Raw genomic sequence first — 72,089 nt, forward strand, 5'->3', positions numbered from 1 at the left:
TTCGAGGCTCAACTCACCTCTCGCAATATGAGTTGATTTTTTTGAAAAAAACAAAAATTTAAAAGAAATACCTCAGCGTGACCCGAGGCTCAACTCACCTCTCGCATTATGAGTTGATTTAAAAAAAAACAGAAATTTAAACGAAATACCTCGGCATGTGTCCGAGGTTCAACTCACCTCTCGCAATATGAGTTGATTTAAAAAAAACAGAAATATAAAAAAAAATACCTCGGCATGGTTCGAGGCTCAACTCACCTCTCGCAATATGAGTTGATTTTTTTGAAAAAAACAAAAATTTAAAAGAAATACCTCAGCGTGACCCGAGGCTCAACTAACCTCTGTAATATGAGTTGATTTTTTTTTGAAAAATAGAAATTTAAAAGAAATACCTCAGCGTGCGACCCGAGGCTCAACTCACCTCTCGCAATATGAGTTGATTTTTTTGAAAAAATAGAAATTTAAAATACCTCAGCGTGCGACCCGAGGCTTAACTCACCTCTCGCAATATGAGTTGATTTTTGAAAAACAGAAATTTAAAAGAAATACCTCGGCATGGTTCGAGGCTCAACTCACCTCTCGCAATATGAGTTGATTTTTTTGAAAAAAAAACAGAAATTTAAAAGAAATACCTCAGCGTGACCCGAGGCTCAACTCATCTCTGTAATATGAGTTGATTTTTTTTTTGAAAAATAGAAATTTAAAAGAAATACCTCAGCGTGCGACCCGAGGCTCAACTCACTTCTCGCAATCTAAGTTGATTTTTTTTTGAAAAAAAAAATTTAAAAGAAATACCTCAACGTGAGACCCGAGGCTCAACTCACTTCTCGCAATATGAGTTGATTTTTTTGAAAAACAGAAATTTAAAAGAAATACCTCAGCGTGACCTGAGGCTCAACTCACCTCTCGCATTATGAGTTGATTTTTTTGAAAAACAGAAATTTAAAAGAAATACCTCAGCGTGCGACCCGAGGCTCAACTCACTTCTCACAATATGAGTTGATTTTTTTGAAAAACAGAGATTTAAAAGAAATACCTCAGCGTGCGACCCGAGGCTCAACTCACTTCTCACAATATGAGTTGATTTTTTTGAAAAAAAAACAGAAATTTAAAAGAAATACCTCAGCGTGACCCGAGGCTCAACTCACCTCTGTAATATGAGTTGATTTTTTTGAAAATAGAAATTTAAAAGAAATACCTCAATATGCGACCGAGGCTCAACTCACTTCTCACAATATGAGTTGATTTTTTTTGAAAAAACAGAAATTTAAAAGAAATACCTCAGCGTGACCCGAGGCTCAACTCACCTCTGTAATATGAGTTGATTTTTTTTTTGAAAAATAGAAATTTAAAAGAAATACCTCAGCGTGCGACCCGAGGCTCAACTCACTTCTCGCAATATGAGTTGATTTTTGAAAACAGAAATTGAAAAATATTTCTTGAAAGAAACAGGGTTTCAGAAAAAATCTGGTGAAACTAAAAAGCCTTCTTCTTCATTAATTCTGTGAGGCTTTCTCCCAGTATTCCTTGCTCTACTGGTATACCTGTATGTGTCATGTATGATGTTATTATGATATGCACATGTTTGTCTTAAATGCTTTTGTGTCTAAATGATCATGTCATGCACCCTGGGATGTTTATCACGTGCCCCACTTTTGATTTTCGTGAGGATCCGCATTCATTTCCTCAATTCTTGACTTTCTCTCAGGTTTTGTGCCCATCTCCAAGTTTGTTGAGTGATCCACATTTCCTCGTATATCACCATCTTGCCCCCTCGTTGAACTTTGTTCTTGCTTCAGGGTCCTTGTATTTATCAAATTCTCATCCAGGTAATGCTCAACATTCCTTTTGTTTAGAGTATGTCATCTTGCTATTTATCATTTAAATGAATCCAAAATGAGATGCATAAAAAGACAAAGTAGGCATGAAAGAAATACTTCACATTCATTTTTTTTTCAAAAGCAACAAACAAAAAATTGACAAGGAAAGTTTAACAAATGAATCGTCATAAAGAAAAGAAAGCGAATTCAATGGCCAGAAATGCTCTAGATATCCAATGCATAAACTTCTCTGCATTTCTTCACCCTGGATCTTTTCGAGCACGGCTTCTTGTGTAGAAGATTTCGAGCTTTTGAGAATGCTTCAAATATTACGACTTCGTCATTCAACTCCCCGTTCAAGTCACTTTGCTCCTTTAAGCCCAAGCCCACTTTGTTAGGACGCCCTTTTGGGTTTTCATCCTAATCTTTTTTGTTCATCAAGACGCCCTTTTTGGGTTTTCATCTTGATTTTTTTTTGTTTTTTCCTTTTTTGTTTTTTCCTTTTTTTGTTTTTTGTTTTAACTGTTTTTTTCTATTTTTTTCCTATTTTTTGCTTTTTTAAGCATAATATTTCTTCACAGCATCTGAGTTCACTGGATTAGGTAATTCTTTCCCGTCCATCTCAGTGAGAATCAGAGCCCCTCCTGAGAATGCCTTTTTTACAACGTATGGCCCTTCCCAATTTGGTGACCATTTTCCTCGAAAGTCCTTTTGTATCGGGAGGATCTTTCTTAAAACAAGCTCCCCTTCACGAAATTCTCTTGGCCGCACCTTTTTATCATGGGTCGTGATCATTCTTTTCTGATACATCTGTCCATGACAAATTGCCTTCAAGCGTTTCCCTTCAATAAGGTTTAGCTGATCATATCGAGCTCGAACCCACTCTGATTCTTCTAATCTTGTCTCCATTAAGACGCGCAGGGATGGGATCTCTACTTCGATAGGCAGAACGGCTTCCATCCCGTAGACCAGAGAAAAAGGAGTTGCCCCCGTAGACGTCTGTACCGAGGTGCGATATGCGTACAAAGCAAATGATAGCTTCTCATGCCAGTCTTTATACGTCTCGGTCATCTTCCCAATAATCCTCTTAATGTTCTTATTAGCGGCTTCTACTGCTCCGTTCATCTTCGGGCGGTAGTGTGAAGAATTATGATGCTTTATCTGGAATTGCTCACATACTTCTTTCATCATCTTGTTGTTCAAATTTAAAGCATTATCTGAAATGATTCTTTCGAGCGCACCATATCGACATATAATCTCCTTTTTAAGAACCTCTGATGCGACCTTTGTCACATTAGCAAACGAAGTGGCTTCTACCCATTTTGTGAAGTAGTCTATAACCACAAAGATGAATCGATGCCCATTGGAAGCTTTCAGGGAAATTGGCCCTATAACATCCATGCCCCACATAGAAAAAGGCCACGGAGAAGTCATGACATGAAGGGCGACGAGTCGCATGAATTTTATCGCCATAAATTTGACATTTGTGGCACTTTCTGCGAACCAATGCAATCCCTTTCCATCGTCACCAAAATAACCAAGTCTCATAATTTGCACGCCATGGTGAAACCGCTAGCATGCGTTCATAAATTCCTTCATGAACCTCCACAAGTATCTTTCTAGCTTCAACAAATCCCACGCACCTCAGGAGCACTTGATCTTTTCCCATTTTGTATAGAATATCCCCGTCAAGAACAAATTCAATCGCCATTCTTCTGATTGTTCTTTTGTCATTCTCGTTTGCCTGCTCGGGGTACCTTTGATTCTTGATGTACTCCAAGATATCATGGAACCATGATCGTCCATCTGACTCCTTCCCAAATGATAAAACAGTGTGCGGGGACCTCATATATGCTCATTTGGAGAGGCATTATTTCTGTTTCCCTGTTTGCTTTGAACATTGAAGCCAATGTGGCCAGGGCATCAGCCAACTGGTTTTCTTCTCGTGGGAAGTAATGAAAAGTCACTTCTTTGAATTCTTTGACCAATTCCGCCACGAGATCCCGATACTTGACTAATTTCGAATCTCTCACTTCCCAATCTCCACGAATTTGATAAATCACTAACGCTGAGTCCCCATACACCTTTAAGGTTTCTATTTTCCGTTCAATGGCTGCACGAAGTCCCATGATGCAAGCTTCATATTTTGCTATGTTATTAGTACAGAAGAAATTCAATCTGGCAGTGAGCGGGTAATGATTTCCTTCCGGTGACACTAAAACTGCTCCTATCCCGTGCCCCAATGCGTTCGATACACCATCAAAACTCATCTTCCATGATTGATCTTTTGATGATTCACCTTCGAAAATGCACATTAAGTCTTCATCTGGAAAATCAAATTCCAACGGCTCATATTCCTTCATTGCTCGACTTGCCAAGAAGTTAGCTATCGCGCTCCCCTTTACCGACTTTTGGCTTACATACACAATGTCATACTCAGACAATAAGATCTGCCATTGTGTCATTCTCCTTGAGAGTGCGGGTGATTCCATCAAGTACTTTAATGGATCTAACTTTGAAATTAGCCATGTCGTATGATACAACATGTATTGTCTGAGCCTTCGAACTACCTAGACCAATGCACAACAGAATTTGTCAATTGACGGGTGCTTGGGTTCATATTCTGTGAACTTTTTGTTGAGGTAGTAAATCACCCTTTCTCTTTTCCCAGACTCATCATGTTGCCCCAGCATTCTTCAATCCGAATGGCATCATTTTGCAGCAAAACGTTCCCCACATTGTCACGAATGTAGTTTTCTCCATATCTTCGAGAGCCATCTTTATCTAATTATAACCGAGAAACTATCTTGCCGTATTTCTTCAGTACTGGGACTATGTTTGCTACCCATTTCGAATATTTAGAGACTTGTAAGAAGCCAGCATCATATTGTTTCTTGACTTCTTCTTTTATCTTTAGCAGCATTTCAGGTCTCATCCTTCTCAACTTCTGTTGAACGGGTTTGCATTCTGGTTTCAGTGGGAGCTTATGAACCACCACATCCTTATTCAACCCAGGCATGTCCTGATACGACCAGGCAAATATATCTTTGTACTCATGGAGCAAGGCGATCAAATTCTGTTTGGTGTTCTCTGAAATGGAAGTCCCAATCTTCACTTCTTGTTTCTTTTTCACTTCTCAAGTTCACTGTCTCAACAGATTCTTGATAGGGTAAAATTTGTTTCTCTTCTTGTTCAACCATTCTCAGTAAGTCAGGAGGCGGGTCACTATTTTCAGCATCTTCCTCGACTTTGAATTCTCCTAAACAAATAGCCATCTCGAAATCAATTTCAGGACTTGTAACGGGATTGTTCATGCGGTGGATATCTGAGCACCTGAAAGGTGAATGGGAAAGAAAACTATGGAGGAGTATCAAAGTACTGGGATCAACACACAAAATGTTATGGAATGATATAAAATACATGTAGGAAGATGATATGAAGAGATGGGATAATTACGAAGCTAATAGAAATGAAAAGACCATGGCAAAATGCATCTTCATTGATGTTCATTGAAATGATAAAGAGCAAACATAAGCTCTTACAAAAGGAATCCCACTATTTACGGACACACAAAATAATGGAGAATTAACATTGAGCATTACTCTGGAGAGGACTTAGAAACTACAATGAGGTCCATAGCAGTCCAATTGTTCAAAATATATCTTGGGGGACAAGGGTGTATCATTACAACATCCTCAACTGTGCCACCCTCGTTGTCAACAACATTTATACTGATGTTCTGAAGACCCTTTTCAACCAAAGCGCTTCGCTGATTGTTTTGCCCCCCGTCTTCATTTGTTACTACATTCGCATTCCCATCAGCATGGTTAGGAAGAGGATTTCCACCCACATTACTAACGCCATCAAATCACAAAATGCCAGCATCGATGAGATCTTGAACCCTCCTTTTAAAGGCAATGCAGTTTTCTGTAGAATGCCCTTGATTTCCAGCGTGATACATGCAATTAGCATTAGGATCATACCATTTTGGGTATGGGGGCTTCAGGGGTGCCATGTAATGTGGGGATATCAATTGCTTCTCCAACAGCTTCAGGTATAATTCTCCGTATGGCACAGGAATTGGGGTGAATTGAGGTTTTTCAGAAATGGGTCTTACTGGTCTTTGGTCATTTTTAGGTTGACTTTGTGTAGGCATGGTGTTTGGTGGGAACAAGGTGAATGGTCTTTGGTTATTCATAGCATAATCGGGGTAAGACGGAGGTGCTTGATAGTAAGGACCTTGAGGAGGAAAGTAGAAGTTTGAAGGTGGGCGATAATGAGGTCGTGATTGGGCGGGGTACGAATTGGGGGCACAGTGGCCATCAGTTCCAATCATATGGGCTTCTACCTCATTTTTCTTCATGGGTATTGCCCTCTTCGAACCCTCGGGACCTTCCATTCTTTCACTTTTGACGGCGTTTTCAATAAGCTCCCCAGATATTACAATATCCGCAAAGTCTTTTGTGGCGCTTCCTACCAACTTATCGTAAAATGGCGCTTTCAGAGTGTTGATAAAGAGGACTGTTATCTCCGTCTTAGTTAACGGGGGTTCCACCTGAGCCGAGATATCCCTCCATCTCTGTGCATATTACCTAAAAGTCTCTGTCGGCTTCTTTTCCATCTTTTGTAAAGTTAGTCGATCAGGCACCATATCTGATACATGCTTGTATTGCTCACAAACTGCTGATGCTAAGTCCTTCCATGATCGGATCCTCTCCCTGCTGAGTTGATTATACCATCGAAGAGCCGATCCAACTAAAGCATCACGAAAAGCAGTATCGACAATTTATCCTCATTCACGTAACGAGTCATCTTCCGACAAAACATGACGAGATGTGCCTTTGGACATCGCGTCCCATCGTTCTTTTCAAAATCTGGTGCCTTGAATTTCGGGGGTAGAACCAGATCAGGCACCAAACTGAGTTCTTTAGCACTCAAAGCAGAGAAGACTTCAGCACCTTCTATTGCCTTAAGCCTTTCTTCTAGGATCTTGTACCTATCTTGAGCGTCATAATCATCAGTTTTTAACTTTGCTATTTCCATAGGATCGTCCAGATCTGGAACAATTGGATCTGTTGGATTAGCCCCGGGGTTCGATACGAACATTCCTTGCCCCAGATGAGCAGATGGTGCAGGACGTTGTTCCAAGATTGTATAGGCATGAGGTGGAGTAAATCCTAGGGGATAGAATGGATCCTGATCATTATTAGCTCTTGACTGGGGCTCCATGATATCAAGGCTCTGCGTGGGTCCATTTCCTTTTACAAAAGCTGTCATCATTTCTATCATTTTAGCCAATTGATCTCTTTGCTCGAGTGATTCTTCTCGAGATCTCACCATCATATCTCTTGCCTCTTGTTGTGACTTGGCCAATTGCTTTTGTAACTCTCTTTGGACCCTTTCCATCCTTTCGATTCTTTCGTTAAGTTCAGTGTCCATAACTCTAGTTCTTAGACGTGTCCTGTAAGGATTATGTGATTCCAGCCTTGTAGTACCGCCACTATGGATTATGCGATTTTAGCCTCAGTGAATGGTTGGGGTGATATGTACATGCAATGCATGAATGAATGAATGAATGACAAGTGAATGTTAGTCATGAATAAATATACAAGTATTTGGTGTTGATTTCAAGACAGCCCTATATTTTGGCATTTCATTCATCAAAAGAGTCCATTACAAAATATTTTGCCAATGAAAATGCCCCTAGTGTCTAAGTCTCGTTGTTTCCCGATCCTAGTCAAGTCTTCGAGGTTATTCTGTCAAGAATTCGAAGTCGCATGTTTAGGAATATCGGAGATATATCCTTCTCCTTTTGCTTTCTGGGTTCTCAAAGACCAATCTCGAACTACAGCATTTTTCTCGGTTACTTACGTAATTGACTCCTCCATCAGAAATTCGTTTTTGGCAACCAATCTCTAATCAACACATTCCTAATAAAATGCCTATGATGCATGATGAGAAATGAAATGAAGACAAATAAACTTAGGTAGCAATCACGACAAATATAAACAGAGGAAAAACTATGGAAAATCTAACAAATTAAACTATCTAAACATGCATTTTGGGGAAACCGACCTACGTTTTTTTTTGTTTTTATTCCATCATGCTTTTCAAAATAAACTTACCCCACATGCTCATCAATCTAACCGATCAAATTTATTAAACAGACTCGATTCCCTTGCAACAAGTGTAAATGTAAAAGAAATAAAAGGTAAGAGACGCTTCTCCCGTGTACTTATTTTGGTGACTATCAAACGGACAGAGGTTCGACATGGCTCTAATTGGGTGGCTCGTACGGTTCGCTATATGTGGTTTTGGTTCTAGAAAGGTACTCGAATTGTCCATACTGTCACCTACTAAGGTTAGTATGGAGCCTCGGTCATCACCCATCACGGGCTCACGAGCTCAATTCGAGGGATTACATTTACTTATGCCTATGCGGAGGGACGAGTTAACTCACGAAAGCATAAGTCATATGTAACCCGGAAGTAATTCACTAGCCTGTGCGGAGGGACGAGTTAACTCACGAAGGCGTAGCGTTTACTTCCACTTAAACGGACGGAGCCCGGTAGAGAGCTCATGTTATGCAAAAATGTAAGTGCACGGTGTGTGGAGAGAAACTCACAAACCTTTTTTTCTTTATTTTTACTAAAAAAACTAAAAAAAATCGTAAAACTTAGAGCTGAAAAAAAACAGAAAAATAAACAAGTTAGAAAAATATTAATTTAAAAACCGAATGCAGATGCATGACTTTTCAAAAATACAATTCAAGGATCACGATTAAAAATTAATTTGAACAAGAACTTTTGAAAATTTTGACAACACGTGTTCATCACCAGACTCGACTCTCAAAAAAAAAGTCCCCAGTGGAGTCGCCAGCTGTAGTGACCTAAAAATTTGGCGATGGTCGCTAATCGAAGTAATTATTGAAAACTTGAAAACCGAATCTCGATTTTATTTGAAAAAGGAGTCGCCACCGATCTTTTTTTTCTAGGTGTGATCGGACACCTAATAAATTCTCTTTTTAGAAGAAAAATTTATTTTTAAACTTTTCTAAAAAAGAGGTAATTTTAGGTCCACGTAAAAATCCAGAGAAAATTCGAGTTCGGGAGTCAGTTACGCGCGAGGAAGGTATTAACACCCTCGCGACGCCCAAAATTGGTATCTTGTTAAACGCGCGTTGTCTTAATTTTCAAAAACACAAGTTCAATTTAATAATTAATCGCGACCTGATCAAAATATGAAATTTTTTTAAAACACGAGCATTTTTGAAACAATTTTTATTTTTGCGAACACGAAAATATTTTTAAAACACGAGAATTTTAGAGACACGAAAATTATTAAAAACACGAAAATTTTTGAAAACACAACAATTTTGAAACATGAGAATTTTAAAACACGAGAATTTTTTTTGAAAACACGATTTTTTTGAAACTCGAAAATTTGAGAAATACGAGAATTTTGAAGAATTGAAAATTTTTAAAATACGATTTTTTTCTTTAAAAAAATATTGTATTTAACACGAATCGGTGATATTCACCCCGATATGGCGATGAAACCATCGAATTAGTATTAAATCAAATCAATTTAAAAATTAATCGGGATTCTATTAAAACGCGAGAATTTTCATTTAAACACGAGAAATTTCGAACATTTTTTATTTTTAGAAGGGCGTCTCGTATTTAACACGAGCCATCGATATTCACCCATCATAGCGATGAAATCAACGGCTCGATGTTAAATCGGTTCGTTGCCTTATGCATTAAAATAATTTTTTATTTCATTTTTTTACATGCAAATAAAACCATACTAATATTTCTAAAAAAAACTATTTTTAAAAAAATGCTAATTAAATTTAAATGAAACCATATTTAAATAAATAAAACTAAATTAAAAAAGATTTAAGGAAATTACCAAAAAGCCCAAAGTTGTGGGCCCTTTTCTTTTTTCCCTTTTTTTTTCTCTTTTCCTTTTTTTTCTGCTGGATGTTGGGCTGCCGGATTCGGGCCTGGGCGCTGGGCCGAAGGGGGCCTGCTCGGCCTGCTGCTGCCGAGCCTGGAGGCTTGCTGCTGCTGGGCCTGCGCAATGGGTCTGCTGGAGGCCTGCTTCTGTTGGGCTGCTGCTTTTTTTAAAACAAATCTGCTGCTTCTTTTTTTTTTTGCTGGTTATTGTTTTGGGCCACTGGGAACGGGCCTGTTGCTGCTGCTGGGTACCGTGGGTCGGGTCGGGTCGGTCGTTTTGCTGGATCGGGTCGGGTCGGTTTGACCCGACTGGTAATTTATTTTTTTTATTTCTTTTCTTTCCTTTTTTTTTCTCTTTTTTTCTTTCTTTTTCTTCTTTCTTTTTTCTTTCTTTCTTTCTTCTTTCTTTTTTCTTCCTTCTCCGTTCAGCAGCAGCCCCTTTGTGTCGCCGGTGATGTCTCTCCGCCTGGTGCGACGGCCGACGGTGGCGCGCACGGAGGTATGCTCTCCCCCCTTTTCCTTTTTCTTTTTCTTCTTTGCTCTTTCTCTTTTTCTCTTTTGCTTGCTTTTTCTTTGTTTTTGTTTTTTGCGTTTAGGACTCGACGGTGAGATGACAATGGTGGTGGCGCGACGGACGTGGTGGCGGTGGAGGCAATCGGCCGGATTGAGAGCTTTTTTTTTTGGAATTTCTTTGCTTATTTTCTTTTGGCTTTGATTTTTTTTTTTGATTGCTATCCCCCTCCCTCTCTCTTTTCATTTTCTTTTTAATCTCTTGATTTTTGTCTTCTTTCTCTTTGTTTTCAGGTGGCAGCGGAGAGGGGAGGCCATGCACTAGGCCAACGGCCGAAAATCACGGAGGGCAGGTGCGCAAATCGCGCCTGTCTGCCAGAGGGACCAAATCGCAAATGTAGCAAAACTTTTGGGGCCAAGCATAATTTTGTGAAAATTCAGGGGTCAAAATATATTTTCAAGAAGTTGATGGGCCAAAATGTAATTTTAGGAAAGTTTAGGGGTGAAAATGCAATTTCAAAAATTTTAGGGGGTCAAAATATAATTTTTTATTTTTTATATTTTTTTATTTTTTTTAAAAAAGCACGAAATCGAGCCGGACAAAATTCAGTGATTACACAAACAATGTATATATATATATATATTTATCTATATATCATTCATAACTATATTAAATTCCAAAACTTATATAGGCATATATCCATTTAGCCGAACATAGCTTATACACAATTTCTATTCATATTTCAAATCTATTCAACCAAAGTATACTTGATTATAAATCAATAATAATTCAATATAGATTCGTACACACATTTATATACTAATTTAGTTCTATTTATAAGCTAATAGACTTACCTTGGACGATGGAAAATCGAAGTCGGACGATTATTCGACTATTTTGGCTTTTCCCCGATCTAACTCCGATTTCTTTGGTTCTCGATCTAAATATATTCAAAATGAGATAATTTATTTATTAACACATTCAATTTAGTCCAAAAACACATAATTTGGAAAATTACTATTTTGCCCTTAATATTTACACTTTTTGCAATTTACTCCCTATTGCATAAAACACAAATTATACAAAATTTGCCCATACCACACAAGGGCCGAATATTCATGGTTCTCATACAAGTCCACACATTTCATTTATTTCACATTTTAGTCCCTCAAAAATTTAATTTCACAATTTAGCCCTATTTACTCAATTTCACTAAAAATTCAAAGACAAAACGTTTTAATCTAACACCTATATTTCATATTTCATCAACTAACATCACATATCACAAGTTATCATCAATGGAAAAACACAAAATAATAAAAAATTTCAAAAATTCAAGCACGGGTCTTGTAGTATACAAAGCAACGATCTCAAAAACATAAAAATTATCAAAAACCGAAACCAAAACACACCTTAATTTTCAATGGGAATTGCCGAAACCCTAAAAGCCATTGATGAATTCTCCCAAGCTTAACATTCGGCCAAGGTAAGAATGTTTTGTTGTTTTTTTTTATGCTTTCTTTACTTATTTTAATTATATGACATAATTTAATAAATTACTAAATTAACCTTATATAATAAATATATAAAACATATATATAAAGGACAATGTTGTCATATGTCACCCACTAACTATATTTTGGTCTAATTACACCTTTAGACCTCTCACTTAAAAAGACAACAACAAATAGACACTTTCATATTTAACCATTAAATTTTTATTTTACGCGATTTAATCCTTTTATTTAATCGGACACTCAAACGACGAAATTAAAATACGAAAATTTGACACAATTAAATTCACAATAATAAACACACAAAATAATATTAAAATATTTTTTTGACTTGGACTTGTGGTCTCGAAACCACTATGTCCAATTAGAGTCGAAATCGGGCTATTACAGGTTATGAGAGACATTCCCGAGGCAGAGGGATGATTCATCTAAAGTACAAAGAGTACGATACGATCAGGCGTACATCCTTCAAATCCTCAAAGGTTATTTGATGCCGGACAAGTCAGAAACCTCGTAGATCTGAGGTGGCTGTTGAAAATCATCAATTTTAGAGCAGCTAGCAAATTCAGTTAGGGGTCTGTCGTGTTATTGACATTGTATCGGAAGATGTTTCGGGCGACAACCAAATAAAATAAAAATCGGAGGTTGCCTCTCACTATTACAATCATGGGCTCGGTTTCGTTTTCCATTTTTACGTCCTCGAGTGGACCATCCGTATGCATTCTCACTCTTAACAAGGTAAAATTTGTATAAGATTTTACAATTATTAAATAGATTTAAAATAAAATATTGTGCTAAAATTTTATTTAAATAGGTGAAATCATTCGCTGAATTACGGGGGAATACCTACCGCTCTTGAAGATATACGGCTTCTATTAGACCAACGGTTGGAAGCACATGTAAGTATTTATTTCATTTTGAAATATATACATAACATAGTCGATTCCATATTTAGTATTTAGTATTATGTATATAGTTAATATTTTTATCACATTCATATAGTTTCAACGGACGCCATGCGAGGATCTAGCAATTCGGGCAGTAATTCCGAATGAATTCCTACAGAATCCGAACATCTGGCACGTTAAGGTCTCATTGGTCAACTACGTTACCATCAAGATGCACCAGACGGATAGAGTGTTACGGTAATTTAGATTCTGACAACCGATTCTTGTGGCACTTGAAGTGCTCGATGATGAGCACAAAATCGACTTACGACGACTGAATACGCATTGGTCACTCTTCCACTCGGAATATATCGAAACATGGGAAAATCGATATGATAATATACCTACTCGTGAACCGATTATCGCAAGCCATATTTGCTCTCAGAAGAGGAGAGACGTCAGTTCAAAAAATAATGCAACTTATGCAACATCGACACCTGGCTCCCGAGGTGGATCCACTTCAGGCTCATCATCTGACCCACCAACATCTGCAATGGAGGAGGTCCCCTCGCCGGTGGACGTCGTAGGGAATACATCATCCCTTTTCGTGTACATTTCAGACCGTCCCCAATCAGATGTGGACTGCCAACCACTAGAAGTTGATGCCATTCCCTAATAAGTATTTCCAACATTGAACATCGACCTACCGAGGTGCATGTCTCATCCACTAACGGAGTGTTGTACATAGGTCATGTATTCCGTCCTACCACAAAAAATGGATGATTTTATGTTCTGCCTCCCACTAATAGAATGTTGGGTAGGTCATATATTCCTCTCGAAAATTTCACATATAACTTAATATAGGGTGATTCACTAGCGAGGTGCGTCTGCACCATCGCCTCCAAACCACGAGCACTTTTGATATCAAATGAGTCATATGTCACAGGATCAACCGAAGCACAAAATTGATATTTAATAGACAAAACTTTCATTGGCATCGTTCTAAAGATTTTGCGCCTAATTCTTTTGTCAATTTTATGTTCTGGTTAAAAACTAGCCGCGCTGTGTTCTTCGATAAAAAAACATCGTTCTCGGTGTCATGGACCTCACTGTCGTAGTAAATAACAGCACTAATACGTCCACTCATTTTCAACCAAATTATTTGTCGAAAGAAATTCAAAACAAAAAACATTATGCAAAAATATAATGTTTCGTATAAATATTAACATGATAAATCAACTTATACCTTCTCAACTTCTTCAATTTCTATTATTCTAAACTTCTTCGATTTCTCTTGTTGTAACTTATGCAACAAGAGAATGAAATTTAGGTCATTTATAGCCTAAGAGATAGTGGGATGCAAGGGCGTCTACCTGGGAGCTTTTTCAGTACTTTTGCTGACAGTACATCCTACTTAGAGCATTTTTCAACTCCAACTATCAGATTTCCCAAGAATCTCAGGATATTTTTTCAGAACCATCTTTTCAAAATTATTTTTTTAGAATTATCAGTACAAAAAAAGCGACTAACTAGAAGCTTTTTCTGTACTATTACTGATTGTGTATCCTACTTAGAGCGTTTTTTCAAAAAAAAATTCATCTCGTCAAAATAATTTTTTTAGAACATATCACGTCAAATTTATTTGTTCATATCTCATCTTGTCAAATTTATTTTTTCCAAAACAATTCTTAGCAATTAAAAAAATTAACCCTAAACTCTAAACTATAGACCCTAAACTCTAATTTTTTTCTTAAACCCTAAACAAACCCAAAAATCCTAAACCTAAACCCTAATTTGCAAATAACCCAAAAACCCTAATCAAGCATAGGAAAAGCATGTCCCTGTCAGCACTTTTTACTAAAGCGTGTCCACGTTAGCACGCTTTTGCCTGACATGAGGAAAAAAGCGTCCTCATCAGCGTACTTTTTTGCATTATCCCCTAAAAATGCGTTCACATCAGTGCGTTTTAGTATTTTCGGTCCATACCCATCATTATTTTTTTTGAATGGTACATTTCCGTAAATAATTTCGGAAATGGAACTTTATTAGTACTATGCCTGCAAATGACTTAATTAATTTTTTAAATATTTTTTAAAGTTTTTGTTACAAATAAACACTAAAAAAAAGGTTAAAGCTCTCTTTACTCCTCACAACTGTCCATAACTAAAAAACAAATAAATAAAGCAGGGTAGGGGCTGGGGCAGATGGTTTACATGTGGAGCATTTATTTCTTTTAATTATTTAATTAATTATAATAGTAAACTATGCAAATAATTAAAATAATGTTATAATATATTAATACAAGTGATTCAAAATTTAAAAATAAATTACAAACATAAACAAAAAAATCAAACATGATAAATATTTAAAATAATATTATAGTATAACCTCATGTTTATTATGTGATGAATTCTTATGGAGTATAATTTTCATTTTACTATAATTAAAAAAATCAAACTATAGTAAAATGCTTACAACCAGATGTTTAAAGGTTTGACTGATTGCTGAGAGGAAATTGGCCCCTAAAGAAAGCAAATTTCACAAAAACAAAAACAAACCCAAAACCTGAAATCCCAATATTCGCCCACCCATTTGCAACGATCACCTTGAAAATCACATATCCATGGAGTTTAATTGCTCATCTCCTACCACCATCCCTGTGGTTTCAACTTTTGCATCTCCCTTTGACACTTCTGCCGCTGTCAATGGCTCAGACTCCACGTCAACCAGGAAGCCCATCAGCCTATGGCCAGGAATGTACCATTCACCAGTAACCAATGCTTTATGGGAAGCCAAGTCCCAAATCTTTGAGAGACTCCTTGACCCACCAAAAGATGCACCCCCACAGAGCGAGTTGCTCACCAAAACCCCTTCTCAAAGCAGGACCAGCATCCTTTATAATTTATCATCAGACTACATTTTGAGAGAACAGTACAGGGATCCCTGGAATGAAGTTAGAATTGGGAAGTTGCTTGAAGACCTTGATGCTTTAGCTGGGACTATCTCTGTCAAGGTACTTTTTTTTTTCTTTTTTGCAGGTTGGGGATTATAAATTAGCAATCTTTTTTGTCTTTTGAATGGCTGAAGTTGTGTGGTTTGTTTGTGAATTAGCATTGTTCAGATGATGATAGCACAACAAGGCCTCTTTTGCTGGTAACAGCTTCTGTTGACAAGATTGTTTTGAAGAAGCCTATTAGTGTTGATATTGATCTCAAAATAGTTGGTTCTGTCATATGGGTTGGGAGGTCATCAATTGAGATTCAACTAGAAGTCATTCAGTCCACGAAAGGTGCTTTAATCTTAAACTTATGATTAACTCACTGTAATTTTGCATTTAAGATGAAATATGACTTTGAGTATTTGTAGATATGTTTTTTAGTACAAATCTGTTGAGACATTATATACTTTAGTATTAGCTATCAAGAATGCATAAATTCCATGTCAGTAGTTTCTTCACATTTGCTAATTCTTCAGACATATATAGCAAATTACTTATGGATTTTCCTAAGATTCTGATCTTTACCAAGGCCGTGGAGCATAATGTAATCTTTGCAGAACTATTGGAACTCTCAGTCCTTTGTAATTAATCTTAGTGCTAATGAAAACCCAAGATAAAGCATGAACTTGTGTACCTATTTTTAGTTTTCACTTCTCATATACTCTATTGATCATGCTACATTCCTTACAGATTCCTTTTCATAACTCGTATATCGATTGACGAGAATTAAAGCCTTATTTGCAGGTTATTTATGTAAGGGTTATTTACATATAACCTCCTTCATTTCTCCTTGAGGCTTCCTGCAGTATTTACTCATTCCTCTTCTCTTATTCAATCCATGATCCCTATAAGTTTTGTCTTTTTCTTAGCAGGAAATCTATGTTATTTGATATGGATTTTTAACTACCCTACCCCCACTTTTTCTCACCCCGATATGGAAAAGACTGAAAGCATATTCTTATTGAAAACCAACCAAGTATGCTTATAAAATAGACATTGTCTGCACAATTTCACACTTTGTCCTTTAAGGAGAAGCATGTTGTCCTTTGACATTTTATGCAACTATGACTCTTTGAGTTCTGAGGTATCATCTTTTTTTTTAAAGATACCAAATCTAACTTATCTTATGATGGTGAAAATTGTTACTTAATGATACTTTGCCTCACCCTCAAGGATAGTATTCTTAGCTGAATGTTTATTCTCAGATGACATGTTTTAATAGTCTTGGTAATGGCACTGAGGTTCCATAACCTAGACACAGATCACAATGCGGAGTTAATGAGAAGTAATTCGTAGTTCATCAAATTGCAGAGCTGCTAACAGTGTGATTCTGTAGAAAGTCTTTCATTATAGACATTATCTTGAAGTTTGGCCATGATTGAGACTTTGATTAGATGATGTTATTTCATGCAGAAAACTCGGATGTTTCGGACTCTGTAGCTCTAACAGCCAACTTCATCTTTGTGGCCCGTGACTCTAAGACTGGGAAAGCTGCTCCTGTTAACCGGCTTTCACCAGAAACTGAACGTGAGAAGTTTCTATTTGAAGAAGCTGAAGCTAGAAGCAAATTAAGAAAAAGAAAAAGAGTAGATAGAAGAGAATTTGAACATGGGGAGATAAATAGACTGGAAGCACTCTTGGCTGAGGGCCGAATCTTCTGTGATATGCCAGCCTTAGCTGATAGAGACAGCATTCTTTTAAAGGATACCCATCTTGAAAATGCCCTGATCTGCCAACCACAGCAGCGCAACATTCATGGTCGAATTTTTGGAGGTTTTTTAATGCATCGAGCTTTTGAGTTAGCTTTCTCAACAGCTTATGCATTTGCTGGACTAGTACCTTGCTTTTTGGAAGTTGATCATGTTGATTTCTTAAGGCCTGTAAGTATCTTCCTGCTTTTTGTAGAGCTTTTAGCATCAACTTGTATATCTATCTACATATTTATCTTTCATGCTCGGTGTTGTTCGAGATTATTCGAGCATTCAACCTCATTTTATTTGGCCTTCAATCATTATTTTATGCATATCGCCGTGAAATAGAAGACCAGAAGAAACTGTGACATGCAATATTAACCGTCCTTGAATTCTTAGAGTGCCATGTTTCAGCATCTTTGATTTGCATTCCTGTTTTGATTTAAATCTAACCTTACCAATGTGTTTTCCCTAATTCTTGATCTGTTTAGATGAGTGTGAAATTTTGTAACTCTAGTGAAGAATACATGTAGGTTGACGTAGGGGATTTCCTTCGTCTAAAATCATGTGTTCTGTACACGGAACTTGAGAACCCTGATCAACCACTAATTAATGTTGAAGTTGTTGCTCATGTTACAAGGCCGGAGATCAGAACAAGTGAGGTAAGAGCCTTGGACTTCTTAATACCACCATTAACTAATTTCATGGTTTATATTTAAATTACATAAACGTGTATCCATTATGCAGGTATCGAATACATTTTATTTCACATTCTCCGTACGGCCAGAGGCAAAGGCCACCAAGAATGGATTTAAGATTCGAAATGTAGTTCCTGCTACAGAGGAAGAAGCACGTCGAATTTTAGAGCGCATGGATGCGGAGATGCTGACACGGAAAAGCCAGTGAAGCGGGGGCTGATCAACACATTTCTTACATCACCAGTTGATGCTATTTTAGTATAAATGTGGTGATAATTGGACGTAGTTATAAAGCATAAATCAACCTGATTAGCGTTTGGGATCATGTTATTATAATACATGACGAAACAGTGATGCTACTTAGGTGAACTTCAGTTCAGAGTTGAATCACATATTCGAACAATCGTTTCATTTTCATCCCACTCGTTCACTATAAAATATATAAAAATTCAATTGTATCCGAATTAATCACCTCATTTGATAAAATTAGCTCTTAAAAAGCAACTTTCTTATTTGAATTGGTTTCTTTCTCGTAGTCATAAATTTGCCTTCTCATTGCGATCAGAATAAAAACTAACACACCTTTTTGGGGATATTTAAAGAAACTTAGAAAGATTATTGAATGATTAGAGCTTCCATCTAGTCTTGCCATTCCCTTCCATTTTCATATCGTAATGACCACAAAAAGATCGACCCTTCCCAATATTTGTAAGTAGAGATATATTCCACAAAATAATAAAATGAATATATAAACCCTTTATTCCTCAAACTTGTTCCAATGATGGTTTCTTAACCCTTTTTATTTCACCATTATTTATATTTTTTATTGAAAAGCATTTTATTTATATCTTATGAGATCGGAAACAAACCACACTTCTGATTACATTATTACATTGATAATAAGAACAATAATCACAATGTTCATTTACCCTTGTTTATGGTTTAGGGCTTTTTTATACAGCTTTAATCACAACAACAACAACAACAGAAAACCCTGCAAATATCAAGAATCAAAGCTACTACTATCTTTTTTTAATGTTAGATTATCAAATCGTAAATGAATGTAAAAGCCAAAATGAAACACAATTGTCTGCTAAAAGGAAAAGAAACAAATAAGACAGTGGCTTCAAGCCGATGTTATGACAAATAGGGAAGATAATGAAACAGCAGCTCCGATATGCCCTATTCTTTCTACAAAACAAAAGCTGCAAACCCTAAATCAAACTGATAGTATTTCATTTCAGGACTAGGCGTTTTAGACTTTTAACCAGACAAAATTATGTGTACACGACAAGCACAGCTACAAAATTAGAAAAAGGACGAAAGAAAATCAAAGTTTTGCATGTTACCAACAATGTTTATGATACAAAAAAGTCCATTTTCAGCAGCCCTATACCCTGCATTAGATATCCATCAATGGATGAATTCACCTTCTACACATTCTTAACTCAGTTTACAAGTTACTCTGCACAAAAGACAAACAGAGAGTGTGTTAAGTTAGAACCTTTAAAACCTATCTGCCATTTTAACACCCTTCCCCAACCCCATCTCCACACCTGAGCCCTGTGATGATAACAAATATAACAAAAAGGAAGAGTCTGCCTTAAAGAAAAAATAATAACAGGTCACATAATGAACAGTGGGAAAAGGATCCAAATTCAACCTCGTTCAGAGTGTAGGCCACGTTTTAATATCAGGTCAAGAGTAGGAAGCAAATAATTCTTTTACTACTACACTATCTTTCTCCTCATTGGAATCTTGGGCCCCAAAACTAGAACTGTAAATACTTGAATGTGTAAATAATTAAATATGTAACCACTTCTAAACAGAAGTTAAACTATGCCATTCCACAACCTTTTCAGCCACAGGATTTGTCTGGCAACATCCACAAAACTCAGTAGATTCTCTACATCACTACCCTTGCAATATAGTTTTACCGATAAAAAGTAGAAAACAATAGATCTTATAAAAGCCAGTTGCTAGGCTATATGTATGAGATTCTCCATGTTCTACTTTAGACAATTTAAAAAACTGTAATAAGAACATTTGCAGCAAACATCCAAGTTCTAATCCACCATTTATGCAATGTTATATTTAGTGTTCATAATTATGTCTTTGTTGTACCTTGATTGCCTGAGTTGAAAGTAGAAGGATAAAGCACATAAAGTTATATGGAGGCGAAGAGAATTATTGTATATCTGGGGCATATTCATATAAAAGTTCCAGTAAATTTTTGGATTTTGATAATTGATTAGCAGTGAATAACTGGATAATATTGAGTATCAAGAGTAATACAATAAGAAATAAATGAAACAGCGAGATACGACATTCACCTCAACCAATGTAGAGAGCATTAAGCAAACCCTCCCATACTCTGAAAACCATCTGAGACAATATGAACTAGAGAGCCACCCTTTCAGCCTGCTACTTTAATTGCACCAACTTCATCAATTTTTGAGCTTTTATGCTGCATCAAATTAATTACGTACTTTGATAAGCATGGTGCGAAAGTAGTTAGAAGACAAAGTCTATGGGCACCATTCTAGGACGAAATGAAGAGTTAGTGCTACACATATCACAAATATGAAAGATAATCCACATAACGCAACAGAACAGAGCATAATCCACAATTAGGTGCATTACCTTACTTTTTTTGTGTCTGTGAACATCACTAAGATCTTCATCTCCATCATGCTTCCTTTTCTGAAAATATATGAATTATAAAGAATTTTACATGGAATTCCATTTAAAATTAATCTAATTTCAAGATAAAAGTTTTTGATATACTTTCAGAAGACAAATTAAAATACAAACGTGCACAGGAGCACAGACCACGGTAGTTTAATTCCCGGGATCAGCACAACTGCTTATTTTTACTGATCAAAAGAAAACATCCCATGCATAGCTCAAAAGAAACAATGTTATTCTTGAACAAAGAATGGATAAATTAACAGACTGATTGACTTTAACCATTTTTCCACTATACTCAGGACAAAACGTGTAAGAGGTAACAAACTTCCAACCTTTTCATGGTGCTTTTTTGAGTGATCAGCACCAGAATCATGATGCCCACTTCTATCCTTCTTTTTTTCCTTGTCTTTATCTTTACTTCGATCTTTATCTTTATGACGGTGCTTGTGCTTCTTATGCTCTTTATCCTTGTCCTTATCTCGGTCCTTGTGCTTTTTATGCTTCCTGTCTTTATCTTTAGCTTCACTCTTTGACTTCCCAGCAATAGTAGGAATCCCTTTTTCACTCTAATAAACAAAATGGTTAACAACTCCAACAGAAGTGATGCCTATTGAAGATAAATATTGTAAATAACAAAATAAACTATAGGGCCATTAATTTTTTACCAATTTACTGATTAATGGCATAATACCTAGAACCACCCTTTAGATTAAAAAACTTAAATAAGGGTAGTCTCAAAGCAGTAAATTTCTTACCACTGACAATTCAACAGGAGTGGTTTCACTCAGCTGGAAAGCCTCCTTAAGAATATCAAGGTCAAAAGGCTGTATACGGACATTAGAGTCTCTGTTATGAGATGTATTCTGAATAAGCTGGTCCAGCTGCATCCCTTCTCCTTTTCTAATTTCAGTATCTCCCACCACATTATGAAGATAATGTGTATCTGAGATTGATACTGGAAGAGGTCTCTTGCAGAAGAAGTCATGGTGAGGCAATAACTTATAGTGACTTATAAGATCAACAGCACCGCTAAGTTCCCTCGGTCCTAAAGAAAACAGTTTCTTGTTAGTTGAAAAAGAAATATAACAATAACAATAACAACAATAACAACAACAACAACAACAACAATAATACCAGATAACTTTACATGAAATTACTGTTACCTCAGGAATTTTCAATCCAAAAACTTCAAATGGACTGAACAAATCCAAAAACAAATGCAATGAAAACAAAGAGAGTGCAATAAAAAATCCACATTCTAAACAATAGTACCTCCTCCAAATTTCTTGCCTTCAGGATCCATGAGTTAATGATTCATGAAATATGTATCATCATCAGCTGCATTTTTTAGCGAAAGTCAGGAAAAAATCCACGAATAGTCAAAACATCTATAAAAGTAAACAAAGATTACAGTAGATCTTCAGTAAGTTAAGCATAATCATCACAGGCAGCCTGCCCTATAGTGCAGAAGGCTCTTGCATATTAAAAATAAAAAAGCATACAAAACCTAGTCAGTACATCCTTTTTTCCAATTTGTTCACCTTCTGTGGCAGGCATGTAAAACAAGCATCTTACAAATTTCAAGTTCCAAAGCCAACTTTCACATCAAATATGCTTCCCCAGTGCAGCAATTAAATCTCTTTGCCCTCATCTTTCTTACAATTTTATTTATGTTCAATTATATAACTAGTACCAAAATATGTGCAGTAGGGTGAAAGATATGCCAAGAGGAACCGATAAAGGCCAACTTGGTAACCATATAACCCTTTGATTTCAATTCAAAAAGCAAAATGGAGGCAAACGCAGAATTAATATTTACATTAAACATATCAATAGAGGTTCATGATTGGATCCAGTAGGAAGCAATTGGCCCACTAACAGCTCAACTTTTGAGAATACCTTAGCATTAATTTCCTAAGCAAGCCAAATAATAGCATATGTAACTTTAAAAATAAATTCTAAATGCCTAGTTAATAGTCATAATTTAAAGAGAGTTTTCAAGCGATGGCAGTTTCAGGTGCACTGAGAAATTGAAATTACCCTCATGTAGAATAATAGCTTAACTCCAAGAATTTCCAGTTTAGTTTCCTCTAAATTTGTTATGTGTGGATCATTAATTGGTTACGTGGAAATAAGAAGCATTGATAAAGGTTATTTCTTTACTGGTTCAAGCAAATTTAGACACCAGAATTACAGATTTAAAATAATTTGTTCGCAATTTTTTCTCAATTTCTCACTTCCACAGATTTTTTTTTCTCGGAATCTTAGGACATATATAAATTTCCAAGAGAGAAAAACAGACATGAGGAATAACTGCCGAAAGAATATTTTTCCAAACAATTACTAATTGTCTATACATAAGAATCAGAAAGAAAACCCAATCATAATTTACCATTACAAAATTTAAACTAAAAGCATTAGAGGGGAGGAAGAAAAAGAAGAAATCAAGAATACCTCAAACATGAAATCGCAAGTTCGCCGTGTAACTTTTTTCAGATCACGGGAAAGCAAAGCACAAAATTTCGAAGTTCCTTTTCTCTTCTTCTACTCAACTCACTCCTCACGCTTTTCTACCAGTAAAAAATTACCAAATCCAAACAAAAATCAAAACCGCGCAAATTTTAAAACAAAGAAAAGGGGAAAGGAGAAGAAATTGAGCAGCGAAACCAAGAGAGGGAGAAAAAGGACGGAAGGGAAGGGAGTGGAAGGAAAGAGATGGTAGATCAGAGAAAGTTCGAGAGAGTTCTAAAAGAAGAAAGTCGTACTTTTCTAGGGTTTGGAAGGAGACGAACGACGATGCTAATAAATTTTACCTCTGAGGTTTTTGGGGTCCGTAGCTTCGCTCTCTGGATCTCGGGGTGTTTAGTTACCTTATTTGTTTATTTATTTTTTAATTTTTTTATTACTATAATAGTTTTTGTTTTTAGGGTGGGATCGAAGAGCGTCGGGTGAATCGGGTAATTCCACGCTTGCCAATGTTTTTCTCTACACACTCGCACGACGAGGGACCCCAGCCAAAAATGTGGGAAATTTTTTCCTTTTGTTTTTTAGTAATTGCACTTAAAGTCACTAAACTATTAATAAATTTATATTTTAGTAACTTAACTTCAAAATATTATAAAATGATAGTTAAACTATTCAAAAATTTTCATTTAAATCACTGAACTATTTGAAAATTTTTATTTAAGCTATTGGATTGTTAAGCTTTTTTTTGTAAAGTCTAGCTAGCTTGCTCCAAGCAACAATTCGATGATTAGTAGGTAAATCAATACCTATTGACAAGTACAAAAATATATCTTAGATTCAAGTCGATCTAGCGATCAATATTGGAGATTGAAGAAGAAAGTTGTTTGGATTTTAGTTCATGAATTCATAACATTCAAAATTGTTTCATAAAAGAAAATTGAACTTTAGAATAGAAAGGAAATGAGAGCTTTCTATTAGTGTCAACAATGAAAATAAAGAACGCCATATAACGTTGATTTTAATAGCCTTATGACTTAAATGAAAACTTTTGAATAATTCAGTAACTATTTTGTAACTTTTTGAAGTTGAGTAATCAAAGCATAAACTTACTAATAGTTTTGTGATATTGAGTGTAATTTATCCTTTTCTTTTAATACATTTATATTTTATACATGAAATAATATTTGATATACTTCTAGTGGGGTTCTTAGACTCCACAATCAAGGGAGTTGACAAATAAGAGTATAGTAAAACATTAAAATAAATAAATATTTAAGAAAAGTTATACGTGACAAATTTTGTTTGTAGAATAAAAAGTATATTGCCACTCAAATACTAACTCTTTATACATTTTGTTTGTTTTATGAAAAATATTTTTATATATTATTGTCTTTATTTTATGAAAATAACTTAGTTAACAGAAAAAATTACCGGTTAACAAAAAATAAGTTATTTTTGTCTAAAAATGACTTCTCCTCTTAAAAACATAAGTAATTTTCAAAAAAAAACAATTTTTATGAGTAACTCATTTTATATAAAATTAACTTGAATAAAGTACAATATTATTATATTAATAATAAAATTTTAATTTTACAAAATTATTTAAAATTTTAAAATTTTAAAATTATATATTATAATTTTCAAGATTTTTATAATTGTGGGTAAGGGTGGTGTTGCCAAAGATTAAACCTAAGTTTTCATGCTATGACACAAATACTCTTGTCACTAGGTCAAAAGATTATTGGCATTTTCAATATCTTTAAATGCATATATTTATATTTAATTATATAATAATTTATTAACATAATTTAATATTTTAATAAAATTATTTAATATTATTATTTTAAATTAATAATAAATTTTAACATTAATAATAATTTTAAATTTTGAGTAATATTCTTAATATTTTATTGAAAAATTTATATTAATATTTTAATAATAAATATATATTAAATTCATATCTATTTAATAATAAATATTCTATAGTATAAAATATGAATATTTTAATAATATAAATACGGTTACTTGTTTAAATCCTACTTAAAATTTTTTTATCACTTCTAGCTCCAATTTGTCACTTTTTGCTCTCATATAGATATATATATATAATATATGTAACTTCAAATTAAATTTTAATTAGATATTGATTATTATTATGTCTATAAATGATCTTATTATTATAAAATAAATCATTATTGTTAAAGGAATACTTCTGTAATATTTTGTAAAAAATATGTTGTATTTATTTAACTGAAAATAAGTTTCAAAAAAAGATTTTAAGAAAATTTGCTAAACAATGAAAAATATGTTACAGAATCATCAAATAACAAAAAATATTAGGGTGCGTTTGGTTTCAAGAAATAATGATCTTTTTATTTTCATTTTATTGGAAAATAGAAAATTAAAAATAGTGAAGAAAACATGTTTGGTTAAATTTTTGAAATTGATTTTTGAAAAATGAAAATAAAAATTAGAAAATAAAAAAATATGATCTTTGTTATGAATATCTTATTAAGTAGATATCCATCATGATCAATATAAAATTTATTAAGTAGATATCCATCATGATCAATATAAAATTTTAATATACTTTAAATTCTAATAGTTATTAAAATTAGATCTCTACTTCTTTTATACTTCTTATGCCTATAAATAGAGACTACGGTGAAGCATTGTAATAATCTCTTTTGATCAATAAAATGCATTCTCTATTGCTTCCCTTTTTTTTTTTTGTTCTTTAGTCTCTTTATCTCTCTTTATTTTATAACACGTTATTAGCACAATCTTGCTCAAAGTGATAGTTCATTTTATCGACAATCAAATTTATTCTTCATAATTTTCAATATCTTTGACGGCAATATGCAAAGTTTTTACAAATGGTGAAAGATTTGATATCATTATCTATATGAAATCGAGAAGTAAGGTTCACTCTCAAAGTTTGCTTTTTGATATTTGCTTGGGGATGATCTCTTTTTCTTCATTATAAAGGATGTTTATAATCACTACTTCTCATTCATGGTAACATAAGTCAATCTAATCAACTTCTTTTGAAATTTGATTTAAATTCTATTAAAATGTTCAATTTATATAATTCACTATTCGTATCTCTATGAATTTATAAAACTCTTCACGCATTTAGTTATTGGGATTTTTATGTGGAGATAAATATTTTTCAATTTTAATAGAATTGATTGGTTTAATTTTGATTTTGATTAAGATATATTATTATTGCGAATGTGAGCAAAAATACTTACTTGTCATGAATTTTGAGATATTCACCATTTCGTGATAATTTCATATCATTGTAAAATTTTAGATGAAATTATGTTATAAGAGGTGGATGTTAGAAAATGTTTATGTTTAAACTTTTATAGCTATAAAGTTATTTTAATTTGACATTATAATATTTTGTATTTTATTGTGGTATGATATATAAAATATATATTATCTAATCACAATTATTTATATTAGTGACATGAATTTATTATTTGTTACGTTTAATATATGTTTTATTTATACCTATTCATTTTATTTTTATATGAACTAATAAAATTTTATTTAAACTAAATTAAACATTCATTAAGGTTATACAATAAAATGATTATATGCTCCTAAAGAGCTAATATTGCATCAAACTATAAAAAGCTCTTTAAGAGCTTATATTTTAGCTCCTTATGATGCAAAATTTTATAAAATATAATATTATTTTTCAGATCAAGAAGATATATGTTGAATAAAACCTTCATGTGTTTTACATTAAAACCATAAATATAAATAACATGAGATACTCATGTATTTGTATTATATACATTCCCGAAGGAATACATTACACTATATGATTGAAATATCTTATGTGCTCCTGTAGTAGCAATATTGTGAAAATGACTTCAAAAATATTTTCGAATGATCTCATACCTTCTAGTGGCTAAGCAAAATAATAAGTTACTAATGAAAAACTATGAAATTCTTCCCACTAGTTTTGCTACATTCCTTGAAGTGAATGTAGCAGTACATAACAACTATGAAAAATGAAAATATAGAGATCATGATTGTTGCTGTAATTGAGGATGTGATTGGAGACTAATCATGACAACATGAATAGATAATGTAACACCCCAAACCCGGCCCAGACGTTATGGCTGAATTCGGAGATGTCACAAAAAAGGGTTTTGAAAACTGAGTCGTTACGATAAAACGTTCCAGTATTATAACACATATTCGTTTAAATCTATTATCGAAAACATTATTTACCTAATTAATTTACCAAAGCGTAATTTAAAGCGGAAGTCATAGAAAACGTTATTTTTGGAAATTCCCATTCATGTTTTTGGAAAACCTTTATTTTAGTGAAAACCACGTTTTTGAGTATCTGTTGCAATTAAATGTTTAAAACAAAAATCCCAAAAATTAACCAGACACTCTGGAGAGTCCAATTATTACAAAACTCCCAGAAATAAACTTTAAATTAAAGTAAAACCACAATATTTAATAGTTTACGAATTCGTGGTCACTGAGAGGCTCCGCCACACCGATCTGCCTAAGTCTAAGGATTACCTGAATAGAACAAACAGACAGATATGAGTATTCGTAAACTTAGTGTGTAACCCAACAGAAATATACACAAAAATCTCATGCACAGTCAGATACAGATAACAGAATCGGATATACAGAACAAATATACAGAATCCTACCCCTATCCTCTACACACCAACCCTGACCAACTCATCACACCATGTGGGGTTAAAAATACCCACCCATCCCTAACACCATATTGTGTCATTATGACACATATCTGATATTATGCAGCCAAACTGCCAGAATATAGGCAAATGTCGCCTTACAGAATACTTCCTCATGATATACAATCTCCACCCCAAACATAATTACAGATTACAGGTACAGAAATATCATGCTTAGCATGCTCGGATACAGATATTAGTTATATATAATAGAATAGTCAGACATGCATGACAATGTCTTACTTAGAGCAATTATTAGAATAACAGATCACATAATTTAAGGTTTGGTTAGCCCTTCCTGACTCTACGGTAGGCCCACAGTAGATCGGAATAACCCGTGCGACCCTAGAAAATATTTCAAACTTATAGCCCACATGTTCGTGTGGGCCCACAAGCCCAGATTGGCCTCACTCGTGTGGCCCACATGACCTGGCCCAAAACTCACACGCCCGTGTGGGCTCACACACCCAATTTGGCCTAGCCCGTGTGGCTCACATGGCCACACACACACACCACCACACGGTCATGTCTAGCACACGGCCATGCCCTCGTCAAATACACGACCATGTCTCGCACACGGCCAAGCACACGCCCATGTGGTGTCGATAGAATGGTTTTTTAACTTTCACAAAAACTCGATTTTCTGTATTTTTTGGAACACACCTGGTACGATTTGATGCGAAAGTACTCCTGAGAACACCAATGCCCTATTAGCAAACGATTTTGAATTCACCAAAACTAAATCAAACAACACTCAAAACTTACCACCGCAAAGAAGACCACATGCGAAAATTAAACCATTGAAATGAAGACCACAGCTTTACCGCCTTCACCTATACAACCATTCGAAAAATTCAGATTCCCTACAACTATCATCACGCCCCAAAAATAAGAATAAAGCGAAAAACTTACTAGGATCGCACGAATGACAGAAAAGAAAGGGTAAACCAATTGAAAGGAAACGAAAGAACAGAAAAATAACGTAAATGATAAGCAAAAGGACCAACAATAGAACCAAAAAGGGATGGTAGAAAACTGATGTCAGAAAACTTAGAGGAAAGAACCGAAATTTTTGAAAAAAAATAAAAACATATAACCCCCAAAATCGCAACTCCCCACTATCATCTCAACCACAACTACCCACTCCTTTAGACTCCCAATCCCATCCAAACTTTTTCAGTCAGTCGAGGCAAAAAAAATGCTTGAATATGAGTTTACAAAAAATTGAATATAACTCAATCAACCAAGGATAATGCTTGAATCTAAAATAATAAAATTTTGCCAAAAGAAAGACTTGAACCCAATACCTCACACACTCAGAACATTTAACCATTGAAGCAGATACACATTTGTGACAGGTGTCGAAACCATTTTTTTGAAAAACAAAAAATTTAAGTTGTCGACTTTAAAAAATGAAAATTGGGAGTCGCCACTAATCTTTTATTAAGGTGCAATTGGATCACCTAAAAAACTGACTTTGGTCTACGAGTTTTAGAAAAAACGGATCCGGGAGTCAGTTTCGTTCGAGGAAGGATTAGCATCCTCGTAACGCCCAAAAATTGGTCCCTAGTTAATTAATTAATGTCTTAATGTCGAAAATTTGAAAAATATAATCCTTAGCAAAAACTCTTAAACGTTACGTATTAAGACCCTTATCATTTCAGAGAAAGAAAATGCCACACCCAATGCGTTAGGGCACGACATTCTAATTTCCTCAAAAATGAATTAGGCCAGAATACTTGTGTAATAAAAATTTAAAAGAATGTCCATTTATTCAAGATTTAAGAAATCGCGGCCCAATACGTTAGGGCACAATTCCTCCAAAATCCCAAACTCGGAATATTTCCTTTATTATTTTTTAGAAAAAATCTTCATTTCGAGAAATCAATGCGTCACATCCAATACGTTAGGACACAACGTGTTGAATTCCCAATAATGAATTCTTATTTTTTTATTAAAGAGAAATGCTCGATTGTTAGATTTAACGAAGAAAATCAGAACCCAATACGTTAGGGCTCAATTTCCTTGAAAATCCTAAATACAAACATTATCTCAATTTTGAAAATTTTGAAATCGAGTGAAAAATAATGTGATGCTACATTAAATATACAATGTAATAATAAATATTACGATGACATAGAAATAATATGAATAAATGAATAAACAAAATCGATAACAATAATCCATGATATGCAAAATATTAAATGTAAACTCAATTATATAATGAAAGGAGGAAAGCCAACCAAATAAATGAAGAAAAGAATATATATAATATGAACATAGAAATTATGAAGATTAAAATATACATATGATTTACAAATAAATTTTGGATTATGGAACGTATATATATATATATATATGCAATACATAAAATTTATGAATATAAAGAAAAATAGATAAACATATATAGATTATAAAATAGGTATTTAAAAATATATATATTTGAGCCCTTTTTTAAAAAGAATAAATATCCATATGGATATAAACAAAACATTTGTTAAAAATATATATACATATGTACATATAAAAATAATGATAATAATAATTACATTATAGAAAATATACATAAAGATAAATGGATACATAAAAGTATATATATATAAAATATTAAATAATAATTAAAATATTAAAAATAAATATACGTACATATAAAAATATTTGTTTTAAATAAATAAATAAATAAAAACAACAAATATATATAAATAAAAACTAATTAAAAAAATAAAAGAAATAATTACATTATGGAAGTTAATTAATTTTAAAAAAAGAAAAAAAACTAAATTGAACTGAATATGAAAAATCTGGGGGAAAATCTGCAAATAAATAAAATCCAAAGGATTAAATTGAACACGCGAATTACATAGAGAGGCTGGAAGGGAAATTTTCTCCTCTCCTCTAAAACGGCGTCGTTCCAGCGGGGCTAAATTGAAATTGAAAGCAAATTAAAGGGCTAATTCTAAAAAGATAAAAAAAACTAATTGTAAAACATTAAAAAGGTGCGAATAACTCATAGGGCTCGAATGGGAAAATATATCCATCCTTTGAAACGCGTCACTTTATTAGGGCTAAATAAAATAAATAAATAAAATTCGCAGCGGTATCACCTTCTCCCTTTTTTTAAAATCGTAAATAAGTAAAAAATAATCGAAAAAGAAAAAAAAAGAAAACAGTAAGCCACCTTTAAAAAACTGCTAATCGTTCTCCCTTTTTTATTGATTCCCTCTTTTTTCTTTACAATGAAGGGAGAGGCCTCTATTTATAGTTATTTAGAACACTCCAGGCTGAAGGAATTCTTATTGCCTATTTCATAAAGGAATTCTTATTGCCTCTAGGCTGAAGGCAACAAGTGTGTTTTGAACATTACTCTGAGTAATCTCTAAATACTACAAGGGTTTCTTCTGCAGTCTAATTATTTAGAACACTCCCAAGTCTATAAGGGCGAAAATCTGACAAGGTCCCTTCTTCAGTTGTTTCATCGTGAACACTTCTCGACACCCCTTTATATATTGCATTCAATCATGACTGGGTACTAGATGAGCCATCCATCTTGACAATACCCATGTTGATGAATTTTTCAACTAGCTTTTTGAAGGTAATGCAATTCTCTATAGAGTGTTCCGTAATTCCCGTATGATAATCGCATTGTGCACTTGCGTCGTACCATTTGGGATACGGAGGCTGTGGAGGCTTCACATGTAAAGGTGAAACAACATGCGCATCGAATAACCTTTGATACAGCTCCTTGTATGACATTGGAATTGGCGTGAACTGGAGTTTTTCAATACATTGCTTCACATATGATTCTTGTCTTTTAGTGGACTTTAATGCTATGATATCATGTAATGCGAATGCATGAAATGAATACATAAAGAGACGTTGATTCTGATTCAATTCCATTTAGAGAACTTTACTAGAAAACAAATCTCTTTACATAAAATGAATATTTATACGGCCTTGCCCTCATAGGCAAAGACATTTGATCCTCTTCTTCATTCGAGTGTTAAGATAAATCTCACGAACTTTTCAAAAAGGACGTCTCTTCTATCTCCTTTTTGCTCGATCCAGGCCGTAACTCATTGCTCACTTATCCTCGTGATGCTCGTTGGCTTCTATTTAAGAAAGTTCAGCGGCTCTCGAATAATCTTTGTCATCTTAAATCTTTGGGCAATGAGCCATAATCGTGTAGTCCTCCATTAAATTATCATCTTTCTCTTATCATGTGTTCTTGGACCATATTCGGACAACCATATTGTCATCCACTTTATCAAGAAACCCATTTCCTTATGACAAGCTCTCTATTTAGCAACTGAACGTGAATCAACACCTCTTTTTTTATGATGAAATGAAATGTCATGTCGTGCAATCAAAATAAAACACAAAAAGTCAGTATCATAAAAAAATAATCAAGAAATAGTAAAACAGCTAATCGGATATCTACTAGGGTTCAGTATAGTTCTACCTAAGGTGGATTCCTAAGGTTCATTATATGAGGTTTGGCTTTTAGAGCAAGGGTACCCGAACTAGCAGATTCCTCAATCCTCACCCATTATAGGCTCATATGGACCGAGTTTAGTTCAGGGGAATACATTTCCCTATGGCTGCACGGAGATGAAAATCTCACGAAGACATAGGTACGGATGTATCCCAGAAGCAATCCACTATCCTGCACGGAGGTGAAAACCTCACGAAGACTAGTTTCTCGCTCCCACTTAAAGGGTAAAATCATTCAACTCATGTAATGTGTAGTGCAAACAATACTTAAATACATTAAGCAAGAAGATAATAAATGCAAAAAAATATCATGAATTTTTTTTAAAAAATATTTTCTCGACCATAAGACAAAAATTAATCAACTTTGTGGCTCGACTCCCTTATTTTTTTTTAAAAAAAATCTCTAGCGGAGTCGTCAAGCTGTCGAAACCATTTTTTTGAAAAAACAAAAAATTTAGGTTGTCGACTTTAAAAAATGAAAATTGGGAGTCGCCACCAATCTTTTATTAAGGTGTGATTGGATCACCTAAAAAAACAGCTTTGGTCTACGAGTTTTAGAAAAAACAGATCCGGGAGTCAGTTTCGTTTGAGGAAGGATTAGCATCCTTGTAACGCCCAAAAATTGGTCCCTAATTAATTAATTAATGTCTTAATGTCGAAAATTTGAAAAATATAATCCTTAGTAAAAACTCTTAAACGTTACGTATTAAGACGCTTATCATTTCAGAAAAAGAAAATGCCACGCCCAATGCGTTAGGGCACGACATTCTAATTTCCTCAAAAATGAATTAGACCAGAATACTTGTGTAATAAAAACTTAAAAGATTATCCATTTATTCAAGATTTAAGAAATCGCGGCCCAATACGTTAGGGACAATTCCTCCAAAATCCCAAACTCGGAATATTTCCTTTATTATTTTTTAGAAAAAATCTTCATTTCGAGAAATCAATGCGTCACTCCAATACGTTAGGACACAACGTGTTGAATTCCCAATAATGAGTTCTTATTTTTTTGATTAAAGAGAAATGCTCGATTGTTAGATTTAACGAAGAAAATCAGAACCCAATACGTTAGGGCTCAATTTCCTTGAAAATCCTAAATACAAGCATTATCTCAATTTTAAAAATTTTGAAATCGAGTGAAAAATGATGTGATGCTACATTAAATATACAATGCAATAATAAATATTACGATGGCATAGAAATAATATGAATAAATGAATAAACAAAATCGATAAAAATAATCCATGACATGCAAAATATTAAATGTAAACTCAATTATATAACAAAAGGAGGAAAGCCAACCAAATAAATGAAGAAAAGAATATATATAATATGAACATAGAAATTATGAAGATTAAAATATACATATGATTTACAAATAAATTTTTGGGTTATGGAACGTATATATATATGCAATACATAATATTTATGAATATAAAGAAAATAGATAAACATATATAAATTATAAAATAGGTATTTAAAAATATATATATTTGAGCCCTTTTTTAAAAGAATAAATATCCATATGGATATAAACAAAACATTTGTTAAAAATATATATACATATGTACATATAAAAATAATGATAATAATAATTACATTATAGAAAATATACATATATATAGGAAGATAAATGGATACATGAAAAGTATATATATATATATATAAATATTAAATAATAATTACAATATTAAAATAAATATACGTACATATAAAAATATTTGTTTTAAAAAATAAATAAATAAATAAAAACAACAAATATATATATATAAATAAAACTAATTAAAAATAAAAGAAATAATTACATTATGGAAGTTAATTAATTTTAAAAAAGAAAAAAACTAAATTGAACTGAATATGAAAAATGGGGAAAATCAGAAATAAATAAAACCCAAAGGATTAAATTGAACACGAATTACATAGAGGGTGGAAGGAATTTTCTCCTCTCCTCTAAAAGCAGCGTCGTTCAGTGGGCTAAATTGAAATTGAAAGCAAATTAAAGGGATAATTCTAAAAAGATAAAAAAAAACTAATTGTAAAACATTAAAAAGGTGCGAATAACTCATAGGGCTCGAATGGGAAAATATCTCCATCCTTTGAAACGCGTCACTTTATTAGGGCTAAATAAAATAAATAAATAAAATTCGCAGCGGTATCACCTTCTCCCTTTTTTTAAAATCGTAAATAAGTAAAAAATAATCGAAAAAGAAAAAAAAAGAAAACAGTAAGCCACCTTTAAAAAACTGCCAATCGTTCTCCCTTTTTTATTGATTCCCTCTTTTTTCTTTACAATGAAGGGAGAGGCCTCTATTTATAGTTGAGCCTCTCCAAATCCAACGGTACAGATCAATTACATCAACAGCTAGGATTAAAGGGTATCTACAAATTAAATCTCTAAGATTACAAAATCATATCTTCTAAGATTACATATCATATCTAAGATTGCATATATCATATCTAAGATTGCATATCCTCGAAGATTATGTTTCCATATGTGAGCCCGGGCTAAAATTGAGTATTACAACAGGTATTTACAAAAACAAAAATAAATTAAGCTGGGCGTTACAACTCTACCCCCTTGAAAGAAATTTTGGCCTCAAAATTTATCTGTTCCAAACAGATGAGGATATTGCCGACGCATAGAGTCCTCAGGTTCCCACGTGGCTTCATCAGTGCCATGATTCCACCACAAAACCTTAACTAACGGGATGGACTTCCTCCTCAGAACCTTAATATCTTCCTCCAAAATCTGAACCGGCTCCTCCTCAAAAGTCAAATCCGGTCTAATCTCGATCTCCTCAACAAAAACAATGTGTGATGGATCAGACTGGTACCGCCTCAACATTGAGATGTGAAACACATAGAGGATTCAGTCTAACTCTGGAGGTAGCTCTAACTGATAAGCAATCGGTCCCATACGCTTCAGAATTTGATACGGCCAGATGAACCTAGGGCTCAACTTGCCCTTACGACCGAACTTCAGAACCTTCTTCCAAACCTTAAGAAATACGAAGTCACCCACAGAATACTTGATATCTCTCCTTTTTAGATCCGCATAAGATTTCAGTGTGTCAAAAGTCACCTTCAGACGATCCCGAATCAGTCTAACCTTATCTTCGGTCTCAGAAACCAACTCAGAACCCAAAATTGGTCGCTCACCCAACTCAGTCCAACATAACAGAGTACGACACTTATGACCATACAAAGCCTCGTGAGGTGCCATCTGGATGCTAGATTGGAAACTGTTATTGTAAGCGAACTCAGTTAACAACAGAAAATCCTCCCAACTTCCTCGAAAATCTATCACACAACTCCGAAGCATATCCTTCAGTATCTGAATCACCCTCTCAGACTAACCATCGGTTTTAGGATGGAACGCAGTACTGAAGTCCAATCTTGAACCCAAAGCCTCATGCAATTTCTTCCAGAACTAATAAGTGAAACAACGATCCCTATTAAAAATTATCAAAATAGGTACCCCATACAGTCTTACAATCTCGGAGATATAGAGCTTCGCTAACTTTTGCAGAGAGTAGTCCATCCGAACCGGAATATAATGAGTGGACTTGGTTAATCGATCTACGATGACCCAAACAGAATCTTTTTTAGTGGGTGTCAAGGGCAACCCACTAACGAAGTCCATCGTCACTCATTCTCATTTCCATAAATGAATCTTAATGGGTTGCAGCAAACCCAAAGGTAACTAATGCTCAGCCTTAACTTGCTAGCACGTCAGACAACGAGCAACAAAATCTGTAACATCACATTTCAAACCCAGCCACCAATACAGTTCATGAAAATCACGATACGTTTTATTACCACTGGGATGCATAGCGTAAGGGCTACTATGCGCCTCCCTCAGAATCAACTGCCTTAGATTAGAATCATTCGATACACATATCAACTGCCTTAGATTATAATCATTCGGTACACATACCCTACCTCGAAAACACAAAAACACTTTTTTATTCAGCTCAAAATCTAAAATATTGCCACTCTCAACCTGTCGAAATCGGTGAACTAAATACTCATCCCCCAATTTCTTCTCCTGAATCTGCCTAATCCAAGTCGATTTAACTTGTAACTCAGTTAACAAACCTCCGTCATCAAACAGAATAAGACGAGCAAACATCACTATCAAATCAGTCATCGCTCTACGGCTGAGAGCATTGGCCACCACATTGGCCTTATCAGGATGATACTTAATCGTGTAGTCATAATCTTTGAGCAGCTCAATCCAACGATGCTGTCCAAGATTCAACTCCTTCTGAGTAAAGAGGTACTTGAGGCTCTTGTGATCGGTGTACATGATACACATTTCACCATATAGATAGTGCCTCTAGATTTTTAACGCAAACACCAGAGCAGCTAACTCGAGATCATACGTCGAATAATTCCCCTCGTGTGACTTAAGCTGACGAGATGCATAAGCCACAACCTTACCATCTTTCATCAGTACACATCCCAAATCGATGTGAAACGCATCACTATACACCACAAACTATTTACCATATTCAGGCTGTATTAGAATAAGAGCCTAAGTTAGAGCAGACTTGAGCCTCTCAAAACTCGATTGTTGCGCATCAGTCTAAACAAAAGGAACACCCTTGCGCAAAAGCTAAGTCAAAGGAGCTGCAATTAGAGAAAACCCCTCAACAAATTGCTGATAGTATCCCGCAAGACCCAAAAAACTACAAATCTCAGATACATTCTTAGGTTGTTTCTAATCAAGCACAGCCTCAATCTTTCTAGGATCAACTCGAATCCCCTCAGAAGAAACCACGTAACCCAAAAAAGTTACCTTACGCAACCAAAACTCACACTTACTCAACTTAGCGTAGAGTTGTTTTTCTCGGAGTACCTGAAGCACTACTCTAAGATACTCATCATGGTTGTCCTCGATCTTAGACTACACCAGAATATCATCGATGAAAACCACGGTGAGCTGACCCAGATATGGCTAAAATATTTGGTTCATCAAATCCATAAATGCAGTCGAAGTATTCGTCAAACCAAAGGGCATAACTAGAAACTTGTAGTGCCCATAACGAGTCCTAAATACAGTCTTATGAACATCAATTTTCTCAAATCTAAGCTGATGATCGAGATCGAAGATCTATTTTCGAGAACACCGAAGCCTCTCGGAACTGATCAAACAAATCGTCAATCCTTGGAAGTAGATACTTATTCTACACAGTCAGTTTATTCAACTACCAATAGTTGATGCACATCCTCATAATGCCATCCTTTTTCTTTACAAATAGTACATGTGCCCCCTGTAAAGACACGCTAGGACGGATGAAACCACGATCCAGAAGCTCTTAAAGTTGAGCCTTAAGCTCTGTAAGCTCTTTCGGTGCCATTCGGTACGGAGCGATGGACACCGGAGTTGTACCCGGTAGAAGCTCAATGTTGAACTCAATTTATCGATTCGAAGGTAAACCCGGTAACTCCTCAAAAAAGACATTTAAAAATTCCCTCACAATTCTGATATATCCAACAGAAGAGTCCTCAGAAATAGAAATACTGACGTAAGCCAAATACGCCTCACACCCTTTTCAAACCAATTTCTCTGCCACTAAAGCGGAGATCACATTGGACAAGTAATCTCGATGCTCACCGATCACAGCCACCTCCTTATTATCTTTTGTTCTTAGAACAACCCTCTTATTCGCGCAATCTAAGCTAACTCGGTGCACAACCAACCAGTCCAAACCTAGAATTAAGTCGAACTCCCCAAACGGAAGCTCCATCAAATTTGTCGGAAACACAGTCTCTTGTACTTCCAACGATATATTCCTATAAAGTCGACTTACTCAAACAGACTGCCCCAACAGACTTAGTATGGTAACCTTACTAGAAGTGTACTCTACAGAAATTCCCAAGTTTTTGGAAACAGTACTAGTTAAATAGGAATGTGTAGAACCTATGTCTATTAGAGTAGTATAATGAATATAAAAACTAAAGACATACCCGTGATAACATCAGGAGCGTCTCTATCCTCTCGGCATCGAGCATCATAAACTAGTACAGGTTGCCTAGCCTCAGCCTGGCTAGCACCTTTGCCCGGTGCTTTTTGTCATTGGCCCATACCATTACCACCCATTATCAGTCCACAACCCCTAGATGGCTACTGAATTGCCCTCTGAGGCTGTATAGAATTCGGTCCCAAAGCTTGCATCTGATCAGTACGTTGTAGACACTCTTGAATCTGATGCTCCAAAGACCCACACCTCAGACAAGCCCCTAACCTCCTCCAACACTCGCCTCGATGACGCCTACCACAATCACCACATGACTAAATACCAGTAAGAGCAACAAAAACCCCTACTCTAACTGGCCCATTAGGTTTGGCCCATTTCTTAGGCCTCTGAACAGAACTAGAGGGGTTCGAATCCCTCTCATTCTTGCCTCTGAACAAAACTAAAGGGGTCCGAATCCCTCTCATTCTTGCCTCTAAACAAAACTAGAGGAGTCCGAATCCCTCTCACGTTCCCTATTCTGGCGCTCCATGTGCTTAACCTCTTCAGCGATCTTCGCCTTATCCACCCGAAAAGAAAACTCGCTGTAACACCCCTAACCTATATCCGTCGCCAGATTAGGGTTACGAGGCATTACCGGACATAACATGATTTAGCACAATCATTAAACACCCTTTATGCAGCAAAGAATAACGATACCTTTATAACATTATCAGACTTAACTATCCACAAATCAATTATTTAAAAATACTTAACATACATCATAGTTCCAATTAAAATCAATCATATTACTAATCGTAACTTACAAATCAGTACTTTTCAAAATTTCTAATCAATCATAGTTCTAATTGAACATGTTCCATAATTGTCAAATTCGAACTAGTATGTATACAACTTAAATAAAATTTATTCACACATGCTACATTATAATATGGCCATATATACCTTTGATATTATTATGACATGCGTATAACACTATAGTCACAAGAAACATTTATGATCACAAAGTACAATTCATAGTATACCAAATTTGTATGCTTTATGATCAATTCAAAATACATATCTTGAACCATTCAAACAAAATAAGTTGTATACTTTGCCATTATAACCAATTCAAATAACCTAGACATATACGAACATATATTCATCTCATATCAAACATACATTAAGAAATTCTTTAGTTCAATTTTGTTTATTTAACAAATACCAAACTTACCCTTTTCCTAGTCATAAAACCAATCGAAAATAACTTTATAAACTTAAATTAAACATACATCTATTATTATTACGGATTTCATGTATAAATGACCATATCATTTGAGCCATTTTCAAACATCCATATTTCATTATCACTACAAAGCTAATTAATGCATATTCGGTCATTGTATATCTCTCAAACCATAGCATATTTATGATTTCATGATATTCACCAAATCACATATATGTCATTATAAATTTCAAGCTTTAACCGAATATACCATGTCATCTCAGAAGACACAATATATGCTCATCAAAATGATATAAACACCAAAACCGAATCTTATAGTCATTTACATCTTCAAATCAAACATGTTTCAAATACACCCCATATATATACAATATTTCCAAATATCAAATTATCACATAATATAATCTTAATTCAACTATCATCCAATATTAACTTTATTACTAATACACATAACTAAATATCACCTTTTATTCAACTCATATTCCAAGACTTTAATGCCTAGCATAAACCAAATCTATTATTGATAAAATCTATTATGGTTGAATCAAAGATGTCACAAAGAAGGATTTTAAAAGCGAGTTATTACGATAAAATGTTCTAGTATTATAATACATATTCGTTTAAATCTATTATTGAAAACGTTATTTACCTAATAAATTTACCAAAGCATAATTTAAAGCGGAAGTCATAGAAAATGTTATTTTTAGAAATTCCCATTCGTGTTTTTAGAAAACCTTTGTTTTAATGAAAACCACGTTTTTGAGTATCCGTCATAATTAAATGTTTAAAACAAAAATCCCAAAAATTAACTAGACAGTCCGGAGAGTTCAATTATTATAAAACTCCTAGAAATAAACTTTAAATTAAAGTAAAACCATAATATTTAACAGTTTACGAATTCGTGGTCATTGAAAGGCTCCGCCACATCGATTCGCCTAAGTCTGAGGATTATCTGAACAGAACAAACAGACAAATATGAGTTTTCATAAACTCAGTGTGCAACCCAACAGAAATAGACATGCAATACATACAGAAATCTCATGTATAGTCAGATATAGATAACAAAATCAGATATGCAGAACAAATATACAAAATCCTACCCCCATCCTTTACACACCAACCTCGACCATCCCATCACACCATGTGGGGTTAGAAACACCCACCCATCCCTATACACCATATTGTGTCATTATGACACATATAAGATATTATGCAGCCAAGCTACCAAAATATATGCAAAGGTCGTCTTACAGAATGCTTTCTCCTCATATACAATCCCCACCCCAAACTAATTACAGATTACAGATACAGAAATATCATGCTTAGCATGCTCGCATACAGATATCAGTTATATATATAACAGAATAGTCAGAAATGCATAAGATTGTCCTACTCAGAGAAACTATCATAAAAACACATCACATAATTTAGGGTTTGGTTTGCCCTTACCGACCCTACAGTAGGCCCACAGTCGATCGAAACGACGAGTGTAACCCTAGGGAACATTTCAAAATTATGGGCCTATATACCCGTGTAGGCGCACACACACCTAGATTGGCCTCACCCGTGTATCCCACACGGCCTGGCCCAAAACCTCTACGCCCGTATGGGCCCACACGTCTAACATGACCTAGCCTGTGTGGCCCATACTGCTACACACGCACACCACTACACGATCGTGTCTAGCGCACAGTCATGCCCTCGTCAAGCATACGGCCGTGTCTCGCACACGGCCAAGCACACGCTTGTGTGACATCAACAGTATGGTTTTTTAACTTTTGTCAAAACTCGATTTTTTGTATTTTTTTGGAACACACCTGGTACGATTTTGATGCAAAAGCACTCCCAAGAACACTAGCAGCTAAAAAACAGAACCCCAATGCCCTATTAGCAAGCGATTTCGAATTCATCAAAAATAAATTGAGTAATGTTCAAACCTTACCACCGCAAAGACGACCACACGTGAAAATTAAATCATTGAAGTCGAAACCATAGCTTCACCACTTCCATTTACATAACCGTTCGAAAATTTTAGATTCCTTATAACTATCGTCATACCCCAAAAATGAGAATAAAGCAAAAAACTTACCGGGATCGCACAAATGACAAAAAAGAAAGGGTAAACCAATTGAAAGGAAACGAAAAAAAAACAAAAAAATAATGTAGATGATGAGCAAAAGGACCAATAACAGAACCAAAGAAGGATGGTAGAAAACTAACGTCAGAAAACTTGGAGGAGAGAACCGAATTTTTTGAAAAAAATAAAAAATAAAAAATAAAAACAGATAACCCCAAAAATCCCAACTCCCCACTATTATCTCAACCACAACTACCCACTCCCTCAGACTCCCAATCTCGTCCAAACTCTCTTAGTCAATTGAGGCAAAAATAAATGTCCATGCATATATAGGGATTCGAACACAGAACCCCCAATACACTAACTTCTAGCCACTCGAATCAACAGGCTCATTCTCATATAAGTTTACCAAAAATCGAATATAACCCAATCAACCAAGGATAGTGCTTGAATCTAAAATAAAAAAAAATTTTGCCAAAAGAAATACTTCAACCCAAAACCTCACACACACTCAGAACACTTAACCACTGAAGCATATACACATTTGTGACAGGCATTTACAGAAATAGAAATAAATTAAGCGGGGAATTACAGATAAATCTTTATTTGAAATTCACACATGTTTTACGATGGTGATTATGAAATAAAGAATCAATGGAGGCATTTAGAAGTCTATCCTACTAGATTTATTTCTTTCCCTGAAGTGAATGCAAATATAAAGAAAATAAAAGATATAATCATAGACCACTAAAAGTGAGAACATAGTAATAAATAAGAGAACAATAAAAGTTCTCAAGATAACTCTTCAAAAGGTAAAGATAACTTATGTTATCAATATGATGTGAAAGATTATTGGCCACATATATGGCATATGCCAAAATATTTTATTTCATTAATATTTTTGAGGAAAGATATGATAATGTAGTAATAAATTCTATCAATATAGATAGAAAGTATTTATCTTATTTGGTACTAGAACAAACAAATACTATTCTAATATTTGATAGTACAAAATTAGTCGAAACCTCTAGAAGAGCTAATATATTAATATCTTGTGATGATTAATCCATTGGTTTTAAAAGATATTTATAATGAATCTTATATTGAGATTGTGAATGACAAAAATATTATATTTTATATGAATCACTATTGTTATAAATATCTATTTTGAAAGAATGAAAAGAAAGGATTGAGTTATTAGTTTATATTTATTTTATAATCTTTGTGATCTTCTTTTGTCATCATCCCCATTAAGTGGTTAGAAGTAAAATATTTGATGTGAAAGATCTATTTATGAGCAATGAAATATGTTAATTCTATCTAAAGCTCATTATGGTTGGATGCACCTGAAGTTGCAAATTTTTTTAGATATTTGAAGATTTTGGCATATTCCTCAAGCGAATATTGCATATAATTGTTTAGAAATTATATTTATTTTCTTGACTTAGTGACATAATATTCACATTGATTTAGACATTTCCAGAGTAAATGTCACAATAGCACTTATATGTGGATACAAAGTAAAATGAATGATAGTAAAATTATTAATTTGTTACAATTTAGTACAATTAAAACACATGTTAAATTAAACCAAAAGTTTATTGATACAAATACATTTACTACTTGACGTGACCAATTAGACCATCCCGGATCATATATGACGTAAGAATTAATTAAGTATTCGTATGGACATTCATTAAATAACCGAAGATTCATTAATTTAAAAAATTCTCATATGTTGTTTGTTCTCAATGAAAATTGATTATTAGAAACTTATTAGCTAAAGTTGAGATTTAATGTATTGCATTTCTAAAACGAATATGGGTCCATTTATCCACCATGTGAATGGTTTTGATATTCTATGATTTTGGTAGATGCATCTACAAAATAATCACATATGTGTTATCAATTTGTAATTTGTCGTTTGCAAAATTCCTTATTTAAATAATTAATTTCAGTTCATGCAATTAAGACAATTCATCTTGCTAATACTGATAACTGTAAAAGATTGCTCATAATGGTTTAGGGAAATTATTGATTAAACACCTCTGGTTAATGTCTAAACCATTATTTATGAGAACTAAACTTTCTATTTCAACATGAGATTATGTTGATTTACATGTTGTATGCATCGAACCAATAAGTTATAAATACTCCCCATTACAATTGGTTTTTGATCAAGAGCTAAATATTTCTCATCTTTAAATTTTTGTATGTGTGTATATGTTCCAATTGCTTCACCACAACGCACAAAGATGAGTGAATCCACAAAGAAAGTTGGAAATATATATTAATTACAAGTTTCTTTATATTATTAGATGTTTTGAATGTATTCGAGATTCAATTATGACATGATTTGTGATTACAATTTTGATTCGATAGTTTTCCCGACATTAGGGGGAGAGAAATAATAACTTGTAATGAGTTAGGAGAGAGTAATTTGAACCAGAAATTCAATAAGGATAAATCATTACAAGTTAACTGTTAGATGTATTTACAAACTTAATGAGAATCATCAAGTGTTATATACCATCTAATATTTTAATTTGAATCAAAGTCCCAGTAGGACAATATGTTAGAATAAATTATAGTTTGATCAGTTCCAAAGATAAAAATTCTTCTCGATGGTCATATAGTGGAGGCGGATGCTCCAGAAAAGACCCAAGACATAACTAGAAGTAAAACTTTAGAAGAGATTTAGGTACCTGAAACTAAATTTTAAAATAATGAAAATAAGAGACCTCAATAAGTTATGTCAATTCGAGAAAATGTGGAACCGAATAATAAAAGTTGTCGATAATGATTTTGCATACAATATTACTATTGAAATAATGAAATAAAAGGAGGATCTTGAATAAATCTATTGAGAAATATAAATATGGAATAAATTGATCAAAATAAAAAGACGCAACTTAAATACAATTAAATTTGTAGATTTTTTGAACCAGTAGTCCAAATATCTAAAGGTATAAAGCCAGTGAGGGTGCAATTGAAGTAGTTTTGCAAAAGTGGAATAAAAATATGAAGTTTTTCGCTAAGTCTTGACATTGATTATGAAAAGATATAATATTCTTTAGTGGTGGATGCAATAACCTTAGATATATTATTAAATTGACAATTCATAAAAATTTATCTTATGTCTAATGGTTATTGTTACACCTTTTATAAATCACTATATAGTAAAGTTTATATTAAAATCTTTGAAGGATTTAGGATGTTAGAAGCATATTGAAATTCTCGAGAACTTGTTCATTTATATGAATTGAAATAATTTAAACATGTGTGGTAAATTTGACTTAGTGAATAATAGTTGAATGAGGATTATAAAATGATCAAAAATACCTATTTGTGCTTTTATAAAAGAATCATTATGATTATTGTTGAATCTCCTGAAGAGATCAAAATATCTTTCTCCAAAATTTCCTCACTTATTACTTTTAAAAGAATGATAATATTAATGTTTAGCAAATACATTCAAATAATCATTTGAAAAACTAGTATTCAAGATTGGATACGTAGAATATGAGAAAATATGTGATGTTTTCGCAAAGGGAAGTAAATACGCGTTGCACTCTTTTTCCCTTAATCGAGGTTTTGTCCCATTGGATTTTCCTGGTAAGGTTTTTAATGAGGCAGCATATTATGCGTATTATAGATTGTGTACACTTTTTTCTTCATTAGGTTTTTATCCCACAGGGTTTTTCCTAATAAGGTTTTAACGAGACACATTATCTACCAATGGATATTTATTAAGTGGATGTCCATTATGATCAAGATAAAGTTTTAATATAATTTAAATTCTAATAGTTATTAGAATTAGATCTCTACTTCTTTTATACTTCTTATACCTATAAATAGAGACTACGATGAAGCATTGTAATCATCTCTTTTGATCAATAAAATGCATTCTTTATTGCTTCCCATATTTTCTTTGTTCTTTAGTCTCTATCTCTCTTTATTTTATAACAATTTCATTGTTTTCAATAAAAATATTTTGAAAAATGTAAAGAGTTGAAAATAAGGGATATTTTAAAGTTTCATTTTATGCATTTTTATTTTTATAACCTTTAAATCTTTTCATTTTAATTTTCATCATCTTTAAAAATACAATTGAGCATCTGGTAAATGCATACCAAACATCTTTTTACCATTTTATTATTGAAAATAAATTTCTATTTTTTATTAAACTTGTTTTTAATTTTTAAAAATAAAACTGTTTTCCTAAAATGAAAAATAAAAATAAAGAATGTTATCTGAAATTAATTTTTTAGAAAATACTTTCTAGTAAATTAATAAATCATTTTAAAAATTATTTTAGTGAAATAAATAAAACCTTAAATTTAGTTAGCGAAATATAATATTATTTTAGTGATAAAATTATTAAAATATAAAATTAGTTAGTATATTATATTATATTATATTATATTATATTATATTATATTATATTATATTATATTATATTATATATGTGAAGTTTAGGATTTTATTGTTTGTCTTCTTTTATGTTTTGTTGGACGAAAGCTTAAGGTTATAATATTATATTTTATTGATAATACATTTATCCAGCAAATTAATTTATATCTTTTTAAATAAATAAATAGAGAATAAAATAGATAGAAAAAGTACTTTATTAATAGTATTATTAAATCATGTTATTCGTTATGGCTTGAGGGCAAAATTAACCAAAATGATAAAAAGAATGGTAAATTGTTATAAAAGTTTTATAATATTTCAGGTAGAATATTTAGAATCTAGGTAAAAGTATCACAAACCCCCTTATGCTTAGGCCTATTCTTGATATTTTTGGGGCCTTAGGTAAAATAATAAAATGGAGTTTTAGATTTTTTAAAAGTTGGAGAAAATTTTTTTTAGGTCCCTTAAAAGTTAGTAAAAAAAATTTTGGGCCCTTAAAAGCTAAAAATAAATATTTTTAGCCCTTAAAAATTGGAAAAACAATATTTTGGACCTATTTTAGCCTTGAGCCCTGGGCGGTACTTTCAGACAACCCTCCATTAAAATTGCTCTGTTAAATGTTTGTTTTGGTGTTTAAATATAAGGTATAATAATAATTTTAGCCCTCAACATTTACTCTTTAATTGAAAGTAAATTAGATATTTTTGAAACCAATAAGGATAAAGGGTGAAAAAGGTCTTAGTAATAAATTAAAAAATTAATTAAACCTTTTAAAATTTTAAATTTTATTAAAAATCATTAAAATTATAAACAAAATTTTAAAATTTTATTAAAAATAAAAATATTGACCCATTAAAATCTAATGGTTATAAGATTTTTTGTATAAAATGACCCTACTCTTTTATTGGGTGAGTATTGTTATTTTTAATAAAAAAGTTTTAAATTTTATAACCTTCTTAATAAAATTTGTTTGTAATTTTAATAATTTTAAATTTTAAAAGGACTTAATTGATTTTTTAATTTGTTACTAAGGCCATTTTCACCCGTTATCCTTATTAGTTTTAAATTTTTTTAATTTACTTCCAATAAAAGAGTAGGGGCTAAATTGAATAAATGCATAAAGGTTGAGGGTTAAATTTGTTATTATACCTTATATATAAACACCACAACAAACATTTAACGGTGCAATTTTAACAGAAGGGGTTGTTTTGCTCAATCATTTAACGTACAAGGGCTAATTTGCTCATTTTTCAATAGATAGGCTAAATTGCAATCCAGAGGATAGTACAGGGGTTTTGTGGTACTCTTTATTTTCTATTTCTTGTTACCTTAAGTTGCCCATTTGCTTAAAATGACTAATACAATGGAAGTGCTAGACCGCAGTGGCCATTACGGCTTGACACTGCGAAAGACTATGCAAACAAAAAGAAATAACTCAAAAATTTGTTTACACATTTTGGTTTCCCTATATCTGCAAAGCCTAGCTCAGTGAGTAATCCCACTATCTTTTATCAAAAATACAACAAGTAATTCACACTCTATCACTCATCAAGTATAGAGATCTCACATTTATTCCTAAAGACTAGAACACCCACCTCCAAATCCTTACCCTAAGAATTTGAGCAGTAAACACTCAACAATGTTTACAATTCAATTTGCACTCTATCACAAAAATAGACCATCAATGAACAAATTAGAATGCACTCAATAAGCTATCATTACATTTGCACTCTCTCACAAAAATAGACCATCAATGAACAAATTAGAATGCACTCAATAAGCTATCATTACATAACCTAGACAAGCCTCAAGCATATATCAATTTTGGCTTGCTAACATAAAATCTAAGTTAATACAAAGTAACTCCTTGAAAATAATTATTACATTAATAAAAATCAAAGTACAATCAACCGAATACATGCTCTCTAAAATCAACAACACTATCTTGATCAAATCTCCACATTCTAAGGACTTTATTTATTCACATGAATCTAATCTAATCTTCAAATACCAATGATTGATTTTCATAAATGAACTTAAGTATCTTCAATATAACAATATATAATCAGATCCAAAGATTTTCTTCATTAAATTGTCAAATCAAATAAGGTAAGTTTTTAACCATCTTCGTGGTAGTCTGTAGTTGGCACTGTTGAGTGCCACTCAACAATCTTCAACATATTTTACCTCAACAGTCTCCCTCTTTGGCAATTTGATAAACAAAATCAAATAATATAGGAAGCTAACTACAACAGTCAACAATAGCTCCCCCACAACACCAACCTCACTCTGCTTAGCTCAAATTAGTACATAATATAGTAATTTTAACTATCAATATTATGTCTAGAATTTGCACCAACAATCAAAATACTAAATTATGTCTAAGTAAGGACAAATAAAGTGGAGTGCAACAAAGTAAATCATACATCACAACATAACATCATTATAGTATCATCATAGTTCCAAATCAATTCAGCAATGCCACAACAACCACAATAATAGTATTAGCACATAAGTATCATCATCTCACTTATACAGACCAGATTAAATAAGAGTTCAAAAGTAAAAGAAATCACCACCACAAGGTTTGATGCATCTTCAAAATCAGCAACATCTTTTTTAGGAAACATAAACAACTTCATTTAATCAGCAAAATGACATAACATAAACAATCACTCAAAACCAATAGCTTTCATATATCTACTTCTACTCATCATTATCTATACTCTATTCTCCCTTTTTGTTCAACAAACTTGCCAATCAGAATGCTAAAGATCCTTACTTCATTTATCTGATCCTGGCGGGTTACCGTACTATTTCTGGCAGCTTGCTGATTGCGCTATTCTGAAAAGTGACATACACTCACTTATAGGCCTGCGGGGTTGGATGAGTATTTATTACCCTAATTAGTGTGCAGGGATGGACGAAGATGGTATGTAGCAAATAGGGATAGGATTTTTTTTTATTTGGTTCTTCAAGTGTGGAGATGGTTTATTGGGTTTCATTTCAAGTGGTTAATTATCTTTTTCTCTTTTGACGAGGAATAGATTAAGTCCAGCCATATTTTCCTTCTTGATCGTTGTTTATAGTTTTGATTGTTTTCTTGATTTCAATGAAATCAAAATTTTAAATTAATTTTATATTGTTTAGCATCATATTATTTCAACTTTTTTTAAGGAGGAAGATAAAAGGGGAGAAGGTAAGGGGAGAAAAAAAATTGGCAGAATAGACTAATTCATGATTAGAAGAACCATTTTTTCTCATACAATTTGTCATAGGTTGGATTCATCTAGATTGATATCTTTACATTTCAATCTACAAATTATTTGATAAATTCATTCGTAATTTTTTGATTGTCATTTTTCTTTTGCTTGTTTCTCGAATTTCTAGTGAATTATTGTGGTTTGAATTTTTTTTAGGACGTGTTGCATTTAATTAGATATGAGTTTTCTTTTATTTTGCAAGTAAGCTTGATTGTGTGCTTTGAAGATATAATTTTGCTCTATGTTATGGTAGAGGTGATCATGGTTTATGCTTTGAAAAATGGGAGGGTTAGGGTAAAAATATAGGCCCAAAATATGGGTTTGGACAAAAAAGAGACCCGTTTAGAAAACGGGCTGGGCCTCGGGTAAGACTTTTTTGACACGGGCCTGGCCCAGCCCGAATTATATATTAAATATATATATTTTTATTTTTAATCAAATATACTTTTTATTAAATATATATTTTGGACTTTTAATCCGAATTATATATTAAATATATATTTTTTATTTTTAATCAAATATGGGCCGGGCTCAGGCTTAGCAATTTTCTTTCGGTCAGACTTGGACAAAATTTTAGGCCCATATTTCGAGCCGGGTCTGGGCCTAAAAAATGAGCTTAAAATTTTTTTTGGGCCTGGCCCGAACCCGGCCAAACCCATGATCACCTCTATGTTATGGTCAATCTTGTTATAAAGATAAAATATTTTAATGAATTCTAGGGTAGTTAGGGGTATTTATATATAGTAAGAGAGTGACTGAACTCACCTTTAAAAATTGTTTAGAAAAAATGTTGAACACAGTTTTAGGGATTTTATTGCCCATTATGTTATGAAAATGATTAGAATGCATCACATTCTTGTGTTGCTTAATTCTCATTCTTTATTTATAATTTAAATTTATGAATCACGAAGATGAAGAAGAATTTGGTGAGAAAGGAGACCAAAGAAGATGAAGAAGATGTAGAAATTTTTTTTTTAGTGTAATTTAATATAAAATATTATTTTCAAATTTCGGAAAATATAAAATAAAATATTTTTAATATTTTAATATAAAATATTGCACCAAATAAAGCATATACCTCTCAATTATTGCACCAACCAGTTTTGTTCGTTAAAGCAACAATGGCAAATGACAACTCTATAAAATTCCCCAAAGCCAAAACATTTTATTGATTTTTAAGGCGAAAAAAAGAGAAAAAAAAAAAAAAAAACGAAGAAAATGGCGTCCCTCTCTGCCCAAATCCCTCTCTGCTTGGCCTTAATGATGGCTGCCTGTTTGATGATAGGCATCAATGGAAGCATAGATGGAGCTCAGAGGGAGTTCGATTACTTTGCTTTGTCTCTTCAATGGCCCGGCACCATCTGCCACAAGACTCGCCATTGCTGCTCCTCCAATGCCTGCTGCCGAGGGTAAATCAGCTTTTCAACTTATTCTCTCATTTCTTCTTCTTTTCTTTTCTCGAGGCAAATTTCATTCTTAATTTATTGTATTAGTTTTTAATCTTTTCGTTTTCTACCTGGCAGCTCAAACTCTCCAACTGAATTTACCATTCGTAAGTGTTTGGTTTTCAATATATTAATAATTATTATTTAATCATAGAGACTCTTGATTGAAATCCAATGGATTATCCATAAAATATAAAATTTTGTGCCAAAATACTGCCGTCCGCAGTTTAATACCAGTAAAAAGTAAGAAGCGGCGACGAACTTAAAAAATTGCAATTGTAACCATATTTTAGGTTTCTTGTAAAGGAAGAGAGGTTTTGAGATAGTTTAGGTTTGTCAACTCTTCCATGGTCAATAATGAGCAGACCTTAATTTCCCCTCTAGATGTTAATCCATCACGGACATGAGGAGACTAGAAATGTGCTAATATATATATATTTACTTTTATCTTCTTGATAGATGGTTTGTGGCCGGATTATAATGATGGAACCTGGCCCTCCTGTTGTTACCGATCTCAGTTTGATGTCAAAGAGGTGTGTTGTTTCTGTTATTTAATTTGCAATTTCTTCTTTTCAAAACATGTTTGATTACTGCACCTGGATTTCGACCTATGCCCTATAGCTTTTGTAACTTTATGGAATCAGCTTATGTATAAAGATGCTTTAAAGCCTGCCCGGCAACTGTTTTTCATTTACTTATTTATGCGTGTTGAAGACTGACACCAACGTATAGTGAGCATTTCCTGATGACATAGACTACACCTTGTGATATTCTGTCATTGGTATAATTATTCAGTTCAATAGTTTCTTCCTTTTATTTTATGATATCTAATGTGTAGAGATGTATTAAGTTTATAGCAATAGCATAGCTACCTATTTCGGTTTATTTGGAACTTAAAAAATTGAAATAAAAACTTTAACAGCTGTTATATTGGCACATATCTTCTTCTATGTCCTGATACATAGGATAACATCTGTGCTTAAACAAATTCTCTTTCTCCATATATATATTATCTCTCTACTTGTGTATTCAGTTCAGTACTTATGACATCTTTTGGCTCTCGTGCCTTATCTTTGTTTCTAAATGTACGTAGATTTCAACATTGCTTGATGCACTTGAGAAGTACTGGCCATCGTTATATTGTGGCAAATCATCAACTTGCTTCAGTGGAAAAGGGTTATTTTGGGCTCATGAGGTGGATATTGTCTTATATTTCTTATATGTTTCTAAGTTATTCTCGACCAAGGCAAAAAAACTAATAATTGCTTCGTTCTTGAATCTATTGATGGCGAAATTGGGATGCGATCTGGAAGTGGGGTAAGTATCTTCAGCTTTGTATGATATGATTTACTTCTTATGTTCACTTTATAGGTTTTCCACCTTATTCGAAGTATGAGATATTTAAGAGGGATGATGAGATTATGTGCCTGCTGCACACCTGAACCCTCTTCGAAATATTTTCTGTTGGTGAAATTTTAGAGCCGTCAGGATGCTAGTACAAAATGACAGCTCTGACCATATGAAATGAATGGCAGTTTATGAGACATAGGATCAACCTTAAGCAATCAGATGGGTGTAAAGGAAGGGAATCAAAAGGAATGCTAATGCCTAGTAGTTGACTGTTCTTAAAATGACCTATTTGCTTCTTTCGTTTTCATTGGGTTGTTGAGGCTTTAACCAAAAAAGTAAAAGTTGATTAACATGTTTTATAATTAGACATGGTAGATTTTATATGTGATTATTGATCTTGAGAAATGGCTATTTATTTTCCTTGATTATAATCTGATAGTACCCAAGGAAGTAATGATGATATTTTATTTAGATATATTTACCTAACATAATGCTGCTTTCCTAATGAATATATCTACAAATAATTTGGTTAAATTTTGATGAACAAGCACTTGCAAGCATAAAATTTAGGGAGAAAATAGTACAAATACTCTTTTATCTCAGTATTTACTCTTGCTGTTTGTAAGTATTGCATTTTCACTTGCAGAGAAGCATGGAACTTGCTCATCTCCGGTTATTCGAGATGAATACAGCTACTTTATAACAACCCTCAATGTTTACTTCAAATATAATGTCACGGTAAGTTTTAGAAAATCATGTTTTGTCTTATATACACCCTGGAATTTCCTACGTGTCTTTGTTGATCAGTTTGTGCCCTAAATGTGCATCACAATTAATTGAGTTCTGCATGTAGCTCTTTCTTTTGGGGGGCAATTTTTATCAAGAAAGCCAAACGTATTAACAGTTACTAGTTCTTGCATTCTTATTGAGGTTAACACTAAAGCAGAGAAAGAGAGAGAGTATGAGATATTGGTGGACCTATCACTTATTTTCCGAATTCCTGTTAATTGTACACTTACTGAGGAAAACAAATTTCTTTTTGTTTCATGCCCATGTTCCATGTTACATATCTATGGTTCCTAGCCCTAAAGGATCTAGTCTTGGGATTGTCTTCTAAGTGAAGGAGTATGACTTGTCTCTGCCTATTTGAGCAAGTTATTTAGCACTTCAATTGAGTCATGAATCTTCTGTCTTATATGGCTAGGTTCCTTCGAGATCTTATAGGTGCTGCTTGGTCCTAGTAAGAGTTGTTGCATATTTTGTACTCCAAATATAACGTATATTCAACTGGTACTTGTTAAAGTGACTCGGTATCTACCTGAATATCAAATGTAGCAAAAAGGAGCATAAGTTATGGTTGAAAATCAAGACTTGTATAAAAAAGGTGTCGTTTATGAATCAAGCTTTTTCTACTTGCATGAACAATATGCTTGCTTATCTATGTTAACAGACTACAAAAATAATTAACTTCACTATTTTGATTTCTGCCTATGCCCTTCAGTAAGTACTCTGTTGCCTACCCATCTTACCTTTTGTTTGTATCTAAAACTCCAGTGAATAGTTTGCTGATCTCTTCTTTTATAATCTATGAACTATTGCAGAGTAAAGTTTATTCTATCATCTTTTTAGCTATAGTTTACAAGTAATTAATTTTTACTTGAATCATTACCTAATATTGGAAATAATACTGTTATATCTGTTGACCAATTTGACTGAAAACTTTCCTCTACAACCATTAATTGTCAGAAAATACTGAATGAAGCTGGATATGTTCCTTCTAATAGTGAAAGGTATCCTCTTGGAGGCATTGTCTCTGCCATTGAGAATTCTTTCCGGGCAACACCAGAAGTGATTTGCTCAAAAGAAGCCGTGGAGGAAATTCGTTTATGCTTCTTTAAGGATTTCAAGGTCAGCTTCACTCCGTCAACTCATTCTTCATAATTTACATCATTTGTTATTAGGGTTTAGTTCTGATCGGTTGGTTTTTTCATTTTTTTCAAACTGTCTGTGATAATTTAGTTTTGTTCGGCTCGGTTCTCGGTCATTATTTGATTAAGTTTCAAAGTATTTTTCATAAATATTTCTAAATAAACTAAGCAATGACCCTTATATAATTTTTTTTTGAAAAATAAAATTTTATATAGAATTTTTAAAATATTTTGGACATTTTAAATATAAATTATTTTATATCATAAAAAATCAAAATTAATTATAAATTAAACGAAAAGGAATTCAATGCGCTCCGTATAATCACAGTTTTTCAACTTGTATTTCAAAAACCATCCAAATACCATGATTCAGGTTGATTTTCAATTTCTCAATTTTTTTCCCTCTATTTGTTATGGGCTTTACCCCCATGCGGTTCAGCGTTGATGTGAAGAATTCATAGGATTAGTTTTCTTCGCTAGCATGGACTTTTAGCTAGGTAAAGAACCTCTCTTTTGGCTGTAAGACCGTAAATCAGTATATATCATACTAGGTCCTAAAGAAGTAGCTATCATGATGCGTGCCTATTCTCCCCCCTAAAAAATCTCAATTTTATTCAACTGAAAGAAAGCAGCAGAAAATATCATCAGGACCTTTGATATGGCAGCAGAAATCTATCTCAAACATGATTTCTTATACATGAAGAAACCTCTTCGTTATCTGATGAAAATGTTTCCTCTAATTACAGCCTCGGAACTGTTTGGCTTCAAAGACCTCATGTCCCAAGTATGTGAGCTTGCCAGCCTATGTGTCGATGGGTAAGTTTCTTTGAACTGTAGGCCACTTTAATTACTTTTTACCGTAGATTAACATGCAGCAGACTCCATGACCGCTCAATACTCATTGTAGGTTGTAAATTCCCAATACTGCTCGACCAAAACATAAAATGTTGTGACACTTTTTTTGTTCAAATTAGGGTTTGCTCATTTCTTTTGTGTATTACAAATTACCCTTGTTAACTGGGATTTACGTTTATTGTTTTTTTTTTTTTTTTTGCAGGAAGGGAAGCATCGGAATCTGAGATGGCATAGGTATCTGATGATGAAGCTCTGTAAGGTCAGCACTGAAGTTTCTGTCTGTAAAAGAATGTAATATATATTTCAGATCTTATGCTGCATTTTACGTGGCTGTATCAGGGTTCCTCCATCAAACTCTTCACCTTGTTTCATTTAATCATCAAAACTGTTGTCTTATATCATCTGAGCCCCTTTTACATAATCAAGTTGTAAACTCGATATGCTTTATCTTGTATGGTTAATGGCTGCAATATTTCTTCCCCTCTTCGTTCCATCTATATTTCTCCATGACTTAATTAATCATTCATTCTATAAATACATTTTTATCACCATTAAAATTTATCTAATTTAAACTCAAAATTGCACCTTATGCAAATGAACATAATCAAATAAATTATGTTTTAAAAATAAAAGCCGATTAAATTTGGGCTCAATCGTACAAACAAACAAAGCCTAAGGCTACTTTCTCCAATTGGAGGAGCATTTTAGATAATAAACAAACAACAATTCTGGTTTTCAATGCAAATTCTAGCACCAAAAACCAAAGGTAAGGGGGCAAGATAATTCCCAAAATTGTAATGTTGAGTGTTCACTTTATCTACTTCAGCAACCTAATCATCACCCTTATCGGAATCATTGTCAACTCCAGCAGCTGAATTCAGAGCTTTCAACCTATCGATCAACTTAGCCTTCCTTTCTTCATAAGACAGCTTCTTCAGATTGTACCTGTTGCACAAACACAACGACAACATTTACATCAGCCTTTTAACTTCTTAAAAACCATAACTCTAAACAACAATTTCTGTTTTCATTTTAAGCTTAGAATTTCAACCATCCCTGGTTTTAATTTGACCTGTCTGAACCATGTTTACAAAATTGATTTGCCTGAAGACAAAAGGGAAAAGAAGTTATACCTCTTATGCTCCTTTGGAGGTTCCTTCTTGGATTTCTTTGCTTCGGGATCTGCACGAATAGCAGCATGAACCTTTTTGTACATTCCCTCAATGCTGTCAGGCTCAATGCCTCTCTTTATGTACTCGCTGAAGTGAGACTGGTACTTCTCTGGGCTCATCTTCCATCAAATTCTGTTAACTTGATAAAGTGAGAGACTTGCAGACAGACGTATATGAAATGAAACTACGGTCAAATTGAATGCCTATTACCAAACTTCAGCACATAAAATATTATTACTTTCCTATACCATCAATTCATTAACTCAAAACAGTACCTTCATGTATGCGGCAACATGACCACCATAAATGTATTTCCGGTGAACTTCGGGGTCAAGTTGCTTACTGTCCTTGTTAAATCCAGCAAATCTCTTCTCACTGTGCGGAATATCAACTCCACCATCCAAAGCTCCCTAAAAGCAAACAGAAAGAATACATGTCTGTTAAAGCTGGATGGATACATAACATGCATGGAAATTTTAATGCATAAGAACGGTTTTCTTCACAGCCACAAATGGGTAGTAAAGTATGATCCAGCTGTCAATAAGAAAACCATAATAGTTCTTGCAGCACTATATGTACAAAATTGTTCCTTTCACTTCCAAAAGTTAACAGCCTAAACAAAATGCAATGTTATGCACACATATACATGATGTCTTAGTATAAAACTTAGCTGGCATAATCATAATAATTCATTACTGAAATTAAGAAACTAGAAGAAGAAAAGCCTAAGAATACAATTTGACTCAAGGAAAAATACTATTAAAAGTGGTTCCACAATACCTTGAGAACACTGAAAACACGGTTACCGGTGGTTGTTCGTACAAGACCGACATCAAGGAGAGCACGGAAAGGCCTCCTGCTCTCTGCTGGTTCAACAGTGAAGTCATCCCCAGTTGCCTGTGAGCAAATTACACACATAATTTGAACATAGTTATTATCCATCTGAATAAAAGATGTAAACTAAACATATTTCCTCCATCTGAAAAGCATGCTGTATACCTCAACATTTCCTTCATACTCAGTGTCCATCTCCAACTGTTTCAGTACTCGGCGAGCCAAAAGGAGTCCAACACAGTAAGCTGCGTGAAAAGCACCATAAATGAGATACCATTCCCATCCAAGTTCAAGAGACCATCATTTTAACATTTACAAAAGTAAATCACACACCTGCAGCATAATTTGTGAGGCCAACTTCAAGTCCATAGTGAGGAAGCTCATGTGAGTAAGCTGCTGCAAGAACTATATCACCAGAAATACTAGCATGTATAATTTGTGCAACTATATCCTTGTTGGTCTAGTAAATGTGTTAAGGTTAAGATACTAACTAGCAGCACAGAAATATTGATATTAATACCCAATGGAAAATAAAGAACAAAATAGCACATCATGCATGAAAGAAAAATAATAGTATTTTAGCCCATCTAATGGCCTATAGAAGTAAGTCAGTAACCTCAATAAATCAACAGACCAACCAAACAAAATTTTCACTACAAATAACAAAACAATTGCTGCTAGCTACTTGCATTATAAACCAAATGACAATAACAAAAAAATAATAAAATTCAGAAAGACAGAAATTAGGATACAAATCGTGCAACCAAACGGTATTTTGGAGTGTTGTACTTGTTCTTGTCCTGATTGATAAGACGGATCCTGGCCCGATAATCCGTCTTGCCCTCTAAAAGATTTAAACAATTGTTACAAGTATAACCTCAAGATAGCAAGTATCAGATTTGCATATCACCATTCAATATGTAAGCATCTTTATTATACCTCGCCTTCTCTTGAACTTAACTTGAAATCTCTTGAAGTAAGCCTTACTCTTTTGAGCTTAACTTGAAATCTCTTGAAGTAAGCCTTACTCTTTATTATACCTCGCCTTCTCTTGAACTTAACTTGAAATCTCTTGAAGTAAGCCTTACTCTTTTGAGCTTTAACATAAGCCTGTACCATACAACTTAACAAGTCAGAAAATCCAGGCAGCATAGATGATAAACATCTCAAATGCTAGTCTACCATATGTTGAAAGCAGGCTACAAATGAATACGGCATGTACACCAAGGCCGTAGAAGAAATTCATCGGCTTCTTATGGATAGTCTTGATTAGAAGCAAAATAATTGACATTTATAATACAAAAAAAGATCAAAAATAAAAATAAATCTGCAGTGGATCGCAGCTTAAAGCTAGTAAACCAATAAAACAGTCAACTATTAAACTTCGGTGCCTTCACAATCAAGAACAATTTGCATTATGTCAAAACTTAATGCATAGAAAATTTCAGGTTCAAAAAAAAAAAAAAGAAAAGAAATTAAAAGAAGACGCTCAGTAGTACTCTATGACATAAAAAAATCATACACAACTTAAAACATCCTTAAATATATTACGAGAAACCAAAAAATAATTAGTTCTTTTCTGAACAAAACCATAACAAAGTTTAAAAAAAAAGTTCAGCTATCATATTTTCATAAGCTTTCAACTCTTAAGCCATCAAAATTGAAAAGAAAACAGAGATCCGACATTAAAAACTTAATGTAGGCATTATACAAAATGATTTCAGAGTCCGAATTAAAATATAACATTTTTATATATATATATATATATATATATATATATATATATATAAACGAATGTGGAAGGTGAGTGTCACCATGGCTTTGAGCTCAGGGGTTAGCTGCTGATCTTTGAGACTGTTTAGCGGGAAAAGAGCGCTAATACTCTTACTCAACCCTAGCAAGTTTTTTTATTTGATTTTCATCTTTTTGGTTAATGGTCATGTTTTGTCCTTTAAGTTTAACTGAACGTAACTAAATATATAAATTTATATTTTTATAAAACATGTTACGAGTTAAGTGGGTACTATCTTAGTTGAAAATTCAAAAAGATTGATATGCTTTTCTTAAATGATGTTAATATTATTATAGTGTTTTAGTATTTTCATATTTTATATAATCTTTTGAGTGAAAGAACTAAAATTATAATTAAATACATGTTTAATATAAGATTTATAGGTAAATTTTTACCGCTTCACTTATAATAATTATTGAATAAATTTTTAAAAAATTATCAGAAATATTTTTTTCCATTCACATCTTAATTGTAAAATAACATTCTATATATATATTGATTCATATTGTACATGTGTATCACTTTCTAAAGTTTTTGTTTGCATTCCCTTTATTTAGCGACGTATTCATTAGTTTGGTTGACATAATGATAGTTTATTAAATATTTTTTATTATAATAATATTTTAATAAATAAGAAGGTAAGTATTTGATACATCAACAGTGTAATTTTTTTATTATTCCACAATCTCTAATTTTACTTGTAAAATTTAAATTTCACTCCTAATATACTATATGTTTTCCCAAATTAGAATACAATTTTAACATAAATTATTACAATAAGTTTATAGTTTTAATAAACATACTTGTTTTAAATTTTGTAAGATTAATAATAAACAAAATATTAATTTTGGAGAGGATAAAATCATTGTTTTTAATTTATTACTTATGTATTCCTTAAATCATTTTATGCAACCAAACAATATAATAATATTATTCATCTATTCCATTCAATCAACTAAATCATACTTATTATTTTCCTATTCTATTTCCACCAAAATAATTATCACTTTTATGCTTTATTCTTTTTAGCGATTCAAACGTGTTGTCTGCATGAGAAAGATCTCCTTATTGTTTTAGGGTTAATTTAACATTGTTTCTCGAAGTACTTTTGGAATAAAATGTATTTTGAGATAAAAACATTACTAAACAAGATGACTTCAAATTTTTTAAAGTGTTTTTGGGGACAAAAAATATTTTGCAAAAAACTTATTTTTGGCCAAAATAGAAACAAAAATTTTAATTTTTGCTCAAAATATTTTTTAGTCCAAAATACTTTTGAGAAACAATACTAAACCGGACATTAAAATCATTAGACTTTGCTTCCTTTGTTTCTTCTTCATCAATAGGTTCTTTTTAAATACCTTCTTAGTGTTGTTTAAAAACTAATTTTCTTTGTGGCTTAAAAATTAATTTTGAGGTTTGAGATTTAAGTCTCCTCATGTTTGAGAGATTTATTCTGATTTAAATATAGAAATATTCTAATTATTAAGCATCTAATATTTATTTGGGGAAAAACTAGAGATAAACAATGCCATTCAGGGTCCATGCCCTTCAACTCTTTACAAATAGCTCCTTTACAACCACCAGCTTTGCAACAAATGGAGCAGCTCCCAGTTACAGGATCATCATCAATCCCCGTCAAACATTTTCCCAATTCTGGATGATTACATATTGCATTTGCACGTGATTCAACTACTGCCGTCACACATTAATTATTATGTTGTTAAGATAGCAAAATTTAGTTAATTCAAATATCTTTAGGAAGTGAAAATATTTCAATGACAGTTAAAAGAATGGATTTTTTTCTTAAATATATTAATTATATAAGTAATAAATTTATAAAAATTGATATAAAAATTAAATGTATTTTTAATTGAAGTGGTAAAATTAAAATGATAAAGAATATTAAAAATTTAAAGACGTAATTACTTCAATTTATTTATATTCTAAACTAATTTTGTTTTTGTACCTTCTTAAATTGATTTTCTAAAACATATGAATAAATATAATTAGATGTTTTTGGTTTTTAGGAAGTGACATACCAACAAAGAGAATGAGGGCAGCTATGAGTAAAAAGAGAAAATTTTCACGTTTCTCATGTCTATCTAAGATCTTAACTATTACAAGAAAAATTAAATTAAGAAGAATTTTAAGACAACTAGTTTGAGGAAGATGTGATCGAAAATTAGGGCTAAACTGATTTATATGCATACGTATATAGATTTCATAAATGCCAAAATCTAAAGCTTTAATTTGTTTGTTAATTTTAGATTCTTTTTATATGAAGAGATAAATTTGGCAATAAATGCAAATCCTTGCTATACTTCAAAAGAAAAAAAATCCTCTAAGGAGTTTTTATACGACAAGTGGGGTGTTTTCTTTATTGAGGTTTTTTTTTTTTGTTATAAATATTTTATTATTAAGTAGATATACAAATTTCTGGTTGAGCATCACAATGACGATGACATATTGAGGTGTCATCAACTTGTATACTATGAAAATGAATGGTTGTTCATGTTAGAATATTCAAAAAACATGATAACGCATTTTAACAAAAAGGAGAGGGAGTGGAAACGTATGTCTTCACACAGGGGTGAGACTAGGTGGTTTACTTATATTAGAAGAAACTTTTTAAAGATATTTCAAAGTGTTGCTCATATTTGGGCTATAAAAAGTGATGAAAGGAGGTGCAAAAGCATCTACACGGAATACTCGGGTAAATGTTTATTCATTATGGATTCTGATGGTCGAGTAAAATTTTTTCCCAATTTAGATACACAGAATAACAAAATGAAAGATGATATTGACGAGCTAAAAGTTTTGATGGACTTCATCATCTACTATCCTAGGTTATAATCATTTTAGATTGTCTTAAACTAATAATTTTCTTGGCTATCTCGATTCTAATTTTTTGTAAGTTAATTGCATCTTTCGCATCTTTATTTTAATTTCCACATTGATAGGACCAACGTGAATCCTAAGTTTTTAGTTAATGCTCCTTTTGTTTGGGGAGATGCCGATAAGTGCTGCTTCCTTAAAAAATTGGATTATCTCATAAAGAGAAATGTGCTTGATATAAAAGCATATTATAAAATTTAGCAAACATGCAAAACTTGTGCAACATATGTGCAATTATATTAGTACATATGAGAAAACCAATACGAATTTATAAACGAAAAACCAACACCATCTATTTGCACTTTTGAACGGTAAAAGTAACAATTTATAAGCCTATTGCATTTTGCTATTTGGTGTATCTAAATTGGGTAAAATTTTTACCTGACTATCGGAATCCATAATGACCAAACACTTGGGTCTGTGTAGATGCTTTTGCAACTCCTTTCATCACTTTTTCTAGCCCAAATATGAGCAACATTTTGAGATATCTTTAAAAAATCTCTTTTAATATAAGTAACCACCTAGCCTCACTCCTGTGTGAAGACCTATGTTTCCACTCCCTCTCATTTTTATTAAAATATGTTAATACGTTTTCAGAATGTTCTAACGCAAGCAACTATTCATTTTCATAGTATACAAGTCGATGACACCTCAGTATGTCGTTGTCAATGTGATGCTTAGCCAAAAATTTGTACATTCGTAAAGCTACTCTTTTGTCTGTATCAAGGGGTTTTAAAGTTTTGAAGCGAAGAAATTCACTCAACTTTTCTTCCTTATACAGACAAAAATGTAGCTTTGTGGATATAAAAATTTGTGGTTGAGCATCACTATGATGACGATATATTGAGGTGTCATTCACTTGTATACTATGAAAACGAATGGTTGCTCGTGTTAAAACATTTTGAAAACGTAGTATCGCATTTTTTACAAAAAGGAGAGGGAGTGGAAACGTAGGTGATAAGTGTTAAAAGTAATATGTTTTAATCCCATTCTTAATGCAATTTTGGGTGATTATTCGATGCTAATGGTGAATTTTTATGCTCCTAATCCTTTAAATCTATGTTTTTATACTTAAGAGAGCATTTGGGAGCAAAAGGAGTGAAAATCGGAGCAAGTTACATGTGCTGTCATATAATACTCAAGAAAACAACTCGCAAAATACCATTGAAGCCGATTCTGAAACAAATTTCTGTCAAGATTGAAGACTCCCAGTTGATTTCTCAGAAGATTATAATGAGTCTCCTTATTTCTTTCGGATATACTATCTTTGGGATGTTTTTCGTAACTGAGTGGAGTTGCATGCAATCCTAGAAATAGAACGACATAAGTCTACCGGATTAAAGTCAAATCTAATAAAGGAATCCATAGATTGATTTAATGCGAAAATAGGGGTTTTAATTAGAAAGAAATTTCAATTAATCAACTTAGAGTCAGTTGTTCTTATTCTCGAAAGAGATATTAACATAATTCAGAGATTTCTATGGATCAAGATACTAAGTAAATAAATTGCATAATTTAGATTGATAGTGACAGGTGAAATCTAAGTGAATTCTTTCCTAGGTATTGTTTTGCTTCTTCGTTATTAGTCAGTTATTTTCCTATTTTGTTCTTTTTTGTGTTCATTAGTTAATTAATTTAGTTAAATTTAGATTTTAATCAATCACTTGAATTTATCGCTTAAATAATAGAAAGATGTTAATTACTAGTACTTTTAGTCTTCGTGGGAACGATATCTTTACTCACCGTAGCTATACTATTAATTGATAATTGCACTTGCCTTAGTCAAAATTTTAGTTGGTTTCATGGATGCATCAAGTTTTTGGCGCCGTTGCCAGGGACTAAAATATTAGGAAAACTGTATTTCTATTAATTTAGCCATTTTTTTATTTTAATATTTTTGTTTTTAATTTTATTTTTACATTTTAATTTTTCTTTTGTTTGATTCTGACAGGTTTTTTTGTTCTATGACTAAAGGCAACCCGTCGGAACCGTTAATTTTTAATAGTGAGATTGAAAAGACTACTGGCAGAAATCGGAGAGAAGTTAAAGAAGCAAGGTAAGATCAACAAATTTTAATAGATGATTAAGAGAAAAAATATATTATTACAGAGATGGAAGATAATCAAAATAATCAACAACCTCCTACACATCCTGCTCCTTGGACTATGTATGATTATGTTAAGCCTACTCTGATTGGGGTTGAATCGAGTATTGTCAAACCGACAATTACTGCAAATAATTTTGAGATCAAGCTGAATACAATTCAAATGGTGCAGCAATATGTTCAGTTTGATGGGTCGCAAGATAAAGATTTGAATGTTCATTTGGCTAAATTTTTTTGATATTTGTGACACATTTAAGATTAATGGCGTTACTAGTGATGCTATACACTTACAGATGTTCCTATTCTCTTTGAGGAGCAAGGTAATATAGTGGTTGGATTCACTTCCACGAAGTTCTATCATGATTTGGGATCAGATGATTGAGAAGTTTTTATTGAAATACTTTCTATCGGCCAAAACAACTAAGTTGAGGAATGACATCTCTTCATTTTCCCAAATTAAGCTTGAGACACTATATGATGCATGAGAGAGATTTAAAGATCTTTTGAGAATGTTCCCTCATCATGGGTTATCTTTGTGGTTACAAGTTCAAACCTTTTACAATAGTTTGAATCCCTCGACTAGACAAAATGATTGATGCAACAGCTGACGGAACATTGAATAACAAAGCACTTGAGGCTGCCCAAGAATTTATTGAAGAGATGGCATTGAATAATTATCAGTGGCAAGTCATGAGAACAAAATCGATCAAGGCAACCATTATTTTTAATATGGATGTAGTTGCTATGTTGGCAAGTCAGGTTGAAGCATTGAGTAAAAAGATTGATGGTTTAAGTTGCAATAAACATGAATATTAGATAATGCAATACGATCGATTGAAACGGGGATGATTAATTCAGAATATTCTCCCTTCAAGTCTAACATGGAGTATGAGCAAGTCGATTTTATAGGAAATAATTCTAGACCTCAAAAAAACCTCTATAGCAATAGCTATAATCCAAGATAGAGGAATCATCCAAAATTTTCTTGGGGCGGTTAAGGTACCCAAAGGTAACAACCCCCTCCGAGTTTTCAACAACCTTATCAACAAGAAAAGAAACCAAACCTTAAGGAGATGTTAGGTAAATTTATTTTGGTGTCTGAAATTAGATTTCAGAACACTAAGAAAATTTTGAAAAATTAGCAAGCATCGATTCAAGGGCTTGAAAATCAGATTGGATAGCTTGCTAAACTGTTTCGAAAAGACAGCAAGGTAGCTTACTTGGTAACACTGAAACTAACCCAAATGAGCAAGTCTACACAATCACTATTCGAAGTATGGGACGATTAGTCGAGCCTGAAAAGAAGTTGAATCTAAAAGTTGTTGAGAAAAATGATAAGGTTGAGGAAAACAAGAAAGAGCATAAGCTGGTGGTCAGAGAATAAAAACCACAAATTCCATATCCGACAATAATGAAGAAAGACTGCATGAACGAACAATATAATAAATTTTTAAATTTTTGAAAAAATTGTATATTAACTTACCTTTTGTTGAAGCCCTTTCGCAGATACCAATGTATACAAAATTTTTAAAGAAGTTATTAACAAATAAAAGAAAGTTAGATGACTTATCAACTATGGAGCTCAATGAGGATTCCTCGACCATTCTCCAAAACAAACTACCCACCAAGATTTCTTGGTCATTCTCTAAAACAAACTACCCACCAAACTTAAATATTTAGGGAGTTTTACTATTCTTTGTTTGATTGGTAGCTTGAATGTAGAAAAACTTTTGGCTGATTTGGGTGCTAGTATAAATCTAATGCCTTATAAATTGTTCAAACAATTTGGTCTCGAGGAATCAAAACCCACTAGGATGAGTATTCAATTAGCTGATAGATCAATTAAGTATCCTAGGGGTATCATTGAGGATGTACTTGTTAAAGTTGATAAATTTATATTCCCTATTGATTTTGTTATATTGGACATGGATGAGGATATTGAGGTACCCATGATATTAGGTCGACCCTTTTTAGCCACTGTTAGAACTGTTATTAATGTGGATAATGGTGAAGTATTGAGGGTAGGTGATAAAGAGGTTACTCTTCAAGCATGCAAATATGTGAGAGTTTCTAACGAACAAGGTAGTACTCATTATTCTGATAATGTTAGTAATTGTGTGATTCAACATTCTTTGTAGGAAATCAATCACGAATACGTGTTAGAACCATATCCTACTCAAGGTGATAAAAATCAAGGGACGAGTGGAGAACGAATGGTGCAACTTGATGAATTAGATGAATGCCAATGAAAGGCTTATGAGAAATTGAGAATGTTCAAAGAAGTAACAAAACAACGCCATGGTGCGCATGTAAAAAGGACAAATCAATTCAAAGTTGGAGACAAAGTGTTGCTAGACGAGCCAGATCTATAAATGGTCCCTGCAGAGCTTAAGTCAAGAAGGTTGAACCCATTTGTGGTACAAAACGTATTCCCATACGAAACCATTAAGGTAACACATCCTGAATACGACACATTTAAGGTAAATGGTCATCGACTCAAACTTTATTTTGGTGGTGATATTGATAACGAGAGAAAGTAGCTCCAGCTCTAAGATCTGCCTTAACCATTAGCTTGAAAAGAGAAGTCGAGCTTAGACTTTAAATAAGCACTCTTTGGGAGGCAACCTGAGTTTGTTTTTTTATTATTTTATTTAATTATGTTGCGTGTTTAGTACACTTTTTTTATTATTACTTAAAAAAATTCAAAAAAATTCAATTTTTTTAGATTTGAAAAAGAATTCGAAAAAAAGGAAAAAAATTAAAAAAAGGTGGTCCACATGGTCTGGGGTAGACCACACGACCTGGACACATGGGCGTGTCACAGGCTGTGTGAACACTGGAGCTAATTTTTCAAAATTATTTTTTTGACCTACACGGTTTGAGTGGAGGCACACGGCTGTGGGAGAAGCGAACGACAATTGACACAGTTTGAGTGATGACACACAACTATATGTGACACACGGCCTGGACACATGGGCGTGTGAATACTAAAACAAATTTTTAAAATTGTCTAACATGCCACATGACCTCACAGAAATATACGGCCTGGCCATACGACCGTATGGCTCGCATGGCCAGACACATGGCCATGTACCTTTTTTTTTAATGCTAGGGGGTTTCATTTTCTTTTCCTTCCACCCAACACCATCGTGGGTACCCACCAAACCAACCATCCTTTTTATTTATTTATTATTTGTAGTATTATTGTTTCCATTTTTATTTTGCTAAGTTAGTTATTAAATTAGTATTATATTTTTTTGTTATTTTCTTTTGAATTATTTAGATTTTATTTATTTATTTTCTTGTTATTCGTGTTTTTATTTTTTAGACTTATGTGTTTAATTTTAATTTTATTTTGAACTTTACTGTTATTGTTTTATCAGTTTTTTTCTATTTTGTATTTCTTTATCTTATTTTTTTTATTTTCTTATTGGTTTGCTCGGAAACATGTACTTCTTGCCTACGATTTCGGTTTTTACTATTCTGGCAAATTCATCCAAATTTAGGGCAGTTTCAGTTCTCTCCCTCCCTTATGATATTTTGCTTATTCTGTTTATATCTATTTGTACATTGAGGACAATGTACATATTAAGTGTGGGGAGGATGTTTATATGCTTATGCGATGAAATCTCTGAATTATTGTTTGTGTTTAAGTAATTTTCTCACACCTATCATTGAAGTTATTTTTTTTTAATTTAGAGTTTTTTGTAATTTTGTTTTGGGAATAATTTGTGGATATTTGTGCACTGTTTGATTTATATTGTAAGACACGAAAGAGCCAAGCATGATAAGTTTTTTTTCAGAAATTATTATTTTAGGTTGTCTCCCTGAACTGAATAATTATTTTGAAATTTTAAATTTTCAAGTTTTACATCAAAACTATAATTTTTTGTAAGCTTTTGAGCTTATAGAGCATATATTTATTCGTGCTTATTTTATTTTTGGTTGTGAGTATGTTAACTTGATTTGTTATTTTAAAACTTGCTTCAGTTATGCATGTCGAGACTACATTATTGATTTGATATACTAAGATGATAGATGCACTTAGGATTTCCCCCCACCTAACCTTTAAACAACTTACTTGTTGTATTATCCTTTAGTAAACCTCGTTGATCTTAACACATTTTTTTCTAACCCATTTATGTTAACCCCGTAGCCCATATCTCTGTTGTAAAATTATCCTTTTTATTGACTCCCCCTTTTTTTTGAGATTTGATTTGGTTAGTTGCCTAACTATGTTTCATCATTTGTATTGTTGAGTTCTTGTTCTAAAAAATATGAAATGTAATGAAAAAAAAAAATTTGAATTGAGCTTGAATAATTAGTTTCATATTCTATTGAAAAGCTTGTTTTCATTCTTTATTTCTAGTTGATGCAAATTCTTTTACTTCAACATTTGATTTTTTCTAGTTTGGTAACTTATCAAATCGACTCTTGATTATAACCAACTCTTCTGACCTGTTCCATACCCTTAACCTAAACCTCATTACAACCTTGTTAAGGCTTCTTGATTGGTGTGCCATCTCATTTATATAATGGTGTAGATTTGATTTTCAAACAAGCTAATAAATTATAAAACTAACATATTTTAATCCCATTCTCAATGCGTTTTTGGATGATTATTTATGCAAATTGGTGAATTTTATGCTCCTAATATTTTTAATTCATGTTCTTATACTTAGGTGAGCATTTGGGAGCAGAAGGAGTGAAAAAGGAGAAAAAAATCAAAGAAAAATAGCATATTTTAGGAGCCATACGGGCCGGGCACACGCCCATGTGTGCTACACGGGCTGGACACATGCCCATGTGCCAATCTATGTCGATTTTACCCCTTGCTTCCCAAACACGTGGGAAAACACAATTTTTAGGCTTTCTAAGCATTCTAAAGTCTAAAAATACCAATTAGAAGAAGATATATGAGAGCCATCAAAGAAGATCGAAGAAACCACTTAAGGAACACCATTGGAGCCATTTCCGAAGTAGATTTCCATCAAGATCGAAGACCTCTTTTTAATTTCTTCTGAAGTTTTATGAGTTTCTTTGTTTTTTTTTTTGGTTTTTTTGACTTTGAGATGTTTTTATTCAGAATTATGAACTAATTTCCTGGATACCTAGGGTGGATGAAACCTATGACGAATTCTATTATTTAATTTTTGTTTTACATGATCAATACTTGATTCATGTTCTCAATTATGTGTGCTTATTTCTTGTTTTAATATTTCCAGGATATTAATTCATGTTTAATGTGCTTAATTCAGTGGAGCAAAAATCCCTGTATAAGACTAGATCTAGCGTAATTGAGTGAAGTTGCATGCAATCCTAGAAATAGAACGACATAAATCTACTGGATTAGAGTAAAATCTAATAGGAAAATCCGTAAATCGAGTTAATGTGACAATCAGTGTTTTAATTAGAAAGATATTTCAATTAATCAACCTAGAGTTAGTTGCTTCTACTCTCGAAAGAGATATTAGCATAATTTAGGGATTTCTACGGATCAAGACACCAAGTGAATAGATTGTTTAAATCAGATTAATAATAATAGAAGGAGTCTAGGTGGATTCTTTCCTGGGTATTGTCCCTCTCATTGGTTATATTTCGATTATTTTCTTGATTCGTTCTCTGTTGCGTTCTTAGTTAAATTAGTTTAGTAATTTTCGATTAAAACTCATCACTCCAAATTGTCGGCTAAATAATAAGAAAACTGTAATTACTAATAATTTTAGTCCTCGTGAATAAAATATCTCTATTCACTGTAGCTATACTATTGTTTGATAGGTGCGCTTGCCTTTATCGTAAATTTTAGTTAGTACGGAAAACACACATCACAAGCCTATGGTAATGACATTTCTTATTCGACTATTGAGTGCATATTGCTTGAACCTTAAACACTTTGAGTCCTTTGAGTGAATCTTTAGTGAGGGTTTTAATTCTTGTTGAGTTTGAATTTCAGGTAATTACTGTGAATTTCCAATGCATGATTATCTGTAAATTATTCTAAGGCATTATCGGTGAGAACAATAAATTGAGAGAAGTTAACTTGAATGTGGGTTGAGAATTTTGCTTGAGGACAAACAAACACTTAAGTGTAGGGATATTTGATAAGTGCTAAAAGTAACATGTTTTAATCCCATTATTAATGCAGTTTTGGGCAATTATTTGATGTTAATGGGGAATTTTATGCTCCTAATCCTTTAAATTCATGTTTTTATCCTTAAGAGAGCATTTGAGAGCAACAAGAGCGAAAATGAAAAAATCGGAGCAAGTTACAGGAGCCGTCATAGAATACTCAAGAAAACAAGTCGAAAAACACCATTGAAGCCGATTCTAAAGTAGATTTTCATCAAGATTGAAGACTCCCAGTTGATTTATGAAGAGATTATAATGAGTCTTTTTATTTATTTTGGATATACTATCTCTTGGATGTTTTTATTTTCAAGCATGAAATAATTTTCTAAATACCTAAGGGAAATGAATTCTATGATGAATTCTATCTTTTGATTTTCATTTTATGCAATTAATACTTAGATCTTGTTCTTAATTATGTGTGTTTAATTCTTGATTTAAGATTTCTATACTATTGATCCATGTTTGATGTGTTTAAATCAGATGAGGAATATACCCTGTTTAAAAATAGATATTGCATAATTGAGTGGAGTTGCATGCATTCCTAGAAATAGGATGACATAAATCTACAAGATTAGAGTCAAATCTAATAGGGGAATCCATAGATCGAGTGAATGTGATAATAGGAGTTTTAATTAGAAAGAAATTTCAATTAATCAACCTAAAGTCAGTTGCTTTTACTCTCGAAAGAGATATTAGCATAATTTAAAGATTTCTACGGATCAAGATATTAAGTAAAGAAATTGCATAATTTAGATTGATAGTAACAAATGAAATATAGGTGAATGGTTTGCTTATTGGTTGTTAATTTGTTAGTTTCTTGTTTTGTTCTTTTTAGTTTTTGTTGGTTAATTAATTTAGTTAATTTTAGTTTTTAATCAATCACTCGAATTCATCGGTTAAATAATAGAAAGTTGTTAACTACTAGTAGTTTTAGTCTTCATGAGAATGATATCTTTGCTCACGTAGCTATATTATTAATTGATAGGTTCACTGCCTTAGTCAAATTTTTAGTTGGTTTCGTGGACGCATCGGAAGGTCTTCACACAAGAGTGAGGCTAGGTGGTTAACTTATATTAGAAGAGACTTTTTAAACATATTTCAAAGTGCTGCTCATATTTGGACTAGAAAAAGTGATGAAAGGAGGTGCAAAAGCATCTACACGGAATATCCGAGTAAGTGTTTGTTCATTATGGATTTTGATGGTCGGGTAAAAATTTTGCCCAATTTAGATACACCGAATAGAAAAATGAAAGATGATATTGACGAGCTAAAATCTGTGATGGGCTTCATCAACAACTATCCTTTCGGATCTGCCATCCAAGGTTATAATCATTTCAAATTGCTTGCTAAACTGATAACTTTTCTTGGCTATCTCAATTCTAAATTTTTGTAAGTTGATATCATCTCGTATCTTTATTTTAATTTCCACATTGATAGGAACAACGTGAATACCAAGTTTTTACTTGATGCTCCTTCTGTTTAGGGAGACTTCAATAAGTGTTGCTTCCTTATAGATTTCAATTATCTCATAAAAAGATATGTGCTTGATGTGAAAACATATTTTAAAATTTAGCATATGTGCAAAACTTGTGCAACATACATGCAATTATCAATTATCATGTTTTAATTCATATTTTAAAAATATAATAATTGAAGGTCAAAACTTGTGCAACATTTGTGCAATTATATTGGTATATATATGGGAAAACAAATATAAATTTATAAACGGAAAACCAACACCATCTATTTGCATTTTTGTACTGTAAAAGTAAAAGTCTATAAGTATATTGCATTTTGCTATTCGGCGTATCTAAATTGGGTAAAATTTATACCCGACCATCGAAATCCGTAATGAAAAAACACTTACTCGAGTATTTCATGTAGATGCTTTTACATTACCTTTCATCATTTTTTTTAGCCCAAATACGAGCAATATTTTGAAATATCTTTAAAAAATCTCTTTTAATATTAGTAAACCACCTAGCCTCACTCCTATGTGAGGACCTATGTTTCCACTCCCTCTAGTTGTTGTTAAAATATGTTACTACTTTTTCAAAATATTCTAATGCGAGTAACTATTCGTTTTCATAGTATATAAGTCGATGACACCTTAGTTTTTCGTCGTCATTGTGATGCTCAACCGGAAATTTGTA

At 33.0% G+C, this 72,089-nt stretch overlaps 4 protein-coding genes, 1 non-coding gene and 1 pseudogene across 15 annotated transcripts; 2 read left to right on the forward strand and 4 right to left on the reverse strand.

The window, feature by feature from the left end:
* Nucleotides 1–3,601: 3,601 nt before the first annotated feature.
* On the reverse strand, nt 3,602–4,836 carry LOC128042472 (uncharacterized). Its single transcript, XM_052633815.1, has 3 exons — nt 4,684–4,836; nt 4,503–4,601; nt 3,602–4,387 (listed from the first exon to the last, which is right to left on the reverse strand). The coding sequence occupies exons 1-3, from the start codon at nt 4,834–4,836 to the stop codon at nt 3,602–3,604; spliced, it is 1,038 nt and encodes a 345-aa protein (XP_052489775.1).
* A 10,339-nt stretch (nt 4,837–15,175) lies between these two features.
* LOC105803953 (acyl-coenzyme A thioesterase 2, chloroplastic) lies at nt 15,176–18,494 on the forward strand. The gene is made up of 5 exons (XM_012636414.2): nt 15,176–15,703; nt 15,802–15,979; nt 17,102–17,568; nt 17,913–18,041; nt 18,127–18,494. Exons 1-5 carry the CDS (start codon nt 15,314–15,316, stop codon nt 18,283–18,285), a joined length of 1,323 nt encoding a protein of 440 aa, XP_012491868.1. The 5' UTR covers nt 15,176–15,313; the 3' UTR covers nt 18,286–18,494.
* Nucleotides 18,495–19,292: 798 nt separating this feature from the next.
* Nucleotides 19,293–23,655, reverse strand: LOC105803959 (mediator of RNA polymerase II transcription subunit 19a). Of its 11 annotated transcripts, none has more exons than XR_008197476.1 (8): nt 23,534–23,655; nt 23,223–23,338; nt 22,041–22,106; nt 21,524–21,813; nt 21,101–21,334; nt 20,721–20,780; nt 20,411–20,544; nt 19,293–19,542 (listed from the first exon to the last, which is right to left on the reverse strand). XR_008197476.1 is itself a non-coding variant. In XM_012636455.2 (6 exons), exons 2-6 carry the CDS (start codon nt 22,069–22,071, stop codon nt 20,540–20,542), a joined length of 615 nt encoding a protein of 204 aa, XP_012491909.1. In that variant the 5' UTR covers nt 22,072–22,106; nt 23,223–23,628; the 3' UTR covers nt 19,293–20,539. The 11 variants fall into 11 exon arrangements, 2 of the variants coding, with proteins under 2 accessions (XP_012491909.1, XP_052489019.1); XR_008197478.1 differs by having other exon boundaries at nt 23,582–23,644; XR_008197480.1 differs by having other exon boundaries at nt 23,223–23,333; nt 23,534–23,640.
* A 26,959-nt stretch (nt 23,656–50,614) lies between these two features.
* On the forward strand, nt 50,615–55,383 carry LOC105803933 (ribonuclease 2; the record flags this gene model as incomplete). Its single annotated transcript, XM_052633816.1, is given in 10 exon segments — nt 50,615–50,838; nt 50,953–50,981; nt 51,334–51,407; nt 51,968–52,069; nt 52,188–52,191; nt 52,871–52,962; nt 53,971–54,132; nt 54,899–54,968; nt 55,210–55,241; nt 55,315–55,383. Coding segments are annotated over 10 exon segments (858 nt in total), but the record flags the coding sequence as incomplete, so codon positions are not given.
* On the reverse strand, nt 55,215–57,704 carry LOC105803939 (60S ribosomal protein L5-like; annotated as a pseudogene).
* A 6,525-nt stretch (nt 57,705–64,229) lies between these two features.
* LOC128042639 (small nucleolar RNA R71) lies at nt 64,230–64,336 on the reverse strand. The gene has a single exon (XR_008198154.1). It is a non-coding gene; the product is annotated as a small nucleolar RNA R71 (small nucleolar RNA).
* Between the last annotated feature and the right edge of the window lie 7,753 nt (nt 64,337–72,089).

This window comes from Gossypium raimondii, chromosome 7 (genome assembly GCF_025698545.1).
Source record: "Gossypium raimondii isolate GPD5lz chromosome 7, ASM2569854v1, whole genome shotgun sequence".
In the NCBI taxonomy this organism is placed as follows: Eukaryota; Viridiplantae; Streptophyta; class Magnoliopsida; order Malvales; family Malvaceae; genus Gossypium; species Gossypium raimondii.

Coding starts and splice junctions, on each gene's coding strand:
- LOC128042472 (XM_052633815.1), bottom strand. CDS start 4,836: ATGCCTGGGTTGAATAAGGATGTGGTGGTTCATAAGCTCCCACTGAAA. Junction 4,602..4,683: donor ATGATGCTGGCTTCTTACAA/GTCTCTAAATAT, acceptor GGTTATAATTAG/ATAAAGATGGCTCTCGAAGA. Junction 4,388..4,502: donor TCGGATTGAAGAATGCTGGG/GCAACATGATGA, acceptor GCATTGGTCTAG/GTAGTTCGAAGGCTCAGACA.
- LOC105803953 (XM_012636414.2), top strand. CDS start 15,314: ATGGAGTTTAATTGCTCATCTCCTACCACCATCCCTGTGGTTTCAACT. Junction 15,704..15,801: donor CTGGGACTATCTCTGTCAAG/GTACTTTTTTTT, acceptor TTTGTGAATTAG/CATTGTTCAGATGATGATAG. Junction 18,042..18,126: donor CGGAGATCAGAACAAGTGAG/GTAAGAGCCTTG, acceptor TCCATTATGCAG/GTATCGAATACATTTTATTT.
- LOC105803959 (XM_052633059.1), bottom strand. CDS start 22,071: ATGGATCCTGAAGGCAAGAAATTTGGAGGAG. Junction 21,814..22,040: donor AGGCAAGAAATTTGGAGGAG/GTACTATTGTTT, acceptor TGTTTTCTTTAG/GACCGAGGGAACTTAGCGGT. Junction 20,545..20,720: donor ACAGACACAAAAAAAGTAAG/GTAATGCACCTA, acceptor AATTTGATGCAG/CATAAAAGCTCAAAAATTGA.